The sequence below is a fragment of the Nerophis ophidion genome, linkage group LG14 (genome assembly GCF_033978795.1).
Source record: "Nerophis ophidion isolate RoL-2023_Sa linkage group LG14, RoL_Noph_v1.0, whole genome shotgun sequence".
Lineage (NCBI taxonomy): Eukaryota > Metazoa > Chordata > Actinopteri > Syngnathiformes > Syngnathidae > Nerophis > Nerophis ophidion.
The window spans coordinates 31186800-31256289 of NC_084624.1; the positions used below are offsets into that span (position 1 = coordinate 31186800).

At 39.1% G+C, this 69490-nt stretch overlaps 3 protein-coding genes across 5 annotated transcripts in view; 2 read left to right on the plus strand and 1 right to left on the minus strand.

Moving 5' to 3' along the window:
* Nucleotides 1-348: 348 nt before the first annotated feature.
* On the plus strand, nucleotides 349-17898 carry cdc20 (cell division cycle 20 homolog). 2 transcript variants are annotated; one of them, XM_061920389.1, is made up of 11 exons: nucleotides 349-499; nucleotides 5345-5543; nucleotides 7538-7683; nucleotides 9960-10056; nucleotides 11093-11218; nucleotides 11303-11499; nucleotides 11579-11673; nucleotides 11734-11968; nucleotides 13457-13582; nucleotides 16517-16634; nucleotides 17482-17898. In XM_061920389.1, exons 2-11 carry the CDS (start codon nucleotides 5357-5359, stop codon nucleotides 17649-17651), a joined length of 1497 nt encoding a protein of 498 aa, XP_061776373.1. In that variant the 5' UTR covers nucleotides 349-499; nucleotides 5345-5356; the 3' UTR covers nucleotides 17652-17898. The 2 variants fall into 2 exon arrangements, with proteins under 2 accessions (XP_061776373.1, XP_061776372.1); XM_061920388.1 differs by having other exon boundaries at nucleotides 355-514.
* Nucleotides 17899-27517: 9619 nt separating this feature from the next.
* On the minus strand, nucleotides 27518-40988 carry elovl1a (ELOVL fatty acid elongase 1a). 2 transcript variants are annotated; one of them, XM_061920391.1, is made up of 8 exons: nucleotides 40656-40985; nucleotides 40252-40346; nucleotides 37204-37394; nucleotides 37033-37113; nucleotides 34117-34173; nucleotides 33904-34009; nucleotides 33686-33825; nucleotides 27518-28221 (listed from the first exon to the last, which is right to left on the minus strand). In XM_061920391.1, exons 2-8 carry the CDS (start codon nucleotides 40310-40312, stop codon nucleotides 27904-27906), a joined length of 954 nt encoding a protein of 317 aa, XP_061776375.1. In that variant the 5' UTR covers nucleotides 40313-40346; nucleotides 40656-40985; the 3' UTR covers nucleotides 27518-27903. The 2 variants fall into 2 exon arrangements, with proteins under 2 accessions (XP_061776375.1, XP_061776374.1); XM_061920390.1 differs by having other exon boundaries at nucleotides 33686-34009; nucleotides 40656-40988.
* An 18351-nt stretch (nucleotides 40989-59339) lies between these two features.
* LOC133568460 (bcl-2-related ovarian killer protein homolog B-like) overlaps nucleotides 59340-69490 on the plus strand; it is a 20270-nt gene continuing 10119 nt past the window's right edge. Inside the window, exons 1-3 of the mRNA XM_061920393.1 lie at nucleotides 59340-59624; nucleotides 60010-60311; nucleotides 64242-64370. Coding sequence (XP_061776377.1) covers nucleotides 60089-60311; nucleotides 64242-64370 — 352 coding nt within the window. The 5' untranslated portion in view covers nucleotides 59340-59624; nucleotides 60010-60088. The remainder of the gene's footprint in view (nucleotides 59625-60009; nucleotides 60312-64241; nucleotides 64371-69490) is intronic.

The window sequence follows — 69490 nt, forward strand, 5'->3', positions numbered from 1 at the left end:
TTTTGTGAGTTCATGCGCTTTGTTGGTTTTGTTCTCTGAACAAGGTGATATTCATGCATGGTTCATTTTGTGCACCAGTAAAAAAACATAACTTTTTCTTTAATATGAAAAAAAAAATATATAATAATTTTTCACTAAAGAAGGGTTCGGTGAATGCGCATATGAAACTGATGGGGTTCGGTACCTCCAACAAGGTTAAGAACCACTGGTTTAAACAGAAAAATTATATTTAAATAATAAATAATAGATGGCACCTCCCTTCCAGCAGGTGGCGACCTTTTTTTTTAAACCGTACGAGCCTGGCCATACGCGGAAGTCCCTCTCTACCAATCACATTGCAGCAATCACGACCGTTGGGCAAATAACCAATCGTCAAGCATTCTCGGACATTTAAATCTTGTGACGGTTTTTTTTTAGTTTTTCGAAAACTTTTCACGAGACCTGGGAGCCGGAGAGACGTGTCTTGTGTGCGCGACTGTTTTACACCAACACGAGAGAAGTGAGTAACTAAAAGGTGAGGATTTGTGTTACATAGTCGACGGTGGGTAGTTAGGTTAGCCAGCTTACAGCTGCTATACTAGCCTCGCGTTTGGGCAATTGTGTGTGTATTCATGTTAAGTTGCCTCTAAATGTTTATCCAGCAGTTTTTGATTGATTGATTGAGGCTTTTTATTAGTACATATTCCGTACAATTGACCACTAAATGGTAAGACCCGAATACGTTTTTCAACTTAAATTCGGGATCCACGCTACTCGATTCATCGCAATCTTTCTTTCTTTCTTTTCATATATCGGGGGCCCTTAGGGAGGTTTTAGGGTTTCTTCGTTGACTTTGGTCCAAAAGCGCCAAATTTGGCAGAGGTATAGCTCAGGGCATACTTAAATCATTTGGATTGGGTGCCCACACCAGGTACCTTAGAGCAGTGGTTCTTAACCTGGGTTCGATCGAACCCTAGGGGTTCGGTGAGTCGGCCTCAGGGGTTCGGCGGAGGTCCAAACACACCCAATTCATTGTGTAAATATAAACTTCTCCCTATCTGCGTTCTGACTGATTTGCAGGTTTGTAATTTGTTGTGAGTTTATGCACTGTGTTGGTTTTGTTGTTTGAACAAGGTGATGTTCATGCACGGTTCATTTTGTGCACCAGTAAAAAAAAAAAACATGGTAACACTTCAGTACGGGGAACATATTCAGCATTAATTAGTTGCTTAATAACATGCAAATTAGTAACACATTGGATCTCAACTAGACATTATTAAGTACTTATTAATGCCTTATTTGCCATGGCCTCATTATAACCCTAACCAAATAACTGTGAATTAAGTCTTTACTTAGAATATGTTCCCCCTAGTGTCCAAATAACCTTAAATTATTTGTTACTTACAATATGTTCCACTAGTGTCCAAATAACTCTAAATTGAGTCGTTGTTACTTAGAATATGTACCCTAGTGTCCAAATAACTCTAAATTAAGTCTTTGTTACTGAGAATATGTTTCCCTACTGTCTAAATAACTCTAAATAATTTGTTACTTAAAATATGTTCCCCTAGTGTTCAATTAACTCTAAATTAAGTCTTTGTCTCTTAGAATATGTTCCCCTAGTGTCCAAATAACTCTAAATTAAGTTTTTGTTACTAAGAATATGTTTCCCTAGTGTCCAAATAACTCTAAATTATTTGTTACTTAGAATATGTTCCCCTAGTGTTCAAATAACTCTAAATTAAGTCTTTGTCTCTTAGAATATGTTCCCCTAGTGTCCAAATAACTCTAAATTAAGTTTTTGTTACTGAGAATTTGTTCCCCTAGTGTCCAAATAACTCTAAATTATTTGTTACTTAGAATATGTTCCCCTAGTGTCCAAATAACTCTAAATTAAGTCTTTGTTACTGAGAATATGTTTCCCTAGTGTCTAAATAACACTAAATGAAGTTGTTACTTAGAATGTTCCCCATAATAAGTGAAGTGAAGTGAATTATATTTATATAGCACTTTTCTCAAATTGACTCAAGCGCTTTACATAGTGAAACCCAATATCTAATTTTTACATTTAAACCAGTGTGGGTGGCATTGGGAGCAGGTGGGTAAAGTGCCTTGCCCAAGGACACAACGGCAGTGACTAGGATGGCAGAAGCGGGGATCGAACCTGCAACCCTCAAGTTGCTGGCACGGCCGCTCTACCAACCGAGCTACATGTGTTACCAAAAACATATAACTTTATCTTGAATTTGAAAAAAACAAAAACATTTTATTTTTCAGCAAAGAAGGGTTCGGTGAATGCGTATATGAAACTGTTGGGGTTCGGTACCTCCAACAAGGTTAACAACCACTGCCTTAGAGGCCACCACCTGAACACGCTTTTGCCTCTACATTTGAACCAGATGAGCTACAAATCCAAACTTGGTGTCTATTTAATGTTTTTTGACGATTAGAAATATGATGGAAAAAATCTTCTTTATGATTGGGTTCGGTTCGCAGCCAAGTGTGAAGCGACCGGAATGAGAATCAGTACCTACAAGTCGGAGTCCATGGTTCTCTCCAGGAAAAGGGTGGAGTGCCATCTCCGGGTTAGGGAGGAGACCCTGACCAAGTGGAGGAGTTCAAGTACCGAGGAGTCTTGTTCACAAGTGGGGGAAGAGTGGATAGTGAGATCGACAGGCGGATTGGTGCGGCGTCTTCAGTAATGCGGACGTTGTACCGACCCATTGTGGTGAAGGAGTTGAGCCGGAAGGCAAAGCTCTCAATTTACCGGTCGATCTATGTTCCCATCCTAACCTGTGGTCATGAGCTTTGGGTCATGACCGCAAGGATAAGATCACGGGTACAAGCGGCCGAAATGAGTTTCCTCCCCCGGGTGGCGGGGCTCTCCCTTAGAGATAGGGTGAGAAGCTCTGCCATCCGGGGTTAGCTCAAAGTAAAGCTGCTGCTCCTCCACATCGAGAGGAGCCAGATGAGGTGGTTCGAGCATCTGGTCAGGATGCCACCTAAACGCCTCCCGAGGGAGGTGTTTAGGGCACATCCAACAGGTAGGAGGCCACGGGGAAGACCCAGGACACGTTGGGAAGACTGTCTCCCGGCTGGCCTGAGAACGCCTCGGGGTACCCCGGGAAGAGCTAGACTAAGTAGCAGGGGAGAGGGAAGTCTGGGCTTCCCTACTTCGGCTGCTGACCCCGCGACCCGACCTCTGATAAGCGGAGGAAGGTGGATGATTGGGTGCGTCTGGACGCCTAATTAGCATATTTCCACGAGGGCTGCTATGTAAAAATTAGGTGTACCTTAATTTTTTATACTTTTTGGCAAACTATTTTTGAGCATCAGAAACATACCAGAATGATTGATTTATGATCATTTATTTATTAGAGCACTTTAATTTCCATATCGACAACATAGCCATGTTGCACCAGGTTTTACTCATAACAATGCCAAAGTTACGTCCAATGTCTTCAGAATAGCGAAACGCCACTTGTATGCAAAGTAAGGGTCTAGACACACCCCAAAATTAAAATTGGCATTCCAACATATTTGTAATTGTCAAAACACATGAAACAGACACCAAGTTTACATTTGTAGCTAATCTGTTTCAAATGTTAGAGACACAAGCTACCGTATTTCCTTGAATTGCCGCAGGGCATATAGTATGCGCCTGCCTTGAATTATTGCCGGGTCAAAGTCTCTTCCCAAAATAATTTGCGCATGCTTAGTATTACCGCCTGGTCAAACTCGTGACGTCACGAGTAACACTTGCCCTGTCATCATTTTCAAAATAGAGGAGGCTGATTTCAATACTGGTAATTTGAAATCGCATAAAGGGAAGAAGATTAAGAGCTATTTAGTAGGATTTAACGTCGAAGCTTACATCACATTCAAATTTTTACTGCATACCTTTTGTAAGTGCCGCAGTGAGAAGAGGTTTTAAAATAATTAGCGCATGCTTACTTTTACCGCATGCCTTTGGTAAGCGCATGATTGAGAAGAGGTTTTAAATTAATTAGCGCCCCGGCGGCAACTCAAGGAAATACGGTAATGTAAGTGGTGGCCATATTTGATTGGCCGTGTGGCGACCTCAAAGGTCACCGGCGCGGGCGCCCTAGCTAAATCTTTTAAGTATGTCCTGAGCTACACCTGTGCCATATTTGGCGCTTTTAGACAAAGGTGAACGAAAATATCCCTAAGGGCCTCCACTAATAGTTTATTTCGAACCTGAGCACATTTACAACACAATACATCAGTTTCATATCACCTCACATTGCATCATGTCCGAAAAGGAGTAGGAAAAAGCTTATTTAATCCTACCCCGTATGTCAGAGCGCCCACAAATATATACATTAATCTACTGACTCTCCTTACAGAAAAATAGCAAAAGGACATCCGTGAATGAGTAATAAAACAGTTCTGTTACATTTAATAATCAATTCAGTCGTACTGAGATGAAGAGTATCTTATTCTTCTTTGTACTTTATAAGCTCTATTAATTTGAACAGCCTCTTAAACTGGATCATATCAGTACAATGTTTAACTTCTTTACTTAATCCATTCCATAATTTAATTCCACATACTGATATGCTAAGGTTTTAAGTGTTGTACATGCATACAAATGTTTCAAATTAGATATCCTCTAAGGTTATATTTCTTTTCTTTAGTTGAGAGGAATTGTTGTACATTCTTTGATAGCAGGTTATAATTTACTTTGTACAAAATTTTAGCTGTTTGCAATTTTTAATATTTTTGACTCAATAAATAAAGGGTTTGTATGTTCTCTATATCCAACATTATGTATTCTAATTGATCTTTTTTGTAACGAAGTTAAAGAATGTAACACACATTTGTAGTTGTTTCCCCATATTTCTCCACAATAACTCAGATATGGTAACACTAGCGAGCAGTAGAGAATATAAAGTGATTTTTGGGCCAGGAAGTATTTTGTTTCATTCATTATTGAAATAGTTTTTACCTCCTTATGTTGTATGTTTTGTATATGAGATTTCCAGTTCATTTTATCATCTATTAATACACTCAAAAATCTGGTTTCTTTTACCCTTTCAATATCTACTTCGTCTATTTGTATTCGTGTCTGATGCTCTTTTCTACTGTTACCAAATAGCATTATTTTAGTTTTACTGAGATTCAAAGAGTTTTTATCAAACCATTTTTTTTATTTGTTCATTTCTTCCGTTATTTGTATTATCTTCTGTGTGTTCTCTCCTGAACAGAAAGCAGTTGTGTCGTCTGCAAATAAAACTAACTTCAAGTCCTTTGTAACTTTACAATGTCTCTTAAATGTGTTTACATGACGGTTAGAAATCTTGATTGAACGGTTAACGGCAGGTTATGCGGCGGCTTCTTGCAGAGACTCCTCACAATGGCGCAGTTTGGTTTGGAGAACGACATCAGCAACACCCTGAAGCTGGACGTGCCGATTACAAACGCACCCATTGCCCGCTGGCAGAGGAAGGCGAGCTCGTCCAACATGTCTATGAACGGTTTGTCCCCTGGGAAGTCTGTTAATGTCTCCCAGAATTCCTCCAAGACGCCGGGGAGAACACCAGGTATGATAGGAACAAGTTTGTCAGTCTTCCGTTTTATAATGTAGTGTTTAATGGAAATATGGCCACTGTATAAACATTGGTAAATATTTGCCTGTATGGCTTTAAACTTCCCTGTGTCTTTTTCTTTTTACAAAATTGTAACCATGCCGGCAGCCTGGTGGAAGAGGGGTTAGTGCATCTGCCTCATAATATGAAGGTCCTGGGGTTTAATCCCAGGCTCGGGATCTTTCTGTGTGGAGTTTGTGTGTTCTCCCTGTGAATGCGTGGGTTCCCTCCGGGTACTCCGGCTTCCTCCCACTGCCAAAGACATGCACCTGGGATAGGTTGATTGGCAACACTAAATTGGCCCTAGTGTGTGAATGAGTGTGAATGCTGTCTGTCAATATGCGCTGGCCCTGCGATGAAGTGGCAACTTGTCCAGGGTGTACACCGCCTTCCACCCGAATGCAGCTGAGATGGGCTCCAGCGACCCCAAAATGGACAAGCGGTAGTGGATGGATGGATGTAATCATGCCATTATACTATCAGCATAAGTCATCATACAAGTTATACAAGTATACACTTTTGATTATTTACAATCCGGGGATGTGGTAGGATCAGGGGGTTAGGTTAGGGTTGTAGCAATCTGGAGGTGTTCTTTTAGTGTGGTTTTGAAGGAGGATAGAGATGCACTTTCTTTTACACTTGTTGGGAGTGCATTCCATATTGATGTGGGTAGGAGAATGACTTAAGACCTTTTGTTATAACCAAATCTGGGTTTGACGTGGTTTGTGGAGCTCCCCCTGGTGTTGTAGTTAAGGTGGTCATTTAAAGTAAAAATACAAATGATTGTCACACACTAGGTGTGGTGAAATTTGTCCTCTGCATTTGACCCATCCCCTTGATCACCCCCTGGGAAGTGAGGAGAGCAGTGGGCTTCGCCCGGGAATCATTTATGGTGAGTTAATGCCCAATTCCAACCCTTGATGCTGAGTGCCAAGCAGGGAGGCAATGAGTCACATTTTTATAGTCTTTGGTATGACTCGGCCGGGGTTTGAACTCACAACCTACCGATCTCAGGGCGGACACTCTAACCACCAGTCCACTGAGTTGGTTACATTCTGGAAGTAGTTTGACATGGACTTCGGTATCAGGGAGGTGGAGCAAATTTTAAAGACAAGGCTCAGTGCAAGTTGTTTTACTCTGTCCTCCACCCTGAGCCAGCCCACTTTGCAGAAGTGGGTAGGACTGAGGTGGGATCTGGGATGGAACTCTAGAAGTAACCTGACTAACTTGTTATGGGATGTTTGGAGTATTGATTTGACACACACATACATGAACTCCCCCTAAAAAAAAACACTAAAGTAATAATACAATTCAATCAGTGTGTGCCTCCACTATAACTTGGAGTGTATAATGTTTAGCTTGTAAACTGAGAATTTTAAGTATTTTAATAGCAGCATCCAGATTCAAGGACTCGTGTTTCTGAAATGAATGCAAAATTTTGGTGAACTTTGCATCGGAGCCCCGAAGACAAACCCTTTCTTGTCCAACCTCATAAAGGACTGCATCTCTTATCTATGTTGAGTGAGAGAGGGGTGCTGGGATTCTTCCAACGCATTAGGACAGCCCTCCTCGCAAGCTAAGAAAAGCCATAAGAGCAGCAAAATAGATCGGCAATGAAATGTTTGAGGGTACCACTCCGAAAAACGCCACTATGGGAGAGGGACTAATGTGGAAATGAAGTGACAGCTGAGGGTGAAAGACATTTCCAAATCTGGGACAGATCAGGGTAGGTCCAAAACATGGGTAAGATCGGCTCCCCCTTGACACTTATCGCAAATTAGATCAAGTCCAGGGAAAACGCAAGCCAGTTTGCTTTTGGACCAGTGGACTCTGTACCTTCTTAATTTGTATGACCCTGTGCCTTGCACCGATTGCGAAAGAGTGGACTCGTTTCAAAACCTGGTCCCAGGTATTGTTCTGTATTTCTATAATAGTGCCTGTATTTGCAGGCCGGATGAGGAAAGCAACTCCGACAAGGATGATAGGAGGTGACCGCTTCATCCCGGTCAGGAATACGAAACAAATGGAAATGGCAAGTTTCTTGCTGACAAAGGACAATCAGCCTAAGGATGCCAACACTTCAGCAGCAGCATTGGTAAATTAGTATTTTTAAAAGCCGAAAGGAGTCTTGAGGGGCCCCCTTTACGCTGCACACCAAATCAATTGTTTTACCTTTTATCGGGGAACTGTTAATTTTTGGAATTATACCTGTTCACAATCATGAGAGAGGAGACCAAAGGTTTTTGGGTTTTTTTTTTTTGCTTTCTAACCTATAAAAATATGCTCTGACTTGGTGGCTAGCAATACAGCAATGGAGCACTCAATTCTAATAATGGATTAGATTCATATAGAGCTTTTCTACACAGTCAAAGTGCTTCAGAGAAGTAAGAACCCATCATTCATTCGCATGTGGTGGTAAGGTTACATTTGTAGCCACAGCTGCCCTGGGGTAGACTGACTGAAGCGTGTCGGCCAGTTTGTGCCTACGGCCCCTCCAACTACCACCTATCATTCATTCACCAGTGGCAAGGGTTAAGTGTGCTGCCCAAGGACACAACGGCGGCAATTCTGATGTCAAGAAGCGGGGAGCAGACCTGCAACCCTCAGGTCTCTGGCACAGCCGCTCTACCCACCGCACCATGCCACCCCCATTTTTACCTGAAAATACCAGTGAAGATCATCACAACCTATTGAATGTTCAACCAGCGTTTTTCCTATTTTACCCCCTTAAACAGTCCAACTAGGGCTGGGCGTTATGGCCTTTTTATTATCTCTATTTTTAGGCCATGTCACAATACACAATATATATCTCGATAGCTTGTCTTATCCTTGAGTTAACACTTGATGCATGTAATCACAGCAGTATGATGATTCTGTGTCTACATTAAAAAAATCTTGTTTATACTGCATTAATATATGCTATTTTTAAACTTTCATGCAGAGAGGGAAATCACAAGTCAATTTACCAGAACTATTTATTAAACCGTGGCAAATCATTCATGTAATTTCAAAATGAAGTACAAGATTGTCAGACATTTTAAAACAAGCTATAAGTGCACTTTAGTGCATGATTTCAATAAGATGACTTATCAAAGTATCAGTCCTTCGCTATGTGGTAGGTTACTGCGGAAGTTATCTCCTGTTGACTATTTTTTTTTTCAGTGTTTGCCGCTGGCAACGGCCGGTGACGTTGACGTGGAGTTTCAAGCACTCCTCATTCTCTAACGGGTGACTTATCAAATGATGCTACACATTAGCAGTTATGCTACTTTTTGTAGCAACGCTTTTGACGGTTACTTGACATATTGCAGTTGTCAAACATCTTCCCGCTTGAAGCCAAACCACCGCCAGACGATAGACCTTGTGCGTTTTTTCTTGAATTATTCTTCCTTCATTTGTTACTAAATTCGCACCTTCTCACTCTCTTATTACAACTCACACCACTCCGCTAGCATCACAGCTAACTTTACCCATTATGCTGCCTCTCTGCTCCGCAGGCGTATGACATTGCACGCACGACAGTACGGACGTATGTAAGAATGTGCACTTCTTTTATGTCTCTAAGGAGAGACAAACAAGAGTGAGAAACGCTTGTAGTGTAATGCCCGCAGCTAAAATCAACTGTGTGAGAATATATACTCGAGTATATTCAATATATCGCCCAGCCCTAAGTGTAACCCAGAAGAACAAAATAAAGAAATATGACAAACACTATCATAGCAGTTGAAACTTAACATTGAGAAGGAGCAGCAACTTTAGTGACAGACTTTAGTTTTAATAGCTGTTGGAGCTCAAAACTGTGACCTTAAAATCAGGACAGACAGTAGCGTAGATCACCTGTACCATTGCACCTCCTAGTAAGCACAAAATGACAGTTGTCAGCTGTTGGCATATATTGCCTCAATCAAACATGCCGGAAATGTCTGTTCCAAGATACTGCAGTTGGGATGCGGTACTCTGTATAATCCTGCATGAGAGTCCGCCTCTTAATAAAGAGAAAAAAAATTGTGATATTTGAGATCGGATGATATGAAAAAATTAATAGTGATCATTTTTTCGGCCATATCGCCCTGTCCTAGGCTATGTATATAAAATGTATTAAGGTACATATTAGTTTGATTCCGAAGAAAAATAGATTATTGACATCTATGCTCTGGCGATGATCCGATCAAGGTTTTATGCTGTCAATTGTAATACCAATCATTGATAAGTGAGTTCAGCTGATACAATCAAATGTAATAACTGTTATTTGTTCTGTGCTTGACCGTTTGAGCTGATTGGTATTAATCGGCAATGACTGATCCGTTTTTTTCACGAAAATCTGCCTATATCAATGAGTTGCAATGTTTGCTGTTTTTTTTTTTGTTAAAGGAACAGCAGAAAGCATTGTCAATGGCCTTGAATGGATGCAACATAGAAGAAGCCCGCATCCTGCAATTCAGTGCAAAACCAGCTGCTCTTCCAGATGGTAATATTTTATTGTGCAAAATATCTGTCCCCTAAGGTGGGCATCAGGGCTGCACGATTATGAGGGGGAAAAAACTAATTGCAATTTTTCTGCAAAAAAATGCGTTGAGTTGATTTGCAACTTTAACATTTTTACTCTTAAATGATTAAAACTGCTGAAGAATGTGATCTTGCTTTAGGAAGCTCAGTTAATGTCTAAAGTTCCAAAAAATTAGAAATATGCTATTTACTTTCAAAAAGGTTTGAGTTTGTCTACAACACTCATGTTCGTCATCAAAGATTCGAACTAAGTTGAAAGGCCTTGTCATAATTTGGAATACAAGAACATGACTATTGGGACTATTGGACTGAAATGCTGTCAATGTATACTTTTATTGTTCATATGTGATTATTTACAGTAAATGCTAATTGTGACATTATTGCAAATATATGCATTATTTCTTACCTTTTGATGATTGTACTTTAACTGTATTTTCTTCAGTGTATTTGGGAAATCCTCATACTCCTGTAGCCAAATCTACTTCTGGTTGCCTAGAGCAGTAAAACCTCATTTATCAATTGTTAATTATAATTACATAACTTTATTTTTTAGGTCGAGTTTAAAAACCTTATTGACTTAGCAAATACAGTTTTTGACCTTAAAGCCCACTAGACATGAAATAAGACCCATCAGCTGCAAACCATTTACTTGCCATGTGGCAAGTAACTTCTAATTATAATCACTTGGCTGTAGTCAGCTCTAGCACCTCCATAAGTAATATTAAAAATGGCACCACAAACAATATCTTGCTTAGGTCTGTCCCTGATAAACTTGCAGTTTCCTGTAACCACTTTTGATGGGCCAACAGGCTAATGACGCAGGGCCCAAAAATTGAGATTTAAAGACTCCTCAGCCTCTGGCATTTAATTGTTTTACTAATTTAAACCTCAATGTCGACGAATTGTGCAGCTCTAGTGGGTATTACAGAAAATGGAGAACCACTGCATTAGATGGAGCGCGTCTTACACCAGTGGTTTATTAGACGTTTGCCTTACAGGACAGCACAGTGCCTTGAAGGCCCTCTACAATCAGACCGTCACGCCTATGTCCAACAAGAAAACACGATGTATATCTTCAACACCTGACAGAATCCTTGATGCTCCTCAGATTAAAAATGATTTTTGTAAGTATCGCCACTCCTCACAAGTGTTCTAAAAGTCAAGTGTGGTTTAAAAGACTGATTATAGTGCACCCTCACACCTTCTAGATTTAAATCTGCTTGACTGGAACTGTAAGAATACTATGGCTGTGGCGCTCCACAATAGCGTCTATCTGTGGGATGCTAGTAAAGGAAACATCACCCACCTCATGACCATGGAGCAGGAAACGGACTATGTCAGTTCCTTGTCTTGGAGCAAAGATGGAAGCTACATCTCAATTGGGACCAGTGACTGCGCTGTCCAAGTCAGTGTGCGCGCCATCATGTTAATAGGGATCTACAAAACCTTTTGCAGGTCAATGACTCATTGTTCTGCTTGTGTAGTTGTGGGACGTAGAGCAGGAGAAATGCCTGCGCAGTATGGCGAGCCACTCTGCAAGAGTCTGCAGCATGAGTTGGAATCAACACATCCTTTCAAGGTATTTATTCTTTTCTCATTATACTTGTTGCATGGAAGCTAATCTCCTCCCTTTTCACAGTGGCAGCAGGTCGGGGCAGATTCACCACCATGATGTGAGGGTGGCAGATCACCACATTTTCACCTTGAAAGGCCACTCTCAGGAGGTTTGCGGCCTAAAGTGGTCTCCCGACGGCCGTTACTTGGCCAGCGGAGGTAATGACAACACGGTGTGCATTTGGCCTCGCGTATCACAGGGCCGCGGCGAAGTAAGCACTCCGGTGCGTTCCTGGGATCTCCACAAAGGAGCTGTCAAGGTATGTGCCCTCTCACACACAAAGTAATTTACTACTTTTTGACAGAATTACCTTTTTGGGGTAATTCTCCCAAGGTCCTGTAGCTTTTCCTGCCATCTTTGTGTCCTTTGTCAGTGTTTAACCATAGGGCCGTTGTTCCACCCAAAAAAAAGTTTCTCAGCTGTAATACACATCAAGTGTAAGATTATTAATTCAGTGTCAATATTTGAGTGAACCCCAGGCCCTTCTGTAGTTGAAAAGTTGGACCTCCTTTACTTGCCATGTGGTAGCTGCCTAATCAGCATCCTGCGCATTAATTGACTTTCTATTTGGCTTTGGCATTGTCTCCTTGAAACAAGTGGCCATAAAAATGCAAACAACTATTCAGTTAAGCCAGGGGTCGACAACTCAACATGTTGAAAAATCCATATTGGACCAAAAATACAAAACTAATCCGTCTGGAGCCGCAAAAAGTTAGAAGTGTTATAATGAAGGCAACACATTTAAGTGTCTGAGGGTGGGAACTCTTGGATATGACTGGCTTAAAACTGCCAAAAGTATAGATGCGTGTGCTAAAGTTAAAGGAAAGGACAGCTGTCTTCTAATGGATTATCACCATCTTTGCAAGCTGGGTAATGTTTGCTGTGGTCTGGAACAATATAGTAATGTTTGCTGGAGTCTGGATCAACATTGTACACAATCAGAAATGCAGCCCATTATACATACAGATAATGTGTCAGACATCTATCCGTCCATCCATTTCCTACCGCTTGTCCGAGCCTATTGCAGCTGCATTTTGGTGGAAGGCGGAGTACACCCTGGACAAGTCTCAACCTTATCACAGGGCTAACACAGACAAAATTCACACAAAAATTAATTTAATACACAGAGGACATAAGTAAAGGACATTAAATGAACTGAAATATCCCTACAAACGAGGTATAATGATGCAATATGTACACACAGCCAGCCTAAATAGCATGTTAACATGGATTATTGGCTCTTCACGCAAGTCAACATCAACAAAGCTTCTTTTTGTGCATTCACGCACAGCATAAAACGTTTGGGCAAAATGAGACAAAGAAGGAATGGCATAAAACATTTCTTTCTGTGGCAACGGGGGTGAAAGTTGTACACATAAACCACGGTCAGTTCAAGGACCGCCAAAATTAGTTGGACAAAACGGAGCTGGCCAAATACTGTCATTAGTGACGCATAAACACAAACATTAAACAGTTTGCTTTCTAACAATTAGGCTAAAGAGCCACGGGTTGAGCAAACAATAGTGTTGCATGGATTATTGCAAGTAAAAGCACATCAGTGGTTAAAAATAGTGTGAAAAGTATTTAATTAGAAGTACTATTTACTGAAGGGATGTGGTAAGGATTATACCTTGCATAACAGTTATGTGCTCCTTTTTGTCTACTTCTCATTGTGAGTATTAGTATTTTTTTTAGTTTTAAAGTTTTGTATTTTTTTTTTTTATAAATTTTTTATCTTTTTTTGTAGGCCCTGGCCTGGTGTCCGTGGCAGTCAAACATCCTGGCCTCTGGCGGCGGCTCCACTGACTGTCACATCCGTGTGTGGAACGTCACCAGTGGCGCCTGCCTCAGTTCACTAGACACGCAGTCCCAGGTAAACACACTGCATGTTGGGGAGTTGTATCTTACAATAACTCACAATTTGATTCTGTTTTGCTATTGTGTTTGTAAATTGATTTTTCAGAATTTAATAATTTTGGAATCTGAATAAATTGAGATTCTGAACCGAATTTATAATTTTTTACCCAACAACCCTACTGCATTTTTCAGGTTCTTCAATGGCATGAAGTTTCCATGCTTTTACAGATTACACAAATATTTAAAACAATAAAATGAAATTTGGAGAAGATCCAGACAAGTAGGATATGCTGCAAATGTCTGAGTTATTTGATCGCAAACATTTCAATGGGGCACTGCACTGTTTAAAAAATTAAATAATAAGAAATGGTGCTCATCATTCACAATCCTTTATGAAAGACAAGCACACTTTTTTTTTTTAATGCTTGCTAGCTAAGTGAATGCGATCAGATGTCCGCTTACAACGCTGCCTATGCCAATCGCTTTATTTTACCTATAAAGCGCTCTAAATAAAACCTCAAATGTTCTATATGCAATAAGTATAAGTAATGATATAACAGTCACATTCATAATATGTAATACGTTCAGATTTTTCTCTTAAGTACACTCTGGGTGCATTAAGTGATTACAACTCACTGCAGATTTCATGAGAGAAAACATAATACAACGTCAAATACTGTGCAAAGTCTGCTCTCACTGGGATGGTGACTGTTGGATGTCTTATATTCCAGATTAACTGAATGACTCATGATCCTTGTGAAGGGTTAATAATAATGGTGGGTGCAAACATAGTCTTTCATTTCTCATAGGCCTGGTGATACATCGATTATATCATGAGATTACGTTTTTTGTTGCAGACTATAAAAAAAAGTGTGAGTTGGGTTGGGCAATATGGCCTTTTTTAATATCTCTATTTTTAGGCCATATCGTGATACACAATATATATCTCGATATTTTGCCTTAGCCTTGAATGAACACTTAATGTATATAGTTAAAGTACCAATGATTGTCACACATATACTAGATGTGGTGAAACTATTCTCTGCTTTTGACCAATCACCCTTTATCACCCCCTTGGAGATGAGGGGTTTGAACTCACAACCTACTGATCGCAGGGCGGACACTCTAACCACTAGGCCACTGAGTATTACAGCAGTATGATGATTCCTTGTCTACATTAAAACATTCTTGTTCATACTGCAATAGTATATGCTACTTTTAAACTTTAATGCAGAGAAAGAAATCACAATTAAGTCAATTGACCAAAACTGTATTTATTAGTTATTAAGCAGTGGGACAAACGTTCATATCATTTCAAAACCGAAAGGGCAAGATTGTCAGACATTTTAAGTGTCAAATATAAATGAGCTGCATAATAGGAAATCAAATACTATTCGTCCTTCTATGTGGTAGGTTATTACAGATGTTATACAATTATCTTCATTCTCTAGCTGGTGACTTTTCAAATGATTCTACATATTAGCAGTAATGTTACTTTTTATAGCGATGCTTTTGCCCCACATTTGACAAATTACGGTTGTCTGTTCGACATATTCCCACTTGAAGCCAAACCACCGCCAGACGATGGACCCCCTGCTGTTTTTCTTGGGGAATTACTACTTCCTTTATTTGCACCTTTCTCTTGTATTACCACTCGCACGGCTCTGCTAGCATCACAGCTAACATTACACAGTATGTTACCTCTGTGCTCTGCGAGGCTGTATACGTATGTGATGTATGACGTGTGTAAGTTTATACGCTTGCGGTCTGTGAGAGAAGAAACAAGGATTTGATTGATTGATACCTTTTTTATTAGTAGATTGCACAGTTCAGAACATATTCCGTACAATTGACCACTAAATGGTAACACCCCAATAAGTTTTTCAACTTGTTTGTCGGGGTCCACGTTAATCAATTCGTGGTACAAATATATACTATCAGCATAATAGTCATCACACAGGTTAATCATCATAGTATATACATTGAATTATTTACAATCTGGGGGTGGGATGAGGAGCTTTGGTTGATATCAGTACTTCAGTCATCAACAATTGCATCAACAGAGAAATGGACTTTGAAACAGTGTAGGTCTAACGTAGTAGGATATGTACAGCCAGCAGAGAACATAGTGAGTTCAGATAGCATAAGAGCAAGTAAATACATTAAAAATACATTTGCTTATTTACATTAGGAACGTATACTCGAATATCACGATATAGTCATTTTCTATATCTCACAGAAACAAACCCGCGATATATCGTGTACATCGATATATTGCCCAGCCCTATGTGAGAGGTAAAGATATAGTATATCTTTTTTAGATCGATGGATCCATCTCTAGATAGGTGTGTGTGTGTGTGTGTGTGTGTATATAGTAATCTTAATATGTTATGTGCATACATTTTACAATATATTTTTATTGTAATCAAAACAGAAGTTTTAATTTTGCACATTGATTTGTTTTTATTGCTATTTATTGATTGGTATTATATTGGAGTTTATTTGCATGCAGTGTTTTTTTTTTTTTTTTACATCAATACAGCAGCATAAGCAAAGTTGCCTCTGATACATGCGCCACATTATGTAGGTCCTTAATGTTAGCGTTTATGATAATAATTTTCAATACTTGGTTAATATTCAGGTCACGGCATGTAAACAGTATTGTTGGCGATTTTTGGGTGGTTATTTGGGTTTATGGTCAGAATAGACTCAATGACCTCATGGCTCCCACTGGTGCCAATGTAAGGGTTTTATTTACAATTGAGATAATGAATAAAAAAAGACCTGTTGTCTTGTGTAACTGAATTGTAGGCAAAGTGCAGTTCCCCTTTAACAAGTGGGCTGTATTCATAGCCTTTTAGAGGGTGTATGAATCGAATGTGCAGACATGCCCCTCCTGTCATTCCCCAACACTTTCTAATGTAAAGTTTTGAACTTTTTGTCTTTTCAGGTCACCGCCCTTTTGTTTGCTCCCAACTACAAGGAGCTGGTGTCTGCACATGGTTACGCAGACAATAGTGTGATGATCTGGAAGTACCCATCCCTGACAAAAGTGGCAGACCTCAGAGGTATATAATTTTTATTTTTCAGAAAGTCATAAAGTAGTAGCCTTTTGATCATGTAACCCAAGGGTGTCAAACTTACAGGCCCACAATCCGGTTTAAGGGGCCGGCAAAGTAAGTTTATTATGAAAATAAGCTGCAATTGTTTTTTTTGTTTTTTTTATGAAACTGCTATTCTAAATGTGTCCACTGGATGCTGCAATACCAGTGTACGTTAACTCACATCACATTTTTAAAGATGTGTCCTCTGGATTGGCTGCCAGCTGCTCATTTTGTGGCTGGCAGCAGACTGCACAATACCTCTTTTTCATTTTGTAAATATCATTCCAAATGATAAAATAAAACGGTATGATGCAGAGACTTAAGTCAAACGTGACCATCTTTGTAGTTACGTGCCGTTTGTTAGTTCTATTTTATGCTTCAATTTACCACATTCACATTAGTTAGTTTTGTAGTTATGTTACCTTTTTAGTTTGGCTGTTATTTTGACAACTGTTTTATTTTAATTTTTGAATTATAGATGAATGTGTTGTTTCCAAACATCTTTATTAAACTGTCAACATGAGAATGCTAAACAGGAAGTGTTTAATGGCGTAAGTTCTTAATTTTTTCAAACCAATTTTTTTTTTCCTTAGAATTTTCAACTGTTTTGCCAAGAGGATTATTTGTAATGTGTACATTTTCAGAATTTGCTTCTATTTTAGTAAGACAAAACAATTTTGAAGTAGTCGTTATTTTTAATCAAGCCATGATTGGAATCAGTCCCAATAGATCTTCCTCCATGTGGCTGCTGAGCTAAAATTAGTTTGACATCCCCGATGTAATGGTTTTATCCATGCACTTGTCTTTTCAGGACACGAAGACCGAATTCTTAATCTGGCCATGAGCCCAGACTTTTCCACCATCGCTAGCGTGGCAGCGGATGAGACGATCCGCCTGTGGCGGAGCTTCGAAGAGGACCCCAGCAAGAAGCCCAAAGAAGCCCGATCTCTTAGGACCGCTTTGTGCCAGTCCATCAGATGAACCATGTCAGCAACGGACAATTAAATATGAAATAAAGTTTTCTCGACGGTGTTTTAGCAGTGGCAGCATTTTAATACCTGCAATTGGGTCATATTCAAATTTTATTCTGGCGTTCAACTGGATTTGCATACTTCCAAGCAGTGGTTTGATTTTATGTTTTTATTTTTGGTGTATTATCCATACACTGTGTATCATATTTGCCATAGTATTGCAATCACCTTAACAATAAATCTATTGGGCAAATTTGTTTTTGTGTAGAAGTGTATTGTATATGACAAAAAAAAAAAAAATTAATGCCCATCCTTCAACTTTGTCAAAGCTTCAATGGTGACTGCCAAACGAAATAATGTCTATCCCTCCATACTCTTCCCATGTTAAAACACTACCATCATTTATTCAAAGATCCCACATGTGCCTCACTGGTTTCTGGGGCGTCTTTGCCCAGCTTGAGATGGAGGTCTTGTGACATAGTAGACTGGCTGCTATTGATCTTGTGTATAGAACCTTTTCTAGTAATGCCATGGTTAGTGTCTCTGAGCTGGTTTTTTGATTGATTGATTTAAACTTTTATTAGATTGCACAGTACAGCACATATTCTGTACAATTAACCACTTAAATGGTAACACCCGAATAAGTTTTTCAACTTGTTTAAGTCTGTTAGGTTTGGTTGATATCAGCACCTCAGTCATTAACAATTTTATCTGCTAAAAATGGACATTGAAACAGTGTAGGTCTGACTTAGTAGGATATGTACAGCCAGCAGTGAAGATAGGGAACTCAGAAAGCATAAGTAAATACATTTAAATATTTACCATCTTGGGAGGTGGGATGTGGTGGGGGAAGGGTGTTAGTCTAGGGTTGTAGTTGCCTGGAGGTGTTTTAGTGTGGTTTCGAAGGAGGGTAGAGGTGTACTTTCTTTTACACATGTTGGGAGTGCTTTCCACATTGATGTGGCATAGGAGAATAAGTTAAAACCTTTGTTAGATCCAAATCTGGGTTTAGCGTGGTTTGTAGAGCTCCCCCTGGTGTTGTGGTTATGGCGGTCATTTACATTCTGGAAGTAGTTTGACATGTACTTCGGTATCAGGGAGGTGTAGTGAATTTTATAGACTAGGCTCAGTGCAAGTTGTTTTACTCTGTCCTCCACCTTGAGCCAGCTTACTTTGGAGAAGTGGGTTGGAGTGAGGTGGGATCTGGGGTGGAGGTCTAGAAGTAACCTGACTAGCTGGTTCTGGGATGTTTGGAGTCTAGATTTGAGGGTTTGGAGGTAATGGGGTACCAGGAGGTGCATGCGTAGTTGAAAAAGGGTTGAGCGAGAGTTCCCGCTAGAATCTTCAAGGTGCTTTTGTTAACCAGAAAGGAGATTCTGTAGAGATATCGTGTTTGTTGGTTGACTTTTTCCGATTACCTTGGTTGCCATTTTATCACAGGAAAGATTAGCCTCTAGAATGGAACCTAGGTAGGTGTTCTCATCTTTCCTGGTGATAACAGTGTCACCCACTTTTATAGTGAAGTCACTGACTTTAAGAAGGTTGATCTGGGACGCAATTAGGATGGATTCTGTTTTACCTAAGTGTATGGATAGCTTGTTGTCAGCGAGCCAGGTGCAAATTTTACAGAGTTGGGCACTGAGGGTTTTTTTCCACCTGTGACTTGTCCTTGCTGATTCTTTGGTATCTTCTCCTGATGTCAGTCACTTCAAAGTGTTGGTGGTACATGCCATGCATGGGGCTTGTCTTATATACAGACCATCTGGCTCCTCCTTACTGGGATTCGGTTGCCTGAAGTATCCACTTGGCAGGTAGTTCTTACCTTCTTCATCTTGGAGGCCTCTTTCTTCCTACACAGTGACTGTGGTGCTCATTAGTTTTTGGCCGCCATCTTTTCACTTTGTGTTTAGCTTCAGGATGCTGAACCTGGCATGCATTGTAAGTAGAGATGTCCGATAAGATCGGGCTGCCAATATTATCAGTCGATAAATGCTTTAAAATGTAATATCGGACATTATCGATATCGGTTTCAAAAAGTAAAATTTACAACTTTTTAAAACGCTGCTGTGCACACGGATGTAGAGGGAAAGTTCAGAGCGCCAATAAACCTTAAAGACCCTGCCTTTACGTGCCAGTCCAATCACATACGGCTTTTCACACACACTAGTGAATGCAAGGCATGCTTGGTCAACAGCCATACAGGTCACACTGAGGGTGGCCGTATAAACAACTTTAACACTGTTAGAAATATGCGCCACACTGTGAACCCACACTAAACAAGACTGACAAACACATTTCAGGAGAACATCCATACTTTAACACAACATGACAAATACCCAGAACCCCTTGCAGCACTAACTCTTCCGGGACGCTACAATATGCACCCCCCCTGCTACCCTCCCCCCTCCACCACCCCCCAACCCCGCCCACCTCAACCTCCTCATGCTCTCTCAGGGAGAGCATGTCCCAAATCCCAAGCTGCTGTTTTGGCATGTTAAAAAAAATAATGCACTTTGTGACTCCAATAATAAATATGGCAGTGCCATGTTGGCATTTTTTTTCCATTACTTGGGTTGATTCATTTTGAAAAAATGCATCCAGCGGGGCATCACAACACAATTAAGCATAATGTGTAAATTCCACAACTGTATATATCGTTATCGGTTAATATCGGAATCGGTAATTAAAAGTTGGACACTAACGGAATATCGGATAACGGCAAAAAAAGCCATTATCGGACATCTCTAATTGTAAGCAGTGTTGGGTTAGTTACTGAAAACCAGTAACTAGTTATAGTTTCTATTTACTTTATTTTAAAAGTAACTCAGTTACTAACTCCGTTACTTACACCTAAAGGTAATGCATTACTGTGAAAAGTAACCAGTTGCTTTTAAAAAGAAAAATGTTTTAAGGCTCCCATTAATGCCCTTTTAGCCTTCATTTCAGTACTGTTATTGCACTGGAGAATAATACAATCTGTTGATCAACTTGACATGCATTTGCATCACTGAACTCTGCCAAGCAATGTGGTCTACATACAACGCACACAGACAAAGATATGTTACAAATGGCCAATTTATTTTGGGCCACAACAAATTGACAAAACTTTGAAATAGCTGCAACGTAACATAAGTAACAAACCACATAACATCTCACAACATAGTTGTAAACCTGGCTCCACCCAAAGAAGGCACACATGACATGATTATATGCCATGTCACTATATACAGCACACATACTGCTATACACACGCCTAACCAGGCCTTTTTTTCCTCAAAGAATTGTGAAATTAAATCATGTCTTCAGGAGATCAACACTGTACTGAAGCCCAGAGCACTCTATGCATTTCCCCAGTTTTAGTTAAGAGAAAAGGAAAGATTGTCCTGGCCCACTAGGATCCCTCTTTATGTTTGTAAACTTTATAGTCTATACCAGTGGTTCTCAACCTGGGTTCGATCGAATCCTAGAGGTTCGGTGAGTTGGCCTCAGGGGTTCGGCGGAGGTCAAGGAGGACAGGAGGGGCGGTCTTGCTCGGTTGGTAAGGTGGCCGTGCCAGCAACGTGAGGGTTCCAGGTTCGATCCCCGCTTCCGACATCCTAGTCACTGCCGTTGTGTCCTTGGGCGAGTCACTTCACCCACCTGCTCCCAGTGCCACTCACACTGGTTTAAATGTAACTTAGATATTGGGTTTACAATGTAAAAGTGTTTTGAGTCACGAGAGAAAAGCGCTATATAAATATAATTCACTTCACTAATTCACTTCACTTCAAAACACACCCAACTCTCCTTGGAAATACAAACTTCTCCCTATCGGCGTATTACGGGTACGGCAACAGCTGACTGATTTGCAGGTGTGTCATTTGTTGTGAGTTTATGCACTGTGTTGGTTTTGTTGTTTGAACAAGGTGATGTTCATGCACGGCTCATTTTGTGCACCAGTACAAAAAAACATGGTAACACTTTAGTATGTGGAACATATTCACCATTAATTAGTTGCTTATTAACATGCAAATTAGTAACATATTGGCTCTTAACTAGTCATTAATTACTTATTAATGCCTTATTCGGCATGGCCTTATTATAACCCTAACTGTAACCAAATAACTCTAAATTAAGTCTTTAATATTTAGAATATGTTTTCCTAGTGTCCAAACAACTCTAAATTAAGTATTTGTTACTTAGAATATGTTCCCCATACTAAAGTGTTACCAAAAACATGTAACTTTGTCTTGAATTTGAAGGAAAAAAATTTTTTTTATTTTTCACTAAAGAAGGGTTCAGTGAATGCGTATATAAAAATGGTGGGGTTCGGTACCTCCAACAATTGGTTAAGAACCACTGGATTATACATTTAGAGTGGTGTGGTAATCAAACCCTCTAGAAGTCTCGAATGACAGAGTGTATGAGAGAATTGTCATCAATACAAACAAATGTTTTTTAGAATTCAGTTCCAGCCTTTTTTCCATCCATCCATCCATCCATCCCTCTTCTTCCGCTTATCCGAGGTCGGGTCGCGGGGGCAGCAGCCTAAGCAGGGAAGCCCAGACTTCCCTTTCCCCAGCCACTTCGTCTAGCTCTTCCCGGGGGATCCCGAGGCGTTCCCAGGCCAGCCGGGAGACATAGTCTTCCCAACGTGTCCTGGGTCTTCCCCGTGGCCTCCTACCGGTTGGACGTGCCCTAAACACCTCCCTCGGGAGGCGTTCGGGTGGCATCCTGACCAGATGCCCGAACCACCTCATCTGGCTCCTCACGATGTGGAGGAGCAGTGGCTTTACTTTGAGTTCCTCCCGGATGGCAGAGCTTCTCACCCTATCTCTAAGGGAGAGCCCCGCCACCCGGCGGAGGAAACTCATTTCGGCCGCTTGTACCCGTGATCTTATCCTTTCGGTCATGACCCAAAGCTCATGACCATAGGTGAGGATGGGAACGTAGATCGACCGGTAAATTGAGAGCTTTGCCTTCCGGCTCAGCTCCTTCTTCACCACAACGGATCGATACAACGTCCGCATTACTGAAGACGCCGCACCGATCCGCCTGTCGATCTCACGATCCACTCTTCCCTCACTCGTGAACAAGACTCCTAGGTACTTGAATTCCTCCACTTGGGGGAGGGTCTCCTCCCCAACCCGAGATGGCACTCCACCCTTTTCCGGGAGAGAACCATGGACTCGGATTCGGAGGTGCTGATTCTCATTCCGGCCGCTTCACACTCGGCTGCGAACCGATCCAGTGAGAGCTGAAGATCCCGGCCAGATGAAGCCAACAGGACCACATCGTCTGCAAAAAGCAAAGACCTAATCCCGCGGCCACCAAACCGGAACCCCTCAATGCCTTGACTGCGCCTAGAAAGTCTGTCCATAAAAGTTATGAACAGAATCGGTGACAAAGGGCAGCCTTGGCGGAGTCCAACCCTCACTGGAAACGTGTCCGACTTACTGCCAGCAATGCGGACCAAGCTCTGACACTGATCGTACAGGGATCGGACTGCCACAATAAGACATTCCGATACCCCATACTCTCTGAGCACTCCCCACAGGACTTCCCGAGGGACACGGTCGAATGCCTTCTCCAAGTCCACAAAGCACATGTAGACTGGTTGGGCAAACTCCCATGCACCCTCAAGAACCCTGCCGAGAGTATAGAGCTGGTCCACAGTTCCACGACCAGGACGAAAACCACACTGTTCCTCCTGAATCCGAGGTTCGACTATCCGGCGTAGCCTCCTCTCCAGTACACCTGAATAAACCTTACCGGGAAGGCTGAGGAGTGTGATCCCACGATAGTTGGAACACACCCTCCGGTCCCCCTTCTTAAAGAGAGGGACTACCACCCCGGTCTGCCAATCCAGAGGTACCGCCCCCGATGTCCACGCAATGCTGCAGAGTCTTGTCAACCAAGACAGCCCCACAGCATCCAGAGCCTTAAGGAACTCCGGGCAGATCTCATCCACCCCTGGGGCCTTGCCACCGAGGAGCTTTTTAACTACCTCAGCAACCTCAGCCCCAGAAATAGGAGAGTCCACCACAGATTCCCCAGGCACTGCTTCCTCATAGGAAGACGTGTTGGTGGGATTGAGGAGGTCTTCGAAGTATTCCTTCCACCTATCCACAACATCCGCAGTTGAGGTCAGCAGAACACCATCCACACCATACACGGTGTTGACAGTGCACTGCTTCCCCTTCCTGAGGCGGCGGATGGTGGTCCAGAATTGCTTCGAAGCCATCCGGAAGTCATTTTCCATGGCTTCCCCAAACTCTTCCCATGTCCGAGTTTTTGCCTCTGCGACCGCTGAAGCTGCACACCGCTTGGCCTGTCGGTACCTGTCCACTGCCTCTGGAGTCCTATGAGCCAAAAGAACCCGATAGGACTCCTTTTTCAGCTTGACGGCATCCCTCACCGCTGGTGTCCACCACCGGGTTCTAGGATTACCGTCACGACAAGCACCAACTACCTTGCGGCCACAGCTCCGATCAGCCGCCTCAACAATAGAGGTGCGGAATCATGGTCCACTCGGACTCAATGTCCAGCACCTCCCTCGTGACATGTTCAAAGTTCCTCCGGAGGTGGGAATTGAAACTTTCTCTGACAGGAGACTCTGCCAGACGTTCCCAGCAAACCCTCACAATGCGTTTGGGCCTGCCAGGTCTGTCCGGCATCCTCCCCCACCATCGCAGCCAACTCACCACCAGGTGGTGATCGGTAGAAAGCTCCGCCCCTCTCTTCACCCGAGTGTCCAAAACATAAGGCCGCAAATCCGATGACAGAACTACAAAGTCGATCATGGAACTGCGGCCTAGGGTGTCCTGGTGCCAAGTGCACATATGGACACCCTTATGTTTGAACATGGTCTTTGTTATGGACAAATTGTGACGAGCACAGAAGTCCAATAACAAAACACCACTCGGGTTCAGATCCGGGCGGCCATTCTTTCCAATCACGCCTCTCCAGGTTTCACTGTCGTTACCAACATGAGCGTTGAAGTATCCCAGCAGAACAAGGGAATCACCCGAGGGAGCACTCTCCAGTAGTCCCTCGAGTGTACCCAAAAAGGGTGGGTATTCTGAACTGTTGTTTGGTGCGTAAGCGCAAACAACAGTTTGCCACCCCAGCCCGTCGCCTCTCACTGCCGGCAACGCCAGAGTGAAAGAGAGTCCAGCCCCTTCCAAGAGAAGTGGTTCCTTTTTTCCTTTTTAAGAAAAATAAATTATTAACAGTATACTTTGTTCACGTCTGTCAACTTCAGAAAAAGTTTGGGATTATTTTAATCTTGTAGCGCAGAATAATGTAAATTTCCATTTTTTAAACTATTTGAGTCACTGATCATAGTTGTGCCTTTCATATTCACTTCCTTAAAATAAACATATGCCTGCAATCAATTGTATTTGCAGGTCAGATGTAATGACTTTTTTAATCCAGCAGATGGCACCATTGTGAAACATCAAGACACTTTTACACTGCAGGCCAAAGTGGCCCATATCGGATTTTTTTTAAATCAGATTTTTCGCAAGTAAAATGTGATTTTTATATGCCTTCAATGTACACGCGCTTGTGGCCCCAATGTGGCCTCGACGTCACTGTACACAAAACAATGAAACATCAACAAAACGCTATGTCACATGAAGGTTTTTATTTAAAGTAATACCTTTGTGATATGAAAAAAAAACCCTAGTAATGTAAAAAAAAATGTGTTTACTTGTTGATATAACAATACAACACAAAGCTGGTGGCACTAAAGTCTAATAAACGAGCTTTGAACTTCTCCAACAACATCTAGTGCAGGGGTCACCAACGCGGTGCCCGCGGGCACCAGGTAGCCCGTAAAGACCAGATGAGTAGCCCTGGCCTGTTCTAAAAATAGCTCAAATAGCAGCACTTACCAGTGAGCTGCCTCTATTTTTTAAATTTTATTTGCTAGCAAGCTGGTCTCGCTTTGCTCGACATTTTTAATTCTAAGAGAGACAAAACTCAAATAGAATTTGAAAATCCAAGAAAATATTTAAAATACTTGGTCTTCACTTGTTTTAATAAATTATTATTTTTTTTTACTTTGCTTCTTATAACTTTCAGAAAGACAATTTTAGAGAAAAAATACAACCTTAAAAATGATTTTAGGATTTTTTTTTAACATGTATAACCTTTTTACCTTTTAAATTCCTTCCTCTTCTTTCTTGACAATTTAAATCAATGTTGAAGTATTATTTTTTTTATTGTAAAGAATAAAAAATACATTTTAATTTAATTCTTCATTTTAGCTTCTGTTTTTTGGTGAAATATTTCTTCAAACTTATGATTAAAATTAAAAAAATATTCTGGCAGATATACAAAATCTGTAGAATCACACTTAAATCTTATTTCAAGGTCTTTTGAATTTCTTATAAAATTTTTGTTCTGGAAAATCCAGAAAAAATAATGATTTGTCTTTTTTAGAAATATAGCTTGGTCCAATTTGTTATATATTCTAACAAAGTGCAGATTGGATTTTAACCTATTTAAAACATCTCATCAAAAAAAAATATTTATTGTGAGAAATCATTAACATAAATAAAAAAATAAATATCATTAATTATTAATAATAACATAGAGTTAAAGGTAAATTGAGTAAATTGGTTTCTTGGTTTCAAAAAGGTTGGTGACCCCTGATCTAGTGGTTCAGTGCAACGGTTTGGCCCAAATAAATAAACAGGACTGATACCTCGTACATCAAATACACAATCTTCACAATTTGATGAGGTAGTATTGATGATATTTGAACACTGGTACAGTAAGAAAATAAATGAAGAACAAGTGAGAATCCCAATAAACAAAGTAAGAAACCTTATACACAAGTTGTGACAAGGTTCACGACACATCGCCTGCTGCATGTTTCCTCACCTCATTAACTCTCAGACACAGCAGCTGATGGACGCCGTATTGAAAAAATAAAAAGCAACATCAAATAGTTTTCTCCTTCGCTGTATACTTTTAGTGTGGAGACAAGTGCGTCTGTCTCCAATATTGTCCACACATGTTGCAGCAGCGTGCTCTTGAACGCACGCCAAGGCTCCACGAAACAAAAGAAAACGGGCCCTCTATTTAATCGGAGGATAAATCTCCGTAACAAAGTCCATGTAGTTGTGTTACGTCTGCTTTTTGCAAGCCGAATGACGCCTGTGCGCATGGGCCGGCGTCATTCCAAAATATATTTGAAATGTTGACTCGTCAGACCACAGAACACTTTTCCACTTTGCATCAGTCCATCTTAGAGGAGCTCGGGCCCAGCAAAGGCAGGGGCGTGTTTGGGTGTTGTTGATAAATGGCTTTGGCTTTGTATACTACACTTTTAACTTGCACTTACAGATGTAGAGATGAACTGTAGTTAGTGACAGCGGTTTTCTGGAGCGTTGCTGAGGTCGGTGAAATAAGTGCGGGCATTACTGTGCAAACAGTGGTGGGTATGCAGGGGGACCTGGTACTCAATAAAGGCGGGAATTACGGTGATGTGCTTGTACTTTCGCAAGCTCATCAGGACACTGGCAGCGCTGTTCTGTACATACCGTGGGCTTTGGAAGCTCATCCAAGTGGTCCCTATAAGGGGTGCGTTACATTATTAATTATATTAGCAGGTCAAATGCAGTGACATATTTAATCCAGCGGCTAGCGCCATTATAAAACACCAAGACAGTATTGGTGCAGTGTCAAATCAGTCAGCGAGTGTGCCACACACTCACCAAAACAATCAAAATTTGCAACCGTTATTTGACGACAAAGAAAATGACAACTTCATGAAAAAAGAAATCCTCTGTTCTTAAGTTAAGCATAAATGCAAAACCTAATATACAGTAACAAAACAGTGAAATTTAAACTTGAATTGTGGCTACACTCCAAATGACACCAACCTTTATCTAAAATGTGTTTTATTTCAAAAAGATAAATAAACAAAATCTAAATATGACACACAATGCACATTTTTTAACTCCTTTGGCGTAAACTTGGCAGAGGTTATTTACACAACACATGCTAGTCTTTAGTGGGACGTGTGTTATATTTTCTATAAGCACGCTCATCTCGTCAGAAATTGGAACATGATCCATGTGAGAGAGGGAGCACCAATATTCATACTTAGTGTGTGTGCGTACGACAGTGTGGCAACAAACACAACAAGCGTGGCGAGAAAAACCAGAGCACTGGCAAAACAACACACCATGCCACGCCATTCATATCCCAACAAAAGTGAATCAGCAAAAGATTAGACTTGGTTATTCTACAGCCGTGGTAGAGTCGAGTTAGATCTCCTTCACTTTGCCAATCTGCACATTCCCATTGGTGAGGTGGTGGTGGTGGTGTAAATCACCATTCAGCTGCAGGGGATTGCCGTTGGCTACCACACCGTCGCCTTCGACTGAGCTCTTTTGATTGCTTTTGAGGTCCTTGACGGGGAGTCGTTTCCCCTTTATGTAAGCCTGCACCCAGAAGTTGGAGAAGAGGATGAAGAAGAGGACTCCGTACATCCAAATGAGATGGATCCACAGGGGCATCTGGTAGTCACAGTTCTCCATGAAGTAGTACTGGCTGATGTGCACCGACACCAGAATGAACTGCAACTGTGTGGACCAGCAGGAGGAAATTGTTAAGTGTGCAAAAGAAAAAAAATTAAGAAAAAATCTGTCAAACTCAGTGGACATTTTGTATTAGGAAATACTCGCAGATGATAAAAAAAAATGCACAGTTGCGAGTAACAATGTCAGTGAAGCAAGCATTAGTAATAAAATAATTTATCGGTTTTACTTTAGTTACATCCTTATTCCAAATTAAAATAAAGGTTTTTGTCCACACAATTTTACACACAGTACTCCACAACTACTATGTGAAAAGTAATATTTACAGTAAAGGCCTAAAGTTTGGACACACCTCATTTCAATGAATTTTCTTTATTTTCATGACTATTTACATTTTAGATTGTCACATCAAAACCATGAATGAACACATGGGGAGTTATGTTCTTAAGAAAACAAGGAGAAATAACTGAAAACATGTTTTATATTCTAGTTTTTTCAAAATAGCCACCATTTGCTCTGATTACTGCTTTGCACACTTTGCATTCTCTCAATGAGCTTCAAGAAGTAGTCACCTGAAATGGTTTTCACCTAACAGGTGTCACAGTTTTGAGGCCTTCAGTGACAATCTACCATGTAAATAGCCATGAAAATAAAGAAAATGCATTGAATGAGAAGGTGTGTCCGAACTTATGACGCACGCACACACTTTTTTAATGCATTCTAACTCTTAAACGACTGTAAATCAAAGTCTGCTTACAATGGAGCCAAAGGGAGGTCCTCTATCGGCCAATAAATCCCAATAAATAACCATCCAAAAAGCCCCAACAACACTCCATTTACATTGTGGGATCAGATCCAAAAATGTCGTTGTGGTTTGTGCAGCCCTTTGAAGCATTTGTGAGTAAAGGCTATATAAATAAACGTTGATTGAATGACTGATTAATTTCATGATTTGGTGATTAACTAAGTATTGGTGATACTGCCATTATAAGCGCTGACGCAGAAAAACTATTAATAGCGGTGCCGTGATCACGAGTTTGCGCGGCATTGTTGACATCAGCTGCTTCCTTGTTTTCTTGCTTGTCAAACTTTATTGTAGATCATAAATCATGCCTCTCACCTGGATAGTAGAAGAGATAGTCGAAGGCTGAGGACATAATCTGACAAGTTGGTACACATTGACAGCCAATGTATACCAGGAAATAGCGAGAACAACACAAAAAGATACATGGTTCTACCCCCCCTTTCTTCATGAGGATTATGAGCTGTTCATCTAAATGGGAATATATGAACATCCTAGCAGTCGGCATCCCAGTGATGGACCTTGCAGGGTAAGGGATGTTTTATTGGGTTTGTTGGCGCTCATAAAGTCTGCAGTGAGTAATAATCAATGATGTGATGCGTTTTTTAAATGAATGTGATGCATATGCTTAAAATAATCAAAATATGTAAATATTATATTATATTGTGAATGTGCCTGTTACTACATTAAATATATAAAGTCCTCAGAGCAGGTTAAAATAAGATGATCAGTAATCTAAACAAAGGCACGTTGACAGAGACGATAAAACAAGTAATTGACATGTTACTAAAAGTATAATTACAAGACAAAACGAAATCCAATCATATCTAATTTTGTCTTGCCGATGGGTGGGACAAAATCAGAATATATCCAATCAGAGCTCAAAAATGGTGTTGAAAGACGAGTGGGGGTTAGATATTAACAAAAGACAATCAGATTATTTTCTTTGCGGGATAAGGAGGTCACCGCCAAAACCAGAATGTGTGGCTTTAACATGTAATATTTGCACACCAGGGAGATAGCGAACAGGACACATTTAGTTTTTACTGTCATTATGCAATCAACAGGCCAGTCATCGATTCTGACATCGACACTATAAATCCAATCTATTATTTGCTACTATCAGCGTTGCGCCAACAACTGATTCAGTGCCAAAAATTGATTCCCGTCACCACGTTGCATACCGCTTTCGGGCTTCTTCTGTTCACAACTGATTACTAACTACATGTAGGGAAAACTAATATAGTTGTGGTTATCGTAAGGATATGTGTTTAAAATGATTTAATCCTTTATTGTGTCCGAAAAATGACAGACTTGGCCCCTTTCTATGGTAATAATGAGATTGTAAAGCACTGTTATTGATCCGATGTTCATGTGCTAAAACCTCTTTTTTGTTTATAAACCACATACAATAATATCTGATCTTTGTTCATTTACATAATAAATATTAATCAAGTGTTTGGATGTATTTGTTTTAAAATGACCTTCCCAAAGTCATGACTTAAACGTGTGGACAATGCTGAAGAAACAAGTCCATGTCAGAAAACCAACAAATTTAGCTGAACCGCACCAATTTTGTCAAGAGGAGTGGTCAAATATTCAACCAGAAGCTTGTGGATGGCTACCAAAAGCACCTTATCGCAGTGAAAGTTGCCAAGGGACATGTAACCAAATATTAACATTGCTGTATGTATACTTTTGACCCATTATATTTGGTCACATTTTCATTAGACCCATAATAAATTCATAAAAGAACCAAAGGTCATGAAGGTTTTTTGTGACCAACAAGTATGTGCTCCAAAATAAGAGTTGTAGAAAGTATTGGAAACTCAAGACAGCCATGACATTATGTTCTTTACAAGTGTATGTAAACTTTTGATCGTGACTGATATATAGGAGTGTCACCAGGTAAAAATAATGATGTATTATAATGATTAGTATTATCCAAATATGATAAATAAAAATGACAGCTTGATATACTAAACAAAAATACAAACCCAACCCTTTTGTTTTTGCTCCTATTTTTCACGTGTTGAACTCAAAGATCAAAAACTTTTACTATATACACAACAGACCTATTCCTCTCAGATAGTGTTCACAAATATGTCCAAATCTGTGTTAGTGAGCATAATCCATCCCACCTCAGGATGTGGAAAATCAAGATGCTAATTAAACAACAAAATTATTGCACAGGTGCACAATAAAAGGCCAATTTGGAATATGCAGTTTTATCACACGGCACAACCGATGTCGCAAGTTTTAAGGGAGCGTGCAATTGACATGCTGACTGCAGGGATTTCCACAAGAGCTGTCCCCCGTGTATTGAATGTTCATTTCTCTACCATAAGCCGTCTCCAAAGGTGTTTCAGAGTATTTGGCAGTACATCCAACTGGCCTCACAACTGCAGACCACATGTAACCACACCAACCCAGGACATTCACACCCAGCAGGTGCACCTCCATGATTTTCTGAGACCAGCCATAGCTGTTGCAAAAATTGGTTTGCATGACCAAATTATTTCTGCACAAACTGTGAGAAAGCATCTCAGGAAAGCTCATCCGCATAGTTGTTGTCTTTATCGGGGTCTTGCTGTGACGACAGTTTGTCGTCGTTACCGACTTTTGTGGGCAAATGCTAACATTCTACGGTGTCTGGCACGCTGAAGAGGTGTTTTTTTTCCATGGATGAATCCCGGTTTTCACTGTTCAGGGCAGATGGCAGACAGCGTGTGTGGCGTCATGTAGGAGAGCGGTTTGCGGATGTCAAAGTTGTGACTTGAGTGGCCCATGGTGGGGGCGGGGTTATGGTATGGGCAGGCGTATGTTAGACAGTGAACACAAGTGCATTATATTGATGGCATTTTGAATGTACAGAGATACCGTGACGAGATCCTGAGGCCCATTGTTGTGCCATTCACCTTATGTTGCAGCAGGACAATGCACTGCCCCAGGTTGCAAGGATGTGTACACAATTCCTGGAAGCTGAATACATCCCAATTCTTGCATGGCCAGCATACTCACAGGACATGTCACCCATTGAGCATATTTGGGATGCTGTGGATCAGCGTATACGACGGCGTCTACCTGGTGCTGCCAGGATCCAGAAACTTTGCACAGCCATTGAAAAGTAGTGGACCAACATCCACAGGCCACAATCAACAATCTGATCAACTCTGCGAAGATGTGTTACACTGCCTCAGGCAAATTGTGGTCACACCAGATACCGACTGCTTTTCTGACAGCCCCACTCCTCCCAATAAAGCAAAACTGCACATTTCAGAGTTGCCTTTTATTGTGGCCAGCCTAAGGGACACCTGTGCAATAATCATGCTGTTTAATCTGCATCTTGATATGCCACACCTGGTGGGATGGATTATCTTGACAAAGAAGAAGTGTTAATGAACACTTTTTCAGACAGATTTGTGAACAATATTTGAGAGGAAATTAAGGTATGGGGTTCACCGTGGCAGAGGGGTTAGTGCATCTGCCTCACAATACGAAGGTCCTGAGTAGTCCAGGGTTCAATCCCGAGCTCGGGATCTTTCTGTGTGGAGTTTGCATGTCCTCCCCGTGAATGCGTGGGTTCTCTCCGGATACTCCAGCTTCCTCCAACTTCCAAAGACATGCACCTGGGGATAGGTTGAATGGCAACACTAAATGGTCCCTAGTGTGTGAATGTGAGTGTGAATGATGTCTGTCTATCTATCTATGTTGGCCCTGTGATGAGGTGGCGACTTGTCCAGGGTGTACCCCACCTTCCGCCCGATTGTAGCTGAGATAGGCACTAGCGCCCCCCGCAACCCCAAAGGAATTAAGCGGTAGAAAATGGATGGATGGAGGTTTTTAAGGTAAATAATAAAAGTTTTAAATCTTTTGAGTTCAACTCATTATTCATCCATTTTCTACCGCTTGTCCCGTTCAGGGTCACAGGAGTGCTGGAACCTATCTCAGCTGCATTCGGGCGGAAGGCGGTGTACACCCTGGACAAGTCGCCACCTCTTCGCAGGGCCAACACAGATATTCACACTCACATTTATACACTTGGGCCAATTTAGTGTTGCCAATCAACCTACCCCCAGGTGCATGTCTTTGGAGGTGGGAGGAAGCCGGAGTACCCAGAGGGAAACCACGCAGTCACGGGGAGAACATGCAAACTCCATACAGAAAGATCCCGAGCCCACAATCGAACTACGGACCTTCGTATTGTGACGCACTGTTCCACCGTGCTGCCCGAGTTCAACTCATGAAAAATGTATGTAAATACATGTCCATACATGCGTACATACGTATATATACTGTACACGTACATACATGCATACATATATATACTGTATCTATAGATACATCAAGAGATAGATCGCTCGAGATATACACACATACACAAACATATAAAATGTTTTTGTTTTGTCAGAAAACACGTCATCCCAAACATTTTTATGAATGTACCAACGATCCACGGTTTTTCGTCATTTGCCAGTGGTTTCGGAACGTAACCCCTGCGAATAGTGTACTGTATAAAAGCTCTGTTTTTTGCCATTTATTTTCGTGCATGTTGGATTATGTGATACACTTCAAATAAATTGTTTAAACATATTCGAAATAAACTTAATCATCCATCTAGAAAATATGTTTTTTGGGACACTTTTCGTGGGATTGTGCAGACGTATCTAATGTTGTGACCCCAGTGAGTGTGTATACAACACCTACAAGCTGGATGGCAGTCATGTACTTCTTCCACCACAGGTATTTCTGGAAGCGTGGTCCTGCGGCAGACAGGCCGTAGTAGGTGTACATGATGACATGGACGCCGCAGTTGACCATGGCATGGAAGGAGCACATTCCTCCAGCTGGACATAGTGAGGATTGATGTGAAGTTGTCATCATGATTAACACTGACTGTGCGGTTTGTATGGGACGTTTCCTACCAGGAGTCAGATACACGCCCCACCACCACGACCAGGGCATGAAAGAGTGATGAAACACGTGGAGAAATGTAATCTGGTTTTGTTTCTTCCGCAACACAAAGAATAGCTGAAATGAAATAAAGATGGCTTCAAGTTACGCAACATACATCTTCCGGCTAACAAACACAATATATTTTTTAAGTAAAGATTTTGAGGAATTTAAACATTTCTTACTGTGTCAATGAGTTCAATGAACTTGGAAAAAAAAAAGACCCAAGCAACGTGCACCATCTAAAAGGAAGGGTAAAAGAGGAGCTGATGAGTTGTGATTATCAGGTCATGGATTCAATTTATACTTTACAAAACGGCTCACATAGTCAGAATTTAGAAATTTATATCTGTTAAAAAATAAAAAATCCACAATAGCATGCATAATTTTTTTTAAAATGTATTTTTGTTCGGGGAACCGTAACCTCCCTGGAGATTTTACATTCAGTATACATTCAAAAATAATCAATTATAAACATGTTCCTCCAGAATTGTTCATTATTGAAACAAATTAAAACTGTTTTAGTGTTCATTATTTTTGAAATGTTAAACATTTTACCGACAGCGTTTTGACATTTTCCTTTTTTTCAACCTTTTGACTACGTAAGAGATTTTACTTTTGGGTCATTTTAGGAGTTGCTTCTTTTTGGCCATCATTTTGGTTCTGTTATTCCATATTGAATAATTTTTCCTTAACATTTGTTTTCATGTTAAATTTTATAATTCCAATTCTAAATGTCTTTGTAGGTCAATCAGAAATCTGATGCCGGTAATGAATATAAATCCAACTTGTACTAGTGAGGACAAAAATGTCCCCAGTAAGCCATTATATAACCACAATTTGTAATCTCACACTCATCACAAATAAATCAATAAATCCACAACGGATTGAACTTTCACAGTATCAAGTTTGACCCGCTCGACATCCATTGCTTTCGGTCCCCTAGGGGAGCGGGGGGATTGCCCACATATGCGGTCCTCTCCAAGGTTTCTCATAGTCGTCATTGTCACTGTCGTCCCACTGGGGTGAGTTTTCCTTGCCCTTATGTGGGCTCTACTAAGGATGTCGTTCTGGTTTGTGTTGTGGTCTGTGCAGCCCTTTGAGACACTAGTGATTTAGGGCTATATAAATAAACTTTGATTGATTGAATAAATACAATGTATTTTCAATATTTTTTATGTATGTATTCAAAAGGTCAAAAATAATAATTATTATTGAAAATGTGTCCTTTTTCCCCCCAAATATTTTTTAAATGATTTTATTTTATACCCATTTTAGGCCGTTTTTGTCCTTGAAGGGGAACAGCACTTCTGAGGGGATTTTTGCCTATCATTCACAATCCCTGTGTAAGACAACAAAACAAACTTTTACTATTTCTATGCATTCTAATTTGTAATATTTGTCAAGTACAAGATGGTTAACAATGAAGCTAGTTAGAGTAGTCTATTGCGCCCATGAAGCTCCCTAAAAGCATTCAAAACCTGACAATACTCCATTTATGTGGTGAGACCTACATATTAACCCAGTATTAGTGATATTGTTATTATAAGCACTAATGCTGAAGAACTAATTTTAGCGACACCGTAATCACAGAGAGCTAATTAGCTTATGCAGAATTTGACGTATTGAGCTGGTAAGCTGCTGCATCGCCTCAGAGTTGGTGAAAGTTAATTCTAGATTATGAATCATGCCTCTCACAAGTTGTGGCAATAAACCGAGAAGTTGGTCATTTAACTTAGACCTGGAGATGACACAAAAACGCTTGTTTGCACCCACCATTTTGGACTTACTTATTTTTGAATCTGCGTATGATTAATTCTTCATCCAAATGGGAATATATGAACATCCCATCAGTCGGCATCCCATTGAGAGCAGACAGTGTACAGTAAGTGATTGTTTTATTATGTTTGGAATTTTTATGTCTTCTTTAGCTCTTAGCAATAATGCTACTTACTTGATTTGCTTATCACTCAGCTTCTAAAACTTGTAGATCATCCTCCTTATATTCCGGCTAAAAAATATACAATTCTGAATCATTTGTCACAAAGGAGTCGTCGTTTCTTATGAAGTCTGCCATGATTAGTTGTTGCTGAAGTAAATAGTGAGCATTGTGAAAATATTGTGCCGTCCCATGCTTAAAATGACCAAAATACGTAAATATTAAATGTTATTATAAATGTGCCTGTTACTACATTACATATATATGTACAGCATCTATATAAATGTTGGAGTTTTTTAGTCTTTAGAGTGCTTTATAAGCAGGAGAATAGGGTAATTCCAATTATACTTCCATTGTTAGCTGAGTCTTGCTAGTGTATATTTACAAGTTAAAATGCATAAAAAAAGAAAAAAATATAGGAGGTTGACTCACAAAAGGGGTGTGATTGATAAGCATGATTAAAAAAAAAGCACAGTTCCCTTTTAACATTGCAAGAAGTATTTAAATTAAACTATACACCAAGGGTTCATATTTTCAGTTTTCTGTTAAACAATTTTTTAAAATATGTACTTTTTGTCTATGTTTTTCATTTTTTGTTTTAGATTGATTAAAATCAAGATGGCTAAACATTTTAGTTTTTGGGGGATTGTAAGAAAAAAAAAAAATCTTTGAGACATTTTAGTTTTTGACATCATATTCCCTTAGAGGGATTATAACCAGTTTACAATACATTTAAAAACCAACAATTAAAACTCTTATATGTATATCGAGACCTTATTGTTTTTTTATTTCTTTATCCGAAGAGATAGGCATTTTTTTCCCCCCAATTTAAAAAAAAATATATTTAAAAAGAAAAAAATATATACAGTATATTCTTTGCTCTTTTTTTTTATGAGATAACTGTCAGAAATTAACAAAAAATATTTATTCATCCATTCTTATTATACCTATTAGTTGTATAATTGTTGAAATTGGGAGGTTTGTTTGTTTTTAGGCATTTGACGTTTTTTGGGATGTTTAAAAAAACAAATTCAGCGCATTTATGGGTTTCTATGGACAGTGAAAATATTCTGTAATCAATGTACACAACATGACATCAACACTAACCCAATAAACTCGTTGTACAGACTTGACTTTCTAATCAAAAGATTTGCCGTCTTACCCGAAGTGCCTGCGGACTGCTGGAAGGGTCAATGAGGTCACATTTCCATGTGAAGGTGGTGGCCCAACCGGACATCATGAACTGTGCGTACCAATGAGGACAGATTGGAGCGTTACGCAATGAAAAAGATTTATGGCGCAGTGGCGGGACATTATTTACTCATGCAAGTACCTCATAGACGATATAGGAGTTGAGTAGGACCATGCTGAAATTGTAGACGATCATGGCCGTTTTTAGGTTGAAAGGTTTGCGGTTGGCCATCAGGCGAGGTCCCACGTAGACGGCCAAGATGACATAGGACACCAGGATGGAGGTCATCTTGACGGGACATCTTACCAACGGGTAGTCTTTGACCCTCGGGTCTGGAAAGGACACATTTGAGCATTAACAACAGGAAAGTTTCATTCTGGTGTGCTTAGAAGTTAAATCAAAGCTGAACACAAACAACTGAACCTATAAGTATTTTGATGATTTAAGACTGAAGTAGTACATAGTTTAGTAATGGCACATATACAAAAAGTATTCCAATTATTTTCGCAAAAAAATTGTATTTAACATTTTTTATATATTTTTATTAAAGTTATTTTGTTCCCAGTTAAATGCCTTTTTCCCCACTTTGTGTTATATATATTTTAATGTTTGAAGTTATGTCATTAAAACAATTCTTTTAAATGAAAATCATGTCCAATTTCCCCAAATATTTGGAATATGTTTTTAATTTATTGTGTGTTTTGGATATAATCTGTTTTAGACTTTGTTTCTTTCAAATTAGAAGGTTTACGACCATAGATTTTTTTTCCATGTAAAAAATATTTAGATCTTTTTTTTTTTATTCAAAAGATGTTTTTGTTAAATGGCCCCCAGCCTTCCAAAAAAGAAAAAAAGGAAATGTTATTATTTTTATTTTAATTACATTATTTCTCCTGTTGTAAAGAAATGTTCGTTAAAAATGAAAATCATTTCCTGTTTCTTTGTTTAAAGACTTGTTTACCAAAAAGGGTACTTTTTGTTTCCAGTACAAATGTTTTGCTTTTCTGGAAAAAGCAAATACTTATGGTTTTAATACTTTTTCCCCGTTTAACACATATATTTTGTGAAATCATTGTTCTACCTTTTTCCCCCCCAGAAAATCAAACACTTTTTCATTTTGTTCTTCTCCTTCCTGTTAAAACAATACCTTTGTTTGATTAATATGAAAAACATATATTCAACGTGTGTGTTTAGGAATATTCTGTGGTTTTAAATGTTTTTCTCAAATTAAAAAAGGTTATTTACGGTCAATAACAACGTGTTAATCTTTTTTATTTAAGGATATTTAAACTTTAAAGTAAAGTACAGTATTTCTCATTTTCCAAAAAAAGTTAAATATTTTACCTCCTCAAAAAGGAAAAATATTGTTTGTTTCCTGCATTTTGTATTTAATTATTTCATTCTTTTTCTTTCTTGTTGAAAAATATACTCTTTGGTATAATAAAAACTAAAACCACGTTCATTTTATTTGTTTGTTTCTTTCCCCCCTAAAATATGATACTTATTTTTCCAGTACAGGTGTTTGATTTTATTAAAACAATTATTTATGGTCTTATTGTTTCCCCTTATAAAGAAAAGCTTAAAAAAAACACATCAAAAAAACACCTCCATTTTAGTGGCTAGTATTAGAGATGTTTTTTCGACTTAGACTTTATTGATCCACAAGGGAAATTGTTCCACACAGTAGCTCAGTTTCAAAAGATGGAAAGGGTAAGGATGGAAAAGATAATGCAGGTATAAAGTAGACTACAAATGTACCATAGTATCAACATAAAATATAACATATGTAATATTTACATAGTATATATACAGTATATAATATATACTGATATATTATTATATGTCCATATAACATACAATATATAACAAATCCCAATTACCATGTACAATATTAAAGTATATGTAACAGTTGCAGGAAAAAAAGTAGATCCTTTTAAAAATACAAAAAAATAGTTTTATAATTAAAAGCAAGATATTATTGTGTTTAGAGTAGACCAGTGGTTCTTAACCTTTTTTCAGTGATGTACCCCCTGTGAAATTTTTTTTAATTCAAGTACCCCCTAATCAGAGCAAAGCATTTTTGGTTGAAAAAAAGGATATAAAGAAGTAAAATACAGCACTATCTCATCAGTTTCTGATTTATTAAATTGTATAACAGTGCAAAATATTGCTCAATTGTAGTGGTCTATCTTGAACTATTTGGATAAAAATATATAAAAATAACTAAAAACTTGTTGAAAAATAAACAAGTGATTCAATTATAAATAAAGATTTCTACACATAGAAGTAATCATCAACTTAAAGTGCCCTCTTTGGGGATTGTAATAGAGATCCATCTGGATTCATGAACTTAATTCTAAACATTTCTTCACAAAAAAAGAAATCTTTAACAATATTTATGGAACATGTCCATAAAAAATTCTAGCTGTCAACACTGAATATTGCAGTGTTGCATTTCTTTTCACAGTTTATGAACTTACATTCATATTTTGTTGAAGTATTATTCAATAAATATATTTATAAAGGATTTTTGAATTGTTGCTATTTTTAGAATATTTAAAAAAAAATCTCAAGTACCCCTTGGCATACCTTCAAGTACCCCCATTTGAAAACCACTGGAGTAGACTATAAAAAAAAACAAGGTAAAAAAATGCTGAAATTTTACTATAAAATTGATGGATGTTTTCTTATGTAGTTGTTTTTTTTCAAAAGTATAATTCTAGTGGATGACATGCCAGTTTGTTTTACACTTTTATTCTTACAGTTAAATTTTGATGACTGATATACCTTTATTTACTATGATCTCAGTCTGTTTTTTTTTCTTTATTACAGTGTACTGTAAATTGTATTGTTTTGTTTTCCAATAAAAAAAGCCTCTAGTAAATGTCCAGTATTCAAACTATGTACCAACACTGCATGGAACTGCAAAAAAATAAAAAAAATAATAAAAAGGACAAACAAGAGTTTTATCTGTGAGGAGACTGAGGGCTGCTGCAGCCAAGTGGAGACTACGGAGTACAAGAAACACTGAAGTCTCCAGGCAAAGTGTGTGCGTTTAGTCGGCGTTTTCTTTATATGCATCCTCGCATAACAATACAATGACTAACCTTGCCTGTTGAGCAAGCGGCCGCCGCATTTACAAAAGGCGGGCTGGCGTCATTATTTCCATTTACATCAATGATAACTCACCGCATTTTGACAGTAGCTCGTTGTGGAAGTCTAAAATATTCGACCAGGCTTCCCACAGCATGGTGAATGCTCAACTCTTTTCTGAAAACACCCGCCTGTTCAAATATTTCAACACAATGTTTAGACAGCATTGAACAAACAGGAGGCAGCTGCTGGAAGGAAGACAGTGGTCAGGTAAATCCATAAAAAGGTGATTTCATGATCAAGATTAGATATAAAAGGGTTCTTTGTGTCGTCATGTACTGTAAAAACGATGAGATTGTAACTGAGCGAGTCAGACAGGTGAGGCCAACAACTTAAGGCTTATCAGAAAAACTTTGAAAGACTTATAGTGAAGAATACATCCATCCATTCATTCATTCATTTTCTACCGTTTAACAACATAAAAAGGCATTGGGTTTCACCTGCTGAGTCCTCAGCTCCTGTTAGCGGGGAAGAAGCTAAAAGAGCCAGGGCGGGCCGGCAGGCAATCAACCCCCAGGAGGAAGCCTATGGGTCAGCCACAGCACGGAGGAGGTCGGTATAGGGTGGAAGCCAATTCAGCTTCTCACCTGGAGCTCAGTTTCCAGCGGCAACAAATATCCAAGAGGAGCTCAAAAGGTGTGTTAGGTGCTCGCTGACGTGTGTGGAAGAAGGTCAGAGAAGAGAGGCTGGGATGACTTTGGGAGCACAATCGCTGGAGTTCATTTAAAGTGTTACTAGACAGCAGGCAAGTTTCAGGACCACACCCTGTTTCACTGGCAGGCTCCGCCCACCTGGCCTCGCTCTGCTGGTCTGTGATTGGACAGATTCATCAATGAGAGATTTAAAGAGACAGACACAGGCAAATACAAATGTACGAGAAAGAGAAAAGGGTGTGGAATTATAAAGTTTGGAAGAGTCTACTTCAGGGGTCACCAAACCTTTTTGAAACCAAGAGCTACTTCTTGGGTATTGAGTAATGCAAAGGGCTACCAGTTTGATACACACCTAAATAAATTGTCAGAAATAGCCAATTTGCTCAATTTACCTTCAATAAATAAATCTATATATATATATGAAAAATGGGTATTTCTGTCCGTCATTCCGTCGTACCTTTTTTTTCCTTTTACGGAAGGTTTTCTGTAGAGGACAAACGATGAAAAAAACACTTAATTGAACGGTTTAAAAGAGGAGAAAACACGAAAAAAAATTAAAATTACATTTTAAAACAGAGTTTATCTTCAATTTTGACTCTTTAAAATTCAATATTCAACCGAAAAAATTAAGCAAAAAACTAGCTAATTCGAATCTTTTTGAAAAAAATTAAAATAAATAATTTATGGAACATTATTAGTAATTTTTTCCTGGTTAAGATTCATTTTAGAATTTTGATGACATTGTGGGACGGCGTGGCGCAGTGGGAGAATGGCCGTGCACAACCCGAGGGTCCCTGGTTCAATCCCCACCTAGTACCAACCTCGTCACTTCCGTTGTGTCCTGAGCAAGACACTTCACCCTTGCTCCTGATGGGTGCTGGTTAGCGCCTTGCATGGCAGCTCCCTCCATCAGTGTGTGAATGGGTAAATGTGGAAGTAGTGTTAAAGCGCTTTGAGTACCTTGAAGGTAGAAATGTGCGATACAAGTACAACCCATTTATTTATTTACAAGTTGTAAATAGGTTAAAATCCAATTTGCACTTTGTTAGAATATATAACAAATTGGACCAAGCTATATTTCTAACAAAGACAAATCATTATTTCTTCTAGATTTTCCAGAACAAAAATTTTAAAAGAAATTCAAAAGACTTTGAAATAACATTTAAATTTGATTCTAAAGATTTTCTAAATTTGCTAGAATATTTTTGGGGGAATTTTAATCGTAATAAGTTTCATAAATATTCTTCGTCGAAAAAACAGAAGCTAGAATGAAGAATTAAATAAAAATGTATTTATTATTCTTTACAATAACAAAAATACATTTACTTCAATATTGATTTAAATTGTCAGGAAAGAAGAGGAAGGAATTTAAAAGGTAAAAAGGTGTATGTGTTTAAAAATCCTAAAATAATTTTTAAGGTTGTATTTTTTCTCTAAAATTGTTTTTCTGAAAGTTATAAGAAGCAAAGTAAAAAAATAAATGAATCTATTTAAACAAGTGACGACCAAGTCTTTAAAATATTTTCTTGGATTTTCAAATTCTATTTGAGTTTTGTCTCTCCTAGAATTAAAAATGTCGAGCAAAGCGAGACCAGCTTGCTAGTAAATAAATAACATTTTAAAAATAGAGGCAGCTCATTGGTAAGTGCTGCTATTTGAGCTATTTTTAGAACAGGCCAGTGGGCTACTCAACTGGTCCTTACGGGCGACCTGGTGCCCGCGGGCACCGCGTTGGTGACCCCTGATCTACTTGTTAAAAAAATACAACATTCCTCTCGAAAAAAAACAATGTTTCACCGTTTCCTGCAGTGGTGTTTGAATACTGGAAATGTATTTGAAAGTTAAAGTTAAAAATGTCATTGAAAAGTAAAGGGAAGTCAAATTAGATTTTCCTAATAATTACAAATGGGCAGCACGGTGGAGGAGGGGTTAGTGCAGGGGTGTCAAAGTCATTTTAGCTCAGGGGCCGCATGGAGGACAATCTACTCTCACGAGGGCCGGTTGAGTAAAATCATGGCATGATAACTTAAAAATAAAACAATGACAACTTCACATTGTTTTCTTTGTTTTGCCTTGGCCCAAAATAGAACAAGCACATTCTGAAAATGTACTAATCACAAATAATCATCGTGACAAAACACTTCAAGTTAGTTGAACATTCTGAGAAAAAAAAGTGGTGCATTTTTAAAGAAGAACACAATGAACTTGGATTTAAAGGCCTACTGAAACCCACTACTACCCACCACGCAGTCTGATAGTTTATATATCAATGATGAAATATTAACATTGCAAAACATGCCAATACGGCCTTTTTAGTTTACTAAATTGCAATTTTAAATTTCCCGGGAGTTTCGTCTTGAAAACGTCGTGTAATGATGTCGTGTACGCAAGACGTCACGGCTTTAAGGAAATATGAGCGCTGCACACACACATAGCTAAAAGTCGTCTGCTTTAACGGCATAATTACACAGGATTTTGGACATCTGTGTTGCTGAATCTTTTCCAATTTGTTCAATTCATATTGGAGAAGTCACAGTACAAAGATGGAGTTGGGAAGCTTTAGCCTTTAGCCACACAAACACACGGTGATTCCTTGTTTAAAATTCCCAGAGCTGAAACTTTAGTTTGGATCACAGCGGTCAAGCAAACATGAATCACGACGGAATGTCAACCAGCAGGTTTCGGTGAGAAATTTGTGGTAAAAAGTCACTTCTTACCGGAAAAAAGCTGAGCTTGTGCCGTCGACTCCCCTGAGACATTGGCGTCAAGACACCCGTGGACGCACACCTTTGACTATCAGGTACTATCAAACTCACTAAAACACTAGCAACACAATAGAAAGATAAGGGATTTCCCAGAATTATCCTAGTAAATGTCTCTAAAAACATCGTAATCCGTCCCAATGCAATCACGTTTTTTTTTTTTTACTTTTTTTTTTAATTAATTTTTTTTTTCTAGTCCGTCGCTATCAATATCCTCAAACACGAATCTTTCATCCTCTCTCAAACAATGGGGAAATTGTCGTTTTCTCGGACCGAATAGCCCTTTTTGTTGGAGGCTCCCATTAAAAACAATGCGAGGATGTGAGGAGACCCCACACGTGTGACGTCATTGTCTGCGACTTCCGGTAGACGCAGGGCATTTCTCTTTTTCCCTAAAGTTGCAAACTTTGTTGTGGATGTTCTCCACTAAATCCTTTCAGCAAAAATATGGCAATATCGCGAAATGATCAAGTATGACACATAGAATGGACCTGCTATCCCCGTTTAAATAAGAAAATCTAATTTCAGTAGGCCTTTAATCTCAGTGTATCTACAAAGCAATTAAACTGAGTCACAGCCCATCTAGGATTGAACAAAAAACATTAATAACAGGCATCAATAAAAACTGTTCTTTGTATCAAATATCTCATTTGTCATTGCCACTCTTCACTTTTTGTAAATTTGCACAAACTACTTTAATCGTAGGTGGAGTTACCAATTGTTTATTTTACTGCTGCGAGATCTAGTGGACACATTTAGAACATAACTTAAAAATGTAGCTCAATTTTACACTTAGCAAACTCATCTCGTTGGCTGGATCGAACCTGTCCGCGGGCCTGATCCGGCCCCCGGGCCTTATGTTTGACATCCCTGGGTTAGTGCATCTGCCTCACAAGACGAAGGTCCTGAGTAGTCCTGGGTTCAATCCCGGGCTTGGGATCTTTCTGTGTGGAGTTTGCATGTTCTTCCCGTGACTGCGTGGGTTACATCCGGGTACTCCGGCTTCCTCCCACCTCCAAAGACATGCACCTGGGGATAGGTTGATTGGCAACACTAAAAATTGGCCCTAGTGTGTGAACGTGAGTGTGAATGTTGTCTGTCTATCTGTGTTGGCCCTGCGATGAGGTGGCGACTTGTCCAGGGTGTACCCCGCCTTCCGCCCGAATGCAGCTGAGATAGGCTCCAGCGAACCCCCCGCCACCCTAAAAGGGACAAGTGGTAGAAAATGGATGGATGGATGGATGGGATGGATGGATAAAAATCAGTCTCGTTACCCTGCGTAATGACAATAAAGCTGATTCTGATTCTGAAATTACAAATATTTTTTGTTTTAATTGAAAAAAAAGTTATAAGATATAACAAAATTTACGAAATTTAACATTTAAAATATTTAAATCCTTGATGAACAGAAATATTTTTTCAATTGGGGATTTTTTTACATGAAAGAAAAAAAAATTCCCTTCATTTATGAATAGGGAAAAAACTTTTTTTTTACTGAAACAAAAATGTAAAAAAAGTTAAATTTTAAACGTATTTTCCTTAAATTGAAAAAATCTTTTGAAAAACAAATTGCTACAGAGTATACATAATATTTTCTCATTTTATGAATGGAGAAAACTTTTTTACTGAAACAAAAATGTAAAAAAAATAATACAATTTGACTTTGGGAAAAATTTTAAACGTATTTTCTTTATTTTGAAAAGATATTTTAAACCAACAAATTGCAACAAATTATGTATATACAGTACAGGCCAATAGTTTGGAATTCCGCCCGAATGTAGCTGAGATAGGCTCCAGCGCCCCCCGCGACCCCAAAAGGGACAAGCGGTAGAAAATGGATGGATGGATGGATTGAGTACAGGCCAATAGTTTGGACAGTCCTTCTTCTCATTCAATGCGTTTTCTTCATTGTCACTGAAGGCATCAAAATTATGAATGAACACATGTGGAGTTATGTACATAACAAAAAAAGTTAAAATAACCGAAAACATGTTTTGTATTCTTGTTTCTTCTAAATAGCCCTAATTTTGCTCAGATTCTCTCGATGAGGTAACTCCCTCAAGACTGTTGGAAAACCATTTCAGGTGACTACCTCTTGAAGCTCATTGAGAGATTGTGTTCATTCACAGTTTTGATGCCTTCAGTGATAATCTGAAGGCATTATGTATACATGTATATATATATATATATATATATATTATATATATATATATATATATATATATATATATATATATATGTATATATACATATATATATGTATATATACATATATATATATATATATATATATATATATATATATATATATATATATATATATATATATATATATATATAAACAGTGGGGCAAACAAGTATTTAGTCAGCCACCGATTGTGATGACAGAGGTCTATAATTTTCATCATAGGTACACTTCAACTGTGAGAGACAGAATAAGACAAAAAAATCCAGGAATTCACATTGTAGGCATTTTAAATTTATTTGTAAATTATGGTGGAAAATAAGTGTTTGGTCAACCATTCAAAGCTCTCACTGATGGAAGGAGGTTTTGGCGCAAAATCTCACAATACATGGCCCCATTCATTCTTTCCTTAATACGGATCAATCGTCCTGTCCCTTTAGCAGAAAAACAGCCCCAAAGCATGATGTTTCCACCCCCATGCTTCACAGTAGGTCTGGTGTTCTTGGGACGCAACTCAGTATTCTTCTTCTTCCAAACACGACGAGTTGAGTTTATATGAAAATGGATACATGGATGATACAGCAGAGGATTGGGAGAATGTCATGTGGTCAGATGAAACCAAAATAGAACTTTTTGGTATATTTACAAATAAATTCTTTAAAATTCCTACAATGTGAATTCCTGGATATTTTTTCACATTCTGTCCCTCACAGTTGAAGTGTACCTATGATGAAAATTACAGACCTCTGTCATTTTAAGTGGAAGAACTTGCACAATCGGTGGCTGACTGAATACTTTTTTGCCCCACTGTATATATATATATATATATATATATATACATATATATAACCGAAAACATGTTTTGTATTCTTGTTTCTTCTAAATAGCCCTAATTTTGCTCAGATTCTCTCGATGAGGTAACTCCCTCAAGACTGTTGGAAAACCATTTCAGGTGACTACCTCTTGAAGCTCATTGAGAGATTGTGTTCATTCACAGTTTTGATGCCTTCAGTGATAATCTGAAGGCATTATGTATACATGTATATATATATATATATATATATATATATATATATATATATATATATATATATATATATATATATATATATATATACTATATATATATATATATATATATATAATGAAATTAAAATTTAATTAGCTTTTCCAATAAAAGAAAACAGTTTTACTTAAAAAAACCAAAAAACAAATATACATCTTTTTATCAAGGAAATAAAGTTTCAAAATACTTTTTTTTTTTTTTTAATTGACTGAACTGAAGAATTTCATGATGTGTTTTCACTTTTTACAATTATTTTTAGACTTATACAATCTATCTATCCATCCATTTCTACCGCTTATTCCCTTTGGGTTCGCGGGGGACTCATACAATCATTTTTTAAAAAGCACATTACTGGAACATTTTTCCGACAAAAACATTGTGTGAAACAATTATGTCTAAACACACAAAACAAATAGTTCAGTAAAATAACAAATACATTATAACAAGTTTGAGTTTAAGTATTAGCTTTTCCCCCCCAAAAAACCCAAAATGCTTTTTTTAGACATTCTTATTAAGCTGCATTGCGCAATGTCACTTGCAGTTTTAACATGTCCAAAAAAAAGAGTAGGAAGAAGCATAGCTTATTTAAATTGTCTTAGCAGTTACTGATCATTTCTTCACGTCCTGCCTTTAACATGTGACCATTTTCCAAGTGGGACAGCAAAGAAGATACATTGTGTAGCAATAAAGTGAGCACATGCAATGGATATATTTTGTGTCTTTTTCCGAAAGCTTTGTCAGCCATGAAAGCTCCACGTTGCTCCGTGTAGCCAGATATGAACCAAATGTGACCGAGTGTCACATGTGGCCCATCCCTTCCAGCAGCAATGCAACACGGGAGTTCCTTGCAGGTTCCTATCCAGGCCGGTGACGAGTTCCCCGCGCCTCTGGTCGAACCTGTTCCCCGAGGGGGGTGAGGCCTCCTAAAAAAAAAAAATAGACCTATAAGCATGAAAGGAATCCGTGCAGGAGGCATGCCACGGTTATCTGTTTATATTGTTTGATGGAGGGCCAAATGCACATACAGTAATTTCATGAAAATAATCATGCAAAGTGATGACTTATGTCATGTGCAGTCCTACTCGCATAGCATGAATGAACTTTCAACCCTTGCTGCACTTCCTCTCTTATTGGTACCCCCAAATACTTCAAATTGTGTTGAAACTCAACTCATTTGCATATGTAACCACTCAGTTTCACAGCACTGACCTTTGGAGAAGGCTGAGGATAAAGGAACGTTTCTCTGTCAGAAAAAAGGCTTCACATGTGATGATAACAATTGAAAGCCAATTAAACTATTAAATGTTCATGCATTGTCTGGCCAACAAATTGTGACCTACACATGTTAACTGATTTAAGATGATTGAGGATAGTTTATTTTCTATCTATTTAGGTTTTTACAAAAGGTGCTTGCTCCGGTACTGTCTGATGGCTTTTGTATGTGAATTCAAACAAATGTATGCATCTTTTGCAAAAACACATGTACTGCATGCTGTTTTTACAGGGTTTTTTTTAAACTTAATATAAAAAATCAAAACATATATTCTACTGGCAATAGAAAAACATTCAACAATGAAAAGATGGGGAAAAAAGAACAAACCATATTTCACTCAAACTGTAAATCAATGTCAAAAAAATATTTTATTAAATTCAAAATCATTTAAATTTATAAAAATATTTTTTTGACATTGATTTACGGTTTGAGTAAAATGATTTTATTAAATTCAAATAAATTTAAATTTAATAAAATCCCTTTTTTTACATTGATTTACAGCTTGAGTGAAATATGTTATGTCCTTTTATTTTTTTCCTTTTTCATTTTCTTCACTATTCCCTATGAGATAGTTGTACAAGATCACTATCTGGCAATTGCACAGATAAAACGGGTTCTTTTGCATCCCTCAGTTCTGTGTCAATGTCTTATGTCGTCATTATATTTGGCATCTTCTATTGTAAGTTTTCTTAGAAGGTCGAAAAAGAATTTCTGTTTTGTAACAGACAATAAAAGTCATAATTTCATCAAGAGACTAAGATAATTAACATATGAACATTTTTTTAACACAGGGTTTTCCAAACTAAATTTTATATTTTTTTCAATTTGTTTTTGTAGTTCAAAAAACACAATCAAAATGTATTTTATTACCAATAGTATTGGTTTTATTATTTTGTTATTGTATTTACATTTTAAAATATTTTCTTTATTTGAAAATAATAATTATTACATTATATTTTATTTTAAAATATTACAATATTTTTACTAAACCACACATGTACTGCATATATATATATATATATATATATATATATATATATATATATATATATATATATATATATATATATATATATATATATATATATAACATTTTATTTATTTATTAAATTGAACAAAAAAAAATCTAGAAATTAAAAACACACATTTATTTAAAAACATATACACATAATTATAAATATAGATAGATAGATCTTTCTAGAACAATGCCACTAACGCAGCGCTAACACTATTGTCACTCTAACGGGAAAAACTACATAGTCAGCTGTTTTCCTGCGGCCATATTGGTTTGCACTAAATGAAGCTATCTGTTTCTCCCTGGTCTTGTGACACAGCAAGCTTATCAACTCTTTTTTTTGTTTTGCTTATTCAGTAGAAAATAAGATGCTCCAAAACACTGACACCATAATGCATGCCATCCCGAGCGCTCAACGGACTAAGCAGATAACAAAATAAACCCCCGGGATTAACATTCGTTGTCAATTAGCCAATTATGGCGATGTCAAGTGGTTTGTAGGACTCATGAATGGACACACGTGCATCACTCAGGATTACTTCACGCGCGTCACATGGCCAACCGGTTGAATAAATTCCCCCCAGTGTGACACATTGACATTGTTGGAATCTCCATCATGCGCCCTTTGTTTGGACGGAGAGAAAAAACAAGATTCCATGTATGTTTGGGAAGATTTTAACAAAGTGTGTCATAGTGTGTGCCACAACAATATGTGACATTTCTATTTCTCAATGTAGTTAATCATAGACATTGCAACTATTGACTCATGCAAGTTGACCTGGGATGCTATGACGATAAGGAGACCTCATAATGGGCAACTTTCTTTTACGCCTTATAATCACATGGAAGGAGATTTTCTGCAACATGAGTGTTGTTTTTAGGAGTTGGAGGTTTTTTTTCTTTCTATTTACAATGAATGTTAAATGTTATTCTTACAGCAGGACCTGTGTGATTATTTCCGTACCTGATGGTTTTCGACCACAACTATTGCCTTCCTCAGAGGTTCCCACGTAAAATAGCATAATTTTGAAGACCTAACAAAACCTCTTTGGATTACAATGCATGTTGTTGATGTTTTAACTATGGTATCAACAGAGTACATTGCACAAGTACATTGAGTGTTCACAAAAGTCGAAGCATCAGTGTCCGATCCTGGCCCACATCTTGTTTTTCATTGGTCTAAAGCAGAGGTGTCAAAGTCGTTCTCACTGAGGGCCACATCGCAATTATGTTTGGCCCCAGAGGGTCGCTTTTAACAGTGAACAATGTTATCACACAATTGTTTTGTGCATTTTTATTAGATTTTTTTTTTTTTAATAAAATGTATAAAAAATATGGTAAGTTGCAATAATCCATCCATCCATTTTCTACCGCTTATTCCCTTTTGGGGTCGCGGGGGGCGCTGGCGCCTATCTCAGCTACAATCGGGCGGAAGGCGGGGTACACCCTGGACAAGTCGCCACCTCATCGCAGGGCCAACACAGATAGACAGACAACATTCACACTCAAGTTGCAATAATTTCACCTAAAAATGTTGTATATTTTACTGTAAATGGAAAAACAGTACTGCTGTTTGGTTTGTAAAAAAAAAAAAAGGCAGCTCAGTTGCCAGAATTTTAGTGCAAAATTTACATTTGTTTTTTTTACTATAAATAAAAAAAAAAGAATTTTTTCAGTAAAAGTTTGGCACCTGAGCTGCCGGTTTGTGTATTTGTTTTTTTATACTGCAAATCAACAACAGGTAGATTTTTGGGTTTATTACTGTAAATGCCAAAAGGACACCGCAGTTTATTACATTAAAAAAAGTACTGTTTTTTTTTTATTTAGAGAAAATGCTGTAAAAAACTAAGTAAATTTCACAATTTTATCATGAAATCTATTGTTACTTTTACATTGCACAATTTAATGGATAACTCACTGATCATTATTATTATTTATTTATTTATATTTAGAAAATGGTTTTAATGTTTCATAATATATTTTTGCATAATTAAATAATATTTAACTTTAAAAAATGTGAAGACATGTATTTTTTTTCTGCCAAAAATAGAAATAAATAATACATTTAGTAAGACAAATTACAGTACTTTATTGATACATATTATTTCCATGATTTCGAGGGCCAAATAAAATGACGCGGCAGGCCACTTGTGGTCCCCGGGCCTTGGTTTTGACACCTGTGGTCTAAGGCGTACTCTAAAAATGTAATACAGGAGTATTTTAGCTTTCAAGCTTAATTAGTTCTGTGACAGAGCTCTTAACTCAAAACAGACAGGTTGAATGGCAAAACTAAATTGGCCCTCGTGTGTGAATGTGAATGTGAATGTTGTCTGTCTATCTGTGTTGGCCCTGTGATGAGGTGGGGACTTGTCCAGGGTGTACACCGCCTTCCGCCCGATTGTAGCTGAGATAGGCACCAGTGCCCCCCGGATAGTCCTGCCTTCCCCAAACAGCACAATTTTAACATGTAACATGCTTTCAAAAAAGAAAAAAACTTATAGATAAGAAATATTGTAAACAAACAATGCAATAGATTGTAGTACAAATGACTACAGTAATTTATGAAGTGATATAATAATAATGTACAACATTTACCTTAGAGAGTCAGTGGACTTATGCAGTATCTCCTTCCAGCTGCTTCTCTGTCAAATACACCATCCGCAGTTTTTCCATATTTTCATAAATACATGTGCGCCGTTTACATATTATTTTGCCATTCTCAGATAGCACTATTAATTCATTCTCCTTCAGTATGGTGCAGACGAGTACTGCTTTAACAAGTTTTCGAGGATTTTTTTCTTTAATTCGCTGCTTCCCAATTATTTTCTGTTACGACCCCCTTACGGATAAGGAAAACATTTTGCGCCCACCCGCCCCCACCCTTCTCTCTGCCGCAACTATGAATAGTATCATTTGTCTATAAAATTGTTATAAGTAAACCTATACACCACATTTAATCCTTATTAACAATTAAGAACACACAATAAAGAAAGAAATATAGATCAACAGTTAATTTTTTTCATAAACGAAAATGAGTAAGTCAGGAATAATGGCTACAATGAGAACATTTTGTAGTGCACAGCTTTTCAAAGTGGTGTTTCAAGCATGATCCTGCGTGATACTGATAAAGCACACACGGCCCTCTGGCATCCCTTTTTGAGAATAAATGTTTTTATTCCATGAGTATCATCCACTTCTTCTGCTCAGCACTGCCATTAACACTCACTTACTTACTAATTTACCATGGTTGGAAAAACACAGTTATGTCGGTATCTAACTAAAAGGTAATGCTGGCAAGTAAGTCCAAATATTTTGGGTCTATCTTGTGGAGTTCACTGTGACATTCGTAATGTCAATTATCTTGTTTTGTTTAAAGCATGAAAATTAGGCAACAGACAGATCTCATCTCAAAACACTCTTAATTTGATGTGCCAATATGTTAAATACTACAAACCCCGTTTCCATATGAGTTGGGAAATTGTGTTAGATGTAAATATAAACGGAATACAATGATTTGCAAATCATTTTCAACCCGTATTCAGTTGAATATGCTACAAAGACAACATATTTGATATTGAAACTGATAAACATTTTTTTTTTTGCAAGTAATCATTAACTTTATAATTTGATGCCAGCAACACGTGAATAATGAAGTTGGGAAATTTGGCAATAAATGCTGATAAAGTTGGGAAATTCTCATCAAACACTTATTTGGAACATCCCACAGGTGTGCAGGCTAATTGGGAACAGGTGGGTGCCATGATTGGGTATAAAAGCAGCTTCCATGACATGCTAAGTATATCACAAACAAGGATGGGGCGAGGGTCACCAATTTGTAAGTAAATTGCCGTACAGTTTTAGAACAACATTTCTCGACAAGCTATTGCAAAGAATTTAGGGATTTTACAATCTACGGTCCATAAAATCATCAAAAGGTTCAGAGGATCTGGAGAAATCACTGCACGTAAGCGATGATATCACGGACCGTTGACCCCTTAGGCGGTACTGCATCAAAAACAGACATCAGTGTGTAAAGGACATCACCACATGGGCTCAGGAACACTTCACAAAACCACTGTCAGTAACTACAGTTGGTTGCTACATCTGCAAGTGCAAGTTAAAACTTTGCTATGCAAAGCAAAACCCAATTATCAACAAGACCAAGGAACGCCGCTGGCTTCACTGGGCCCGAGCTCATCCAAGATGGACTGATGCAAAGTGGAAAAGTTTTCTGTGGTCTGACGAGTCCACATTTCAAATTATATTTAGAAACTGTGGACGTGGTGTCCTCCTGACCAAAGTGGAAGCGAAACATCCAGACTGTTATCGACGCAAAGTTCAAAAGTCAGCATCTGTGATGGTATGGGGGTGCATTAGTGCCCAAGGCATGGGTACCTTACACATCTGTGAAGGTACCATTAATGCTGAATGGTCCATACAGGGTTTGGAGCAATATATGTTGTCATCCAAGCAACGTTATCATGGACGCCCCTGCTTATTTCAGCAAGACAATGCCAAGCCACATGTTACAACAGCGAGGTTTCGTAGTAAAAGATTGCTGGTACTTTCCTGGCCCGCCTGCAGTCCAGACCGGTCTCCCATCAAAAATGTGTAGCGCATTATGAAGCGTAAAATACGACAGCGGAGACCCCGGACTGTTGAATGACTGAAGCTCTACATAAAACAAGAATGGGAAAGAATTCCACTTTCAAACAACAATTAGTTTCCTCAGTTCCCAAACGTTTATTGAGTGTTGTTAAAAGAAAAGGTGATGTAACACAGTGGTGAACATGCCCTTTCCCAACTACTTTGGCACGTGATGCAGCCATGAAATTTTAAGTTAATTATTATTTGCCCAAAAAATTAAGTGTATAAGTTTGAAAATCAAATATCTTGTCTTTGTAGTGCATTCGATAGAATATGGGTTGAAAAGGATTTGCAAACCATTGTATTTCGTTTATATTTACGTGTGACACAATTTCCCAAACCTTACGGAAACGGGGTTTGTACAACATAATACAACATCCGTGGGAAAGTCTTGGTTGATGTATCCTGCGTGGAAGTCTGGAACAGTTCCTCTTTGCAAGAAAGATCACAGTTTCCAACCACAGGGGGATCACACTTGTTAGCCTCCGTGGTCGATTCCAGAGTGCCGCAGAGTAGTGCTTAGTGGGGTGCAGGAGTTCAGGTGTCAGAAAGCCTATCAATGAACTTGTGAGCGGTGTAGAGGAACAAGTTTCAGCCTAAGCGTTCGTTTTCGACCTGGTGCTAGTGTTTGACTTGTCCCCATTTAATAGCATAACATTATTTTTGGACGTTAAAAATTGCGGGGGAAAAAATTACGCCCATGTTTGAAGAACTCAGAGTTGAGAGACTGCTCCTTCACACCGAGAGTGAGGTGTTCCGGGCATGCCCTGACGGGATGAGACCTAAAACGCGCTGGGTGGATTAGCTAGGAATGACTTGGTTTTCTGATGATTTGGACCTGTTGAACAGGATAATGTGGCAATTCTGAGGTTCCCTACCATGACTGCTGACCCCCTGATAAGCAGAAGGCAATAGATGGATGAACTACAACACAACATGATAAAAGGCTTTGTGGAAAAGATGTTCAATTTGAAAGTTAGTATTTTTCTGGTGAAAATGTGTTAAATACATTTGCTAAGCATTGTAGGTTAACATGCGTATTATGAAGGGCTGCCCCACCTTAAATGCATATCACAGGCAGCACGCAGGGCCCCATGATACAAAACCCAAAACCAGTGAAGTTGGCACGTTGTGTAAATAGTAAATAAAAACAGAATACAATAATTTGCAAATCTTTTTCCACCTATATTCAGTTGAATGGACTGCAAAGACATGATACGGTACTTAAGGTTCAAACTGCTTTTGATTGATTGATTGATACTTTTATTAGTAGATTGCACAGTACAGTACATATTCCGTACAATTGACCACTAAATGGTAACACCAGAATAAGTTTTTCAACTTGTTTAAGTCGGGGTCCACGTTAATCAATTCATGGTAGCTTCGTTATTTTTTGCAAAAATTAGCTCATTTGGAATTTGATGCATGAAACATGTTTTAAAAAAGCTTGCACAAGTGGCAAAAAAGACTGAGAAAGTTGAGGAACGCTCATCAAACGCTTATTTGGAACAACCCACAGGTGAACATGCTAAATAGGAACAGGTGGGTGCCATGGTTGGGTATAAAAGCAGCTTCCATGAAATGCTGAGTCATTCACAAACAAGGATGGGGCGAGGGTCACCACTTTATGAACAAATGTGTGAGCAAATTGTCGAACAAATTAAGAACAACATTTCTCAACGAGCTATTGCAAGGAATTTAGGGATTTCACCATCTACGGCCCGTAATACAGTCAAAAGGTTCAGTGAATCTGGAGAAATCACTGCACATAAACGGCAAGACCCTTGACCTTTGATCCCTCAGACGATGATGCATCAACAATTGACATCAGTATGCAAAGGATATCAACACCAGGGCTCAGAAACTCTTCAGAAAACCACTGTCAGTAACCAAAGTTTGTCGCTTCATCTGTAAGTGCAAATTAAAGCTTTACTATGCAAAGCGAAAGCCATTCATTAACAGCATAATCAACACATCTCTGGGCCCGAGATCATCTAAGGTGGACTGATGCAAAGTGGAAAAGTGTTTTGTGGTCTGACGAGTCCACATTTCAAATAGTTTTTGGAAATATTCGACATTGTGTCATCCGGACCAAAGGGGAAAACAACCATCCAGACTGTTATTGACGTAAAGTTCAAAAGCCAGCATCTGTGATGGTATGGGGGTGCGTTCGTGCCCAAGGCATGGGTAACTTATACATCTGTGAAAGCACCATTAATGCTGAAAGGTACATACAAGTTTTGGAACACCAAATGCTGCCATCTAAGCGCTGTCTTTTTCATGGACGCCCCTGCTTATTTCAGCAAAACAGTACCAAGCCACATTCAGTACGTGTTACAACAGCGGGGCTTTGTAAAAAAAGAGTGCGGGTACTTTCCTGGCCCGCCTGCAGTCCAGACCTGTCTCCCATCGAAAATATGTGTGGCGCATTATGAAGCGTAAAATACGACAGCGGACACCCTGGACTGTTGAACGACTGAAGCTCTACATAAAACAAGAATGGGAAAGAATTCCACTTTCAAAGCTTCAACAATTAGTTTTCTCAGTTCCCAAACTTTTATTGAGTGTTGTTAAAAGAAAAGGTGATATAACACAGTGGTGAACATGCCCTTTCCCAACTACTTTGGCAGGTGTTGCAGCCATGAAATTCTAAGTTAATTATTTTTTGCAAAAATAGAATAAAGTTTATGAGTTTGAACATCAAATATCTTGTCTATGTAGTGCATTCAATTGAATATGGGTTGAAAAGGATTTGCAGATCATTGTATTCCGTTTATATTTACATCTAACACAATTTCCCAACTCATTTGGAGACGGGGTTTGTAAGTTAATGATCATTTGCAAAAAAAAAAAAATGTTTCTCAGTTCAAACATTAATTATCTTGTCTTTTCAGTTTATTCAATAGAATATATGTTGAAAAGGATTTGCAAATCATTGTATTCCATTTTTATTTACGATTTAGACAACGTGCCAACTTCCCTGGTTTTGGGTTTTGTATGTGGGGAACGCCGTTGTGCATATAGAAGCGCTTGTAAAATGTTAATAAATAAATGCCAAGGAGCTTACTATGACATTTTACCCAGTTGCTTCTGGCTCTGTTATTGAAATAATTTATTCATTCATTTAATCATTTTCTACCGCTTGTCCTTCTCGGCGTCGCACCGGAGTTGATGGAGCCTATCCCAGCTGCATTCGGGCAGAAGGCGGGTACATCTTGGTCCATTCGCCACTTCATCGCAGGGCTAAGAATTGATTAACGTGGACCCCGACTTAACAAGTTGAAAAACGTATTTGGGTGTTACCATTTAGTGGTCATTTGTAAAGAATTTGTACTGAACTGTGCAATCTACTAATAAAAGTTTCAATCAATCAATCAATCAATCAATCAATCAATCAATCAATCAATCAATCAATCAATCAATCAACACGGATAGACAGACAATATAATTATGGCAAATTTTTTAGCGCACAGCAATAGTATTAATATTGCATGGCAATATGAATACTACTTCAAAAAGTGGTCGAAATTTAATTGAAAGGTGTATAATTTTATGTTTTGGTGATCTTGAAATTGTTATTTTCACCAAAAATGTTATGAACAAAACGTCCATCAAAATAGATTTAAAAAAAAATATATAAAAGAACAGGTTTTTTTACAAGTTAAAATGTTTTAAACATTTTTGTAATGGGGAGGGGACTTAAATAAATGATAAATGGGTTGTACTTGTAAAGCGCTTTTCTACCTTCAAGGTACTCAAAGCGCTTTGACACTACTTCCACATTTACCCATTCACACACACATTCACACACTGATGGAGGGAGCTGCCATGCAAGGCGCCAACCAGCACACATCAAGAGCAAGGGTGAAGTGTCTTGCTCAGGACACAACGGACGTGACGAGGTTGGTTCTAGGTGGGAATTGAACCAGGGACGCTCGGGTTGCGCACGGCCACTCTCCCCACTGCGCCACGCCGTCCCTAAAACAAGCGCCCAACTTCAAATTGATTTTTCTTAAAGCCCCAATTCAACCTTTTGCTATGCTAACTTTGTTCCACTTTTTAATCCATATGTTTAGTCTTCTGATGTGGTTTCAAAAGTATAATTATACATTTGGATTTTGGACCATTACTGTATGCAGTTTGTGCACCTCCCATTCATTCGATTGCCAATTTGCCATCCATCCATCCATCCATTTTCTACCACTTGTCCCGTTTGGGGTCGCTGGAGCCTATCTCAGGTGCATTCGGGCGGAAGACAGTGTACACCCTGGACATGTCGCCATGTCATCGCAGGGCTCATTAAATTGCGAATTTGCCAATGCAAACATAAAAAAAATGTTGGCCCATTTTTATTTGTGAAACAAAAGTTGGACAACTATTTAATTACACTTTTTTGAAACGACAATAAGACTCCCGCTGAACAAGGGTGTTAACGTTACGCCAAAAACACGCTACACGCGAAGGAAAGGCTAAAAAACCCGCTTCCGGTTCAAACATGAAGAGGATTTTTTGTTTATCTGGAAAAATAAAAGTCCCATAATCAAATTTTATGGCAATATTTTTATGAAAATGAACCCTTTTTTGTTTGTTTTCAAATCTGCCATTGATAGTAAAAATAAAAAAAATCGCCCACTTTGTTTTTTGATTTGCGTTTCAGAATTGAACATATAATAAACGAAAGGTACAATTTAAATATGAACATGGGTCCTTGTACTTTCCGTTCATTCTTTTTTCAATTCTGAAACACAAATCGAAAAATAAAATCAGGTGCGTTTTTTGATGTGTATTATATATGGCAGATTTGAAAACAAACAAAAAATGTTTTATTTTCATTAAAATATTTCCATAAAATTATTTTTCGTGCTGTTTTTCGTGCTGTTTTTCATTCATGGATTTTTATTTTTCCAGATAAACACAAAAATGGAAAAAAGTTTAATCTGCAAATTGTGATGGCAAATTAAACTGGAAGCAGTAATTTAGCTTTTCCTTTGCTTTTAGCATGTTTTTAGCATAATGCTAACATCTTTGTTCAACGGGAGTCCTATTGACGTTTTGAAAAAGTGTAATTTAAAAACTTTTGTTTTAGAAATGAAGATATAAAAAATGGTCCGATTTTTTTTTTTTTTTTGCATGTAGGAATTTGAAATAGGACGAACGGGAGGTACACAGACCAAAATGCATGTGTTGTATGAAATAATGAATATTTAAAGAAATAATGACTGCAACATAATTCTGCTTTTCTTTATTCTGTTTTTTTTTAACAAAAATTCTCGAGTGAACAGCGACATTAAGCGGACAAACAAAGAACATCATCCAAAGGTACTTGGATGATGAGCACTGTTTTACGCACCAGCAAGGAACTGTTACGTAGTTATTGATTTCAATATGACTTTCACTTGTTTAATGACTAATATATTATGTTTTGTGTACAAAGCAAATGTATGTGTTCACAGAGAATGTATGTTGTAATACCCGCCCGAAGAGGGTGGACTTTGTTTATGGGATGGGCGGAACCAAACCCGTCCCTCCGGCTGTTTCCTGTCAGTGAATGGAGCGCACCCTGCCTGCAAGGTGGAACAACAGGTAGGCACAAGTAGGCAAGGAAATGCCGGCTGGCGTCTTGAAGGAGCTTGAGGCAGAAACTCGACATGGAACCTGCTAGAAATGAGCACTAGCAAAGCAGAGCGATTTCTGGTGTTTTTTCAGTTGTATTTTTCCACATTTCTTCGGCTAAAAACGCCACCAAAAGCTTGTTGGAGTGGATAGAAAGAACTGCATCACACGCCAAGGAATGAAGGAATGTGCAAGGTGAGCGTGCTCCTTACCTAATGACATGCATTTTATTCACTTCTTTTAATTGTATGTTCCTTAACTTTGTGAATTTAATTGTAATATTCAACCAACACAAGTAATGTTTTGTGTGGCCAGTGTTGCATAATGCAAGAAATACAGCACCATTTCGACCATGTGACTCACAATAATAACGCCTACAGCCTTATTCTTATGTAAGTTTCTGCACAGATTTGTCACCCTAGAGGTCTTTATCTGTAATTACTCTTCGAATAAAGAGACTAGTGTGGAAGAATGTGGTATGTCTTGCGTGGCCAAGCAATAAAAAAGTATTTTTTAAAAAAAAACCAATTATCCTTGCTTCTATCAATGTAATTAATGCTCTCCTTTCAAATCCTCCCAGTTGCTTTAGAGTTTGTTCCTGAGAGAGAGACACTTGCTGACGCCGGACACTCCCAGAGTCAGATCTCCTGCAGGAGGTCATGGAGGTTTTGCGCAAGTCCACGGTGTTTGCAGCAGAAGTCCTGGAAGTATTCGACCGATCTGTGACCGAGAAAGAGCTGGTGTCCCAGTCCAAAGCCTTGTGCCGGGACTACATCTTTTGCAGGCTCAACCAAAACGGGCTGGCATGGTCCAAAAGTGAACTCAACCTACAGCCTTCGAACGATGCCCTCGCCGAAGTGTCTTGTGTGCTTCTATGTCTCGGTAGGACAATTCTGAAAGATATTTATATGCATTTTTACGGGAACGCTTGTAGCCTTAAAGGCCTACTGAAACCCACTACTACCCACCACGCAGTCTGATAGTTTATATATCAATGATGAAATATTAACATTGCAACACATGCCAATAAGGCCTTTTTAGTTTACTAAATTGCAATTTTAAATTTCCTGGGAGTTTCTTCTTGAAAACGTCGCGTAATGATGATGTGTACGCTTGACGTCATGAGCTGTTAGGAAATATGAGCGCTGCGCACACACACACAGCTAAAAGTTGTCTGCTTTAACCGCATAATTACACAGTGTCTTGGAGATCTGTTTTGCTGAATCCTTTGCAATTTGTTCAATTAATATTGGAGGAGTCAAAGTAGAAAGATGGAGTTGGGAAGCTTTAGCCTTTAGCCACACAAACACACGGTGATTCCTTGTTTAAAATTCACGGAGCTGAAACTTCACTATGGATCACAGCGAACATGGATCCCGACCGAATGTCAACCGGCAGGTTTCGGTGAGAAAATAGTGGTAAAAAGTCGCTTCTTACCGGAAATCAGCTGAGCTTGTGCCGCCCATAAAGCTGCCGTCGACTTCCCTGAGACACTGCGCGTCAACACACCCGTGGACACACACCTCCGACTATCAGGTACTGTTTAAACTCACTAAAACACTAGCAACACAATACAAAGATAAGGGATTTCCCAGAATTATCCTAATAAATGTGTCCAAAAACATCTGAATCCGTCCCAAAGCAATCGTTTTTTGTTTTTTTTAACCTTTAAAGGCCTACTGAAATTAGATTTTCTTATTTAAACGGGGATGGCAGGTCCATTCTATGTGTCATACTTGATCATTTTGTGGTATTGCCATATTTTTGCTGAAAGGATTTAGTAGAGAACAGCCACAATAAAGTTCACAACTTTTGCTTGCTAAGACAAAAGCCCTGCCTTTATTGGAAGTTGCAGATGATGACGTCACTCGTTGATGGCTCCTCACATCCTCACATTGTTTTTAATGGGAGCCTCCAACAAAAACAGCTAATCGGACCAAGAAAACGACAATTTCCCCATTAATTTGAGCGAGGATGAAAGAATAGTGTTTGATGATATCGATAGCGACAGACTAGAAAAAAAAAAAAAGATTTAAGAAAAAAACGCGATTGCATTAGGACGGATTCCGATGTTTTAAAACACATTTACTAGGATAATTCTGGGAAATCCCTTATCTTTCTATTGTGTTGCTAGTGTTTTAGTGAGTTTAACAGTACCTGATAGTCGGAGGTGTACGTCCACGGGTGTGTTGACGCCGATGTCTCAGGGAGGTCGATGGCAGCTTCATGGACGGCCCAAGCTCAGCTTTTCTCCGGTAAGAAGCGACTCTTATAACCACAATTTTCTCACCGAAACCTGGTGGTTGACATTTGGTCTGGATCCATGTTCGCTTGACCGCACTCTGATCCATTGTAAATTTTCACCTCCGGGAATTTTAAACAAGGAATCACCGTGTGTTTGTGTGGCTAAAGGCTAAAGCTTCCCAACTCCATCTTTCTACTGTGACTTCCCCAATATTAATTTAACAAATTGCGAAAGATTCAGCAACACAGATCTCCAAAATACTGTGTAATTATGCAGTTAAAGCAGACGACATTTAGCTGTGTGTGTGCGGAGCGCTCATACTTCCTAAAAACGCGTGACGTCTTGCGCACACGTCATCATTACACGTTTACAAGACGAAACTCCCGGGAAATTTAAAATTGCAATTTAGTAAACTAAAAAAGCCGTATTAGCATGTGTTGCAATGTTAATATTTCATCACTGATATATAAACTATCAGACTGCGTGGTGGGTTTCAGTAGGCCTTTAAAGCAGCAATCAGTAACAGCAATATTACATCCTTCTGCAGGCTTGTGATAAGGATAATTGTGTCTGTCATTGCTATCAGTCTACTTAAGACAGGCCTGGGCAAATATTTGAACTCGAGGGTTGGAGGGGACAAATTTAGAGAAAAAAATGTGTCTGAGGGCCAATAGATCTGATTTTTAGGAACACTAATACACAACCTCCCAAAAGTCTGATTTGAATGCTAAAAATGTTATGACAAACCACCTTAAAAGGGGACGGCGTGGCAAAGTTGGTAGAGTGGCTGTGCCAGCAATCTGAGGGTTGTTGGTTCAATCCCCACCTTCTACCATCCTAGTGACGTCCGTTGGGGCAAGACACTTCACCCTTGCTCCCGATGGGTCCTGGTGAGCGCCTTGCATGGCAGCTCCCGCCGTGAATGTCTGTGTGAATGGGTGAATGGGGAAATACTGTCAAAGCACTTTGGGCTCCCCTAAAAAGGGGTAGAAAAGCGCTATACAAGTACAACCCATTTACCATTTAAAAAAACAGAATGGAATTTTACGTTTTTCTTCCTGAATGAGACACCCAGAATGGACGTGAAAATAAAAAAAGAGGAATTTACAATATTAAAACTATGACAGATAAAACACTGAATATTGACAACATAAGAACGTCACTTCCTCTCTCGATTGAGATATTTTACAATCAAGCGAAATGCAACAAAAAATGCAACAAACAGCCAAATATCAACGCGAAGGGTAAAAAAAACCCCCACCTACAATCTGATATATTACTAAGCTTTAGAACATTGCTGTAAACATTTTATTCCGCGTCTGTCCCTGACACCCGCATTTCACGCTGGCTGCTCTGGAAACACTTTGTGGAAACGCTCCCACCCACAATGCTTGGTGCCTGGTGAAATACTTTGTATAGTTCAATCATAATGGCAGCTACAGTTTCCATTAAAATATCTAAAAAAATATATTTGGGAATGTCCGGCGGGCCTGATTGAAAAGCTCAACGGGCCGCATGCGGTCCCCGTTCCTTAATTTGCCCAGGTCTGACTTAAGAGGTCTGTTATGTGCTAAGGGACAATATTTTTCTCCTGGAAATACATCTGGTAAAAAGTGGTGACAATCAAAATCAGTAAACAAGCATTTGTTCTTCTCACCTGCATCTTCATTGCTGTAAACCTACTTTTAGTCTGCTGAAATTACTGAATTTACCTCAATATTAGACAATGTTTTTTTCCGCGAAAAAAAGTGAATTGGAAATTTAGAATTTAGAGATTTATACATGCAAACCGACAGGTGGCAAACCAAACACGCTTTGCTTCCCATCACTCACAAACACTAAGGCTTAATGCATTAGGCTTTCTTATGCATAAAAACCTGGCATACGCCCTTTTTTTATACGTTCAATACTTGATCTATTGTTTCATGTAGGCCAGAGCTGGGCAAGTATTTTGACTCGGTGGCCATGTTGAAAGAAAAAAATGTGTCTGGAGGGCCAAGAAATGTTTGTTTAAATTATATGTACACATTTAGCTGTAAAAATCTGCTGTACAGTATGTGTGTTTGGGTCCCTTTTTTTCAGGAACACCAATACCAAAAGTCACAATGTCCGATAGAGTTCTAAAAACGTTATGAGAGACCACCTCACAACAACAGAATGGAATTAAGTTTTTTACTGAGACCTGACTCAAACGGCTATTCCTTAATGCTTTTTTAAGATAATGTCTGTATAGGGATGTATTATGTACTGTATTGACCTGAGTATAGGGCAAACCCCCTTTTTAAAAGCAGTGTTTTTGGAAAAAAAATTTTGCACCAAAACCTTCTAAGATACCATATTAAGTTAAAACCAAAGAGTTGGTACCAAACCACAGATCCCAAAGTAACTTAGCTTTTCTATCTGTCACTCACACACAATGTACTTTTTGTTGCGTCCAAATGCAATGTTAAGCATTAGCATTGTTATCTTTGAAAAGGAAGAATAATGTACATTGTGATGATTATTTTTCATTAATTCATGTTAACTGTGATCCTCTTTCTTGTCTGTGGGTTCTCCCTGTTACCTAGGTGATGAGCTGGAAAGCATACTGCCCAGTTTGTACAGGAACGTAGCTCGGCAGCTCAACATTTCTGTTTCCATAGAGAACATGGTTTCGGACGCTTTTATCGGCGTGGCAACGGAGATCTTCTCCACAGGTACGCAATTGGAGTTACAGGCCACAAACTTGCTCGTCAGAACTCCGCTATATTTGCCTACATCAGGAGCACTAGTCAAAGATTCTCTATACGACAGGAGCACTGCTATTTTTAAGGAACGACTGCAACAAAGCGCTCTGCTGTTTTTAAGCACCTATACCACAATAATGCATGTCGAAGATCATCTCGATGACAGAAGCACCATAATGGGGTTTTTTAAGGACCTACTGCAAATATGCCAGTCAAAGATTCTCAATGTTACAGGAGCACTCTGTTGCACTTCAAAAATGGTCGCTAAAGATCCACTACACAACAAGAGCGCTTTGCTATTTTTAAGGACCTACTACATAAATGTGATCCAAAGATCTTTGCTCTGTAATTTAAGGAATTTGCTGTAAATATACAGTCAAAGATCTTGTATATGATAGTAGCACTTTGCTTTTTTAAGGGCTTACTGCAAAAACAGTAGTCAAAAATCCTCTGCATGACAATGGCGCTGTACTGTTTTTAATGATCCACACCACCAATGGTTTTCAAAGATTCCCTATACCAGCGGTCTCCAACCCGCGGCTCTAGAGCGGCATGCGGCTCTTAGATCACTCTGATGTGGCTCAGCTGCTAAATTGCCGACCCCCACTATTGTTCCGGGAGGTTTCCGGATTTTAGTGCCTCTCTCTCAGAAATCACCCGGGGATAACAGTCTCCAATTTTCACCTGGACTTCAATAATGAGGGTGTGCAGTGATTGCTATGCCTTTCACCTCCTCCACATGTCGTCGCGCTCGCTTTTACACCACGCGACCTGTGTGCCTGCTAATCATATTTTGTATTCAGCCCCTGTTAACACACGAAAGCGAGTACAACGTGTACTCAGTCAACAGCCATACAGGTTACACTAAGGGTTGTAATATAAATAACTTTAACACTCTTACTAATATGCGCCACACAGTGAACCCACACCAAACAAGAATGACAAGCACATTTCGGGAGAACATCGGCATTGTAACACAACATAAACACAAAATAACAAATACCCAGAATCCCATGCATCCCTAACTATTCTGGGCTACATTATACATCCCCGCTAGCACCAACCCCCCCAACCCCGCCCATCTCATCCAACGCACGGAAGGGGTGGGGGGATTTGGTGCTAGCGGGGGTGTATAATGTAGCTGGAAGAGTATGGATGCATGGGATTCTGGGTATTTGTTCTTTTGTTTTTATGTTGTACAGTGCTGATGTTTGCCCGAAATGTGTTTTTCATTCTTGTTGGGTGTGGGTTCACAGTGTGGTGCATATTAGTAACAGTTTTAAAGTTGTTTAAACGGGCACCCTCAGTGTGACCTGTATGGTTGTTAAACAAGTATGCCTTGCAATCGTTTGCGTGTATCTGCAGAAGCCTCATACGACATGTGACTGGGCTGGCAAGCTGATTGAACGTGTTGTAGAGGGCTTTAAAGGCAGTGCCTTCATAGGACGCCCTTATTATTGTTGGCCGAGGGAAATCCTGTAAACATTCGTGAGAACAGTTGATATGACAGTCGGTTGTCTCTCGGAATATTCGGGAGGGTTTTGAGTGTGATGCTGTCAAGCAGCATTCATATGAAACTCGCGGGCCCCACGGTCATTAAATTTTCATATTAAGGTGCGGGCTGCGTGTCTGAGACCCCTGGTTTACACATAGCACAAAGTTTAAAAACAACCTCTGTATGCAGTGTTATTTCATTTTAAATTTCAAAAGAGTTTTGTGGCACCTATTGTTTTCTTTATTTTGTGAAATGGGTCAAAATGGCTCTTTGAGTGGCAAAGGTTGCCGACCCCTGCCCTATATGACAGGAGAGCCTTGCTATTTATAAATACCCACAGCAAAAACATTAGTCAAATATATTTTATACAACAGATGTGGTCTGCAGTTTATAAGAAATCTGCTGAAAAACTGTGAGTCAAAGATTCTATATTTTTGGAGCACTGCTTTTTTTTAAGGACCTACAAACACGGTAGATTTTTTATGAAAGGAATGCTGTGCTGTTTTTAAGGATCTGCTCAAAGATCCTGAATATGACAGGAGATCCTTGCTGTTTTAAGGACTTACTGCAAAAACATTAGTTAAAGATCTTCTACAAACCCCAAAAGTAGTGAAGTTGGCACGTTGCGTGAATCGTAAATAAAAACCAGAATACAATGATTTGCAAATCCTTTTCAACCTATATCCATATGAATAGACTCCAAAGACAGGATCCTTAACGTTCGAACTGGAAAACTTTATTTTTTGCAAATCCGTGTGTAAAGGATATCACCAGATGGGCTCAGAAAAACTTCAGAAAAACACTGTCAGTAACTACAGTTTGTCACTACATCTTTATGTGCAAGTTAAAACTCTACTATGGAAAGCCAAAGTAATTTATCAACAACACCCAGAAACGCCGCCAGCTTTGCTGCCCCCGAGCTCATCTAAGATGGACTGATGCAAAGTGGAAAAGTGTTCTGGGGTCTGACGAGTCCGCATTTCAAATTGTTTTTGGAAACTGTGCACGTTGTGTCCTCCGGAAGAAAAAGGAAAAGAACCATCTGGATTTTTGTAGGTGCAAAGTTCAAAAGCCAGCACCTGTGATGGTATGGCGGTGTATTAGTGCTCAAAGCATGGGGTACCCACACACTTACAGATCTGTGAAGGCACCATTAATGACGAAAGGTACATACAGGTTTTGGAGGAACATATGTTGCCATCCTAGCAGCGACTTTTTCATGGACGCCCCTGCTTATTTCAGCAAGACGATACCAAGGCACATTCTGCACGTGTAACAACAGCGTGGTTTCATAGTAAAAGAGTGAAGGTACTAGACTGGCCTGCCTGTAGTCCAGACCTGTCCCCCTTTGAAAATGTGTGGTGCATTATGAAGCGTAAAACACCACAACGGAGACCCCGGACTGTTGAACAACTTAAACTGTAAATCAAGCAACAATGGGAAATAATTTCTCCTGAAAAGCTTTAAAAACTGGTCTCCTCAGTTCCCAAACAATTACTGAGTGTTGTTAAAAGGAAAGGCAATGTAACACAGTGGTAAAAATGCCCCTGTAACACATTTTTTGCAATGTGTTGCTGCCATTCAATTCTAAGTGAATGATTATTTGCAAAACAAATTTAAGGTTCTTTGTTCGAACATTAAAAATCTTGGCCATCCATCCATCCATCTTCTTCCGCTTATCCGAGGTCGGGTCGCGGGGGCAACAGCCTAAGCAGGGAAACCCAGACTTCCCTTTCCCCAGCCACTTCGTCTAGCTCTTCCCGGGGGATCCCGAGGCGTTCCCAGGCCAGCCGGGAGACATAGTCTTCCCAACGTGTCCTCGGTCTTCCCCGTGGCCTCTTACCGGTTGGACGTGCCCTAAACGCCTCCCTAGGGAGGCGTTCGGGTGGCATCCTGACCAGATGCCCGAACCACCTCATCTGGCTCCTCTCGATGTGGAGGAGCAGCGGCTTTACTTTGAGTTCCTCCCGGATGGCAGAGCTTCTCACCCTATCACTAAGGGAGAGCCCCGCCACACGGCGGAGGAAACTCATTTCGGCCACTTGTACCCGTGATCTTATCCTTTTGGTCATGACCCAAAGCTCATGACCATAGGTGAGGATGGGAACGTAGATCGACCGGTAAATTGAGAGCTTTGCCTTCCGGCTCAGCTCCTTCTTCACCACAACGGATCGGTACAACGTCCGCATTACTGAAGACGCCGCACCGATCCGCCTGTCGATCTCACGATCCACTCTTCCCTCACTCGTGAACAAGACTCCTAGGTACTTGAATTCCTCCACTTGGGGGAGGGGCACTCCACCCTTTTCCGGGCGAGAACCATGGACTCGGACTTGGAGGTGCTGATTCTCATTCCGGTCGCTTCACACTCGGCTGCAAACCGATCCAGTGAGAGCTGAAGATCCCAGTCAGATGAAGCCATCAGGACCACATCATCTGCAAAAAGCAGAGACCTAATCCTGCGGCCACCAAACAGGAACCCCTCACGCCTTGACTGCGCCTAAAAATTCTGTCCATAAAAGTTATGAACAGAATCGGTGACAAAGGGCAGCCTTGGCGGAGTCCAACCCTCACTGGAAATGTGTTCGACTTACTGCCAGCAATGCGGACCAAGCTCTTACACTGATCGTACAGGGAGCGGACCGCCACAATAAGACAGTCCGATACCCCATACTCTCTGAGCACTCCCCACAGGACTTCCCGAGGGACACGGTCGAATGCCTTCTCCAAATTATTAAGGGTTGACCGGTCCTCGGATACAAACAGGTTGGGGACCACTGCTGTATATAACACCACACTTCTGTTTTTAAACATCTACTGTATTAACACTCGCCAAGGATCATTTATATGACAGGAGCACTTTGCTGTTTTTAAGGAGTTTGCCATCACTAGCAAATTTTAAAATAAAGTTGCATGCTGTAATTACAATAAGCCTTCTGTAAATGCTTTAGACTTGATATGTATCTTTTTTTTATAGTCTATTCCAACGTAATGGTTGTGTATTTCTGCAAGCAAAAGATAAACAGCCAATGTAGGTGATGTTTGAAACCCATTGGTGCACTTTTTCAACACAAATCTCAAAATGTAAAATGTGTGTGTTGGGAAAGAAAGTGGATACTTGGCTGGTTGTCATGGCGACAGCTCTGAATCATCACATCAAGCAAGTGTCCGAACAGTGAAAATACTTTATTTGCCAAGAAAAGTTTAAATTTAGACAAGCTCGCTCTATTTGACTCTCTTGCCTTTTTTGGGGACGTCATATTTGGAAGTGGCGTGGGATTCCTGGTTAGGAGCAACATACTTTGACTGGAGGATATAAATAGAAAGACATTCATATAATCCTTCTGGCTCAGGCAACATGGATTAATGCTCTTCTATTAAAAAAAAAAAAAAAAAAGGACACAAATTAATTTAAAATGACTATATGTATATATTGTGTGTGTATGTTTATATATATATATATATATATATATAAATATATATATATATATATATATATATATATACATATAGTACACACACGCATATAGAACAGTAATCAGGGCTGTCAAAATTTTATCTCATGTGATTAATCACAAAAATGGATCACATTAAC

Coding starts and splice junctions, on each gene's coding strand:
- cdc20 (XM_061920389.1), top strand. CDS start 5,357: ATGGCGCAGTTTGGTTTGGAGAACGACATCAGCAACACCCTGAAGCTG. Junction 5,544..7,537: donor GACGCCGGGGAGAACACCAG/GTATGATAGGAA, acceptor CTGTATTTGCAG/GCCGGATGAGGAAAGCAACT. Junction 10,057..11,092: donor ACCAGCTGCTCTTCCAGATG/GTAATATTTTAT, acceptor TTTGCCTTACAG/GACAGCACAGTGCCTTGAAG.
- elovl1a (XM_061920390.1), bottom strand. CDS start 40,312: ATGCTGTGGGAAGCCTGGTCGAATATTTTAGACTTCCACAACGAGCTA. Junction 37,114..37,203: donor ACTCCTATATCGTCTATGAG/GTACTTGCATGA, acceptor TGGTACGCACAG/TTCATGATGTCCGGTTGGGC. Junction 34,010..34,116: donor TCATTGAACTCATTGACACA/GTAAGAAATGTT, acceptor ATTTCATTTCAG/CTATTCTTTGTGTTGCGGAA.